Source organism: Oncorhynchus tshawytscha, linkage group LG05 (genome assembly GCF_018296145.1).
Source record: "Oncorhynchus tshawytscha isolate Ot180627B linkage group LG05, Otsh_v2.0, whole genome shotgun sequence".
Taxonomy (NCBI): Eukaryota; Metazoa; Chordata; class Actinopteri; order Salmoniformes; family Salmonidae; genus Oncorhynchus; species Oncorhynchus tshawytscha.
The window spans coordinates 40437192-40509280 of NC_056433.1; the positions used below are offsets into that span (position 1 = coordinate 40437192).

Here is a 72089-nt window from a genome sequence, read left to right on the forward strand (position 1 = left end):
AAATTGCAGAATTCTGCAAAAGCATCCTCTGTGTACAACGTAAAACCCCAAACAATGCATGCAGAGCAGAATTAGGACGATTCCCACTAATTATCAAAATTCAGAAAAGGGCCTACAGCAATAAAAAAAGATTCAGAAAAGAGCAATTAAATTCTACAACTACATAAAAACAAGTGATTATCAAGCCTTCCACAACAAAGCCCTCGCCTAAAGAGAGATGAACCTGGAGAAGAGTCCCCTCTACCAGCTGGTTCATAAACACAAACAGGCCCCACAGAGCCCCAAGACAGCAACACAATTAGACCCAAATCAAATGATGAGAAAACAAAAAGACAATTACTTGACCTATTGGAAAGTATGTACAAAAAACGGAGCAAACTGGAAAGCTATTTGGCCCTAAATAGAGAGTAAACAGTAGCAGAATGCCTGACCACTGTGACTGACCCAAAATTAAGGAAAGCTTTGACTATGTATAGACTCAGTGAAAGGCCAGCGTAGGCATACCTGGCTCTCATGATAAGACAGGCCATGTGCACACTGCCCACAAAATGAGGTGGAAACTGAGCTGTACTTCCTAACCTCCTGCCAAATGTATGACCATATTTGGGACACATATTTCCCTCAGATTACACAGAGCTACAAAGAATTTGAAAATATATCCAAATTTAATAAACTCCCATATCTTCTGGGTGAAATACCACTGCACCATCACAGAAGCAAGAATTATGACCGTTTGCCACAAGAAAAGAACAAACAACGTGGTAAATACAACCCATATTTATGTTTATTTATTTCCCCTTTATACTGTAACTATTTGCACATCTTTATAACACTGTACATAGACATAATGACATTTGAAATGTCTCTATTCCTTAGAAAATGTTGTGAGTAATGTTTACTTTTCATTTTGTATTATTACTCTATTTCATTTTCTTTGGCAATGTAAACATACAGTATGTTTCCCACGGAAATAAAGCCCTTTGATTTGAATGAGAGAGAGAGAGAGAGAGTGAGAGTCAATGGTAGGCTTCAAGGGGACACCTATGGTAGGTACACCTATAGCTCATCTCTTGGCAGTAGTACTGTAGACTACTTTATCACTGACCTCAACCCAGAGTCTCTCAGAGCGTTCACAGTCAGCCCACTGACACCCCTATCAGACCACAGCAAAATCACAGTCTACTTGAACAGAGCAATACTCAATCATGAGGCATCAAAGCCAAAGAAACTGAGTAACATTAAGGAATGCTATAGATGGAAGGAATGCAGTTTGGAAACCAACCAAAAAACAATTAGGCAACAACAAATTAAATCCCTTTTAGACAATTTCCTGGGTAAAACGTTCCACTGTAATAGCGAAGGTATAAACTTGGCAGTAGAACATCTTAACAGTATATTCGACCTCTCAGCTTCCCTATCAAATCTAAAAATCTCAAATAGAAAACCGAAGAAAATTAACAACAATGACAAATGGTTTGATGAAGAATGCAAAAATCGAAGAAAGAAATTGAGAAACCTGTCCAACAAAAAACATAGAGACCCGGAAAACCTGAGTCTGCACCTTCACGATGGTGAATCACTAAAACAATACAGAAATACACTACGGAAAAAGGAACAGCACGACAGAAAACAGCTCAATGTAATTGAAGAATCAATAGACTAACCACTTCTGGGAAAATTGGAAAACACTAAACAACACGAAGAATTATCTATCCAAAATGGAGACGTATGGGTAAACCACTTCTCCAATCTTTTTGGCTCTATAACAAAGGATAAAGAGCAAAAAACATATACAGAATAAAATACAAATCTTAGAATTAACTATTAAAGACTACCAGAACCCACTGGATTCTCCAATTACCTTGAATGAGCTACAGGACAAAATAAAAACCCTCCAACCCAAAAAGGCATGTGGTGTTGATGGTATCTTTAATGAAATGATAAAATATACAGACAACAAATTCCAATTGGCTATACTAAAACTCTTTAACATCGTCCTTAGCTCTGGAATCTTCCCCAATATTTTGAAAGAAGGACAGATCACCCCAATCCACAAAAGTGGAGACAAATTTGACCCCAATAAAACTACCGTTGGATATGCGTCAACAGCAACCTTGGGAAAATCCTCTGTATTATCAATAACAGCAGACGCATACATTTCCTCAATGAAAACAATGTACCGAGCAAATGTCAAATTGGCTTTTTACCAAATTACCGTATAACAGACAATGTATTCACCCTGCACACCCTAATTGACAACCAAACAAATCAAAACAAAGACAAAGTCTTCTCATGCTTTGTTGATTTCAAAAAAGCCTTCGACTCAATCTGGCCTGAGGTTCTGCTATACAAATTGATGGAAAGTGGTGTAAAACATACGACATCATAAAATCCATGTACACAAACAAGTGTGCGGTTATAATTGGCAAAAAACAAACACTTTTCTTCCCACAGGGCCGTGGGGTTAGACAGGGATGCAGCTTAAGCCCCACCCTCTTCAACATATACAGTGGGGAGAACAAGTATTTGATACACTGACGATTTGGCAGGTTTTCCTACTTACAAAGCATGTAGAAGTCTGTAATTTTTATCATAGGTGCACTTCAACTGTGAGAGACGGAATCTAAAACAAAAATCCAAAAAATCACATTGTATGATTTTTAAGTAATTAATTTGCATTTTATTGCATGACATAAGTATTTGATACATCAGAAAAGCATAACTTAATATTTGGTACAGAAACCTTTGTTTGCTGTAGTTCTTGACCAGGTTTGCACACACTGCAGCAGGGATGATAAAAATCACAGACCTCTACATGCTTTGTAAGTAGGAACACCTGCAAAATCAGCAGTGTATCAAATACTTGTTCTCCCCACTGTATATCAACGAATTGGTGCGGGCACTAGAAAAGTCTGCAGCCCCCGGCCTCACCCTACTTGAATCTGATGTCAAATGTCTACTGTTTGCTGATGATCTGGTGCTTCTGTCACCAACCAAGGAGGGCCTACAGCAGCATCTAGATATTCTGCACAGATTCTGCCAGACTTGGGCCCTGACAGTAAATCTCAGTAAGACCAAAATAATGGTGTTCCAATAAAGGTCCAGTCGCCAGGACCACAAATACAGATTCCATCTAGACACCATTGCCCTAGAGCACACAAAAAACTATACATACCTTGGCCTAAACATCAGCACCACAGGTAACTTCCACAAGGCTGTGAACGATCTGAGAGACAAGGCAAGAAGGGCATTCTATTCCATCAAAATGAACATAAAATTCAACATACCAATTAGGATCTGGCTAAAATTACTTGAATCAGTCATAGAGCCCATTGCCCTTTATGGTTGTGAGGTCTGGGGTCCGCTCACCAACCAAGATTTCACAAAATGGGACAAACACCAAATTGAGACTCTGCATGCAGAATTCTGCAAAAATATCTTCAGTGTACAACGTAGAACACCAAATAATGCATGCAGAGCAGAATTAGGCCGATACCCACTAATTATCCAAATCCAGAAAAGAGCCGTTAAATTCTACAACCACCTAAAAGGAAGTGATTCCCAAACCTTCCTTAACAAAGCCATCACCTACAGAGAGATGAACCTGGAGAAGTGTCCCCTAAGCAAGCTGGTCCTGGGGCTCTGTTCACAAACACACCCCATAGAGCCCCAGGACAGCAGCACAATTAGAGCCAACCAAATCCTGAGAAAACAAAAAGATAATTACTTGACACATTGGAAAGAATTAACAAAAAAACAGAGCAAACTAGAATGCTATTTGGCCCTAAACAGAGAGTACACAGTGGCAGAATACCTGACCACTGTGAGTGACCCAAACTTAAGGAAAGTTTTGACTATGTACAGACTCAGTGAGCGTAGCCTTGCTATTGAGAAAGGCCGCCGTAGGCAGACATGGCTCTCAAGAGAAAACAGGCTATGTTCACACTGCCCACAAAATGAGGTGGAAACTGAGTAGCACTTCCTAACCTCCTGCCCAATGTATGACCATATTAGAGACACATATTTCCCTCAGATTACACAGATCCACAAAGAAATCGAAAAGAAAGAATTCGATCCACAAACCCAATTTTGATAAACTCCCATATCTACTGGGTGAAATTCCACAGTGTGCCATCACAGCACCAAGGTTTGTGACCTGCTGCCACAAGAAGGGCAACCAGTGAAGAACAAACACCATTGTAAATGCAGCCCATATTTATGCTTATTTATTTCCCTTGTGTACTTTAACCATTTGTACATTGTTACAACACTGTATATATACATAATATGACATTGTCTTTATTGTTTTGAAACTTCTGTATGTGTAATGTTTACTGTTCATTTTGATTGTTTATTTCACTTTTGTATATTTACCTACCTCACTTGCTTTGGCAATGTTAACACGTTTCCCATGCCAATAAAGCCCATTTAATTTTTTGAGAGAGAGAGATGTTAAATGTTAAAATATTGTTTTGATCGGTTGACAAGATTAAGTCTGCTCCTTGGTCAACAATGCGCGGTGGCCACTCAAGACTAGTTTCATATTTTGTCGCCTCAAGTGCCAATCCATTGGCGCCACTCACGGGAGTGAGTACCTCGAACCGTGTCCCTTGCAAAACTGCTTGCTCTTTGCTGCACACTGCTCTCCTCCCATTGGTCCGTCTGTAAACTCCTAAAAGTGTCCCTTTGTCTGCTCAGAAACAAACAAAAGCTCACAAACAGTGGTGGTGTGACAGCTTTCTACACAGAGGTAGACATGCACTTACGTGCGCATGTGTGCTCTCAGACAAGCACACGTTCACACACACACACACGTTCACACACACACACACACACACACACACACACACACACACACACACACACACACACACTGCTGTGCTGCAGGAAAGTCCTTATAAGTCTCTGGTGTAAAAGCTGTTACAGAAACGCAGGTGCTGCTGGTAATCTTGTCTGAGTGATCTCCCACCAGGCCAGTAGAAAGAAACACACAGGAAGAAAAAAACATTCTAAGTGTGTGCCGCCGTGCCTCCGTGTGTGTGCGCGCATCTACCGTATTGTGTGTGTGTACTCAAATGTCATACCTGAGTAAAAGTAAAGATACCTTAAAAGAAAACTACTATTCGCTTTTTTAAATTGCTCACAAGCATCGTCAATACTGAAGCCACTTTTTCAAAACTCTTCTCACAGTCTGCATTACCAACATGCATCTTGGCCAAACAGTTAATCTCACCTCCAAAACTCATTCAATCCACCAAAACTCTTCATACATGTCTCAAAATAAGCTTGTTCGACCATAACACAGGTAACACCATTCTTACTCAGAAAGCATATATTGTCACTCATAACACACTGACCTAAAAAAAACACTAACAGGGAGCACTACATAAATGATTCACTTTTCTCTTTGAAGTTTGAATGATTTTTCACATAAATCAGTATTTAATTTTAGAATAAGAATAACACCGTTTCACTTTATTGACTGTACTTAAGTATATGTCACAAGAATTAATCATAAATGCAGATATTTGCTTCAATAGCCTTTAGTTTTTTCTCCTTTATAATTTACTTGTGAAAAATATAAAGTTTAAACAAAAAAACGAATCCTAAATTCTAGGGCTACAGTAATAATTACAAGAAAAACATCAACACGTATAGTATAATCACTCATACTGTACAGTACTGTGAGGGTTCTAGTTCTCCCTCTCTCCTGCATTTGGCCAGAAGTTCTCATCAACATTACATCTTATGTCGTCTCTGGTGATGCATCTTGGAAAGTATCTTCTGGAATGTCTAATCCAACCGTCAGGAGAAGTGTCCCCACACCCCGCATTCATGGCATCCAGTAAGGACATCTGGCCATGTGGATGGCGGTCATAAAACTTCCAGGAAGGGGAGTATGGAGGCAGGAACAGTACTGACATCCTGGGATGTGTAGTAAACCAGTCTGTGACTGCAGCAGAGTAGTGGAATGTCACATTATCCCACACAACAACCAAGGTAGGGGAGTTTCTTGCCCCTCTCTCCTCCGCTGGCACAAGTCGATTATGCAGATTATGTGTGATCCTCTCCACAGCCAGGTAAGTTCAGTTCCAACGTGTTTGATATGGATGGGTCAACTATAGTTTGCGCTCATTCTCTACAACTTCAGCAGCTAAGGTTGACCGTCCCGTTTTATTCAACATGGCTTGGTATTTGACAAAAGACCACCTGGACAACATTTTGTAGCCATCACTATTTGTTTCTGCCAACGCAGAATCTGTTGTTGCAATGAGGTTCAGCAGGTGACATGCACACCGTTGATAATGAGGGAGTTGATGTTCTAGGCCACTGTCATTTTCCAGGATGGAAGAGGTGTCTTGGTATTCAACCTGCTCTACTGGCTCTTCAGCATCTGTGTCTCGGTCTGCTGACTCGACTGCATGGCTCTGCTCACCAAACGTGATCGCGAGGGCGCCTTTCTTGTTTCTCCTTTTCCATTGACGAAGCTTTTGTCCGGTTGAAATAAGATTGATTATTTATGACAAAAACAACCTGAGGATTGATTTTAAACATTGTTTGACATGTTTCTAATCACTTTTATTGTACTGTTTTGACTTTTCGTCTTGATGTTGAGAGCGCAAATTGTGCCTTTGGATTTCTGAACTAAACGCACCAACAAAGCGGAGGTTTTTGGACATAAAGAGGGACATTATCGAACAAAACAAACATTTATTGTCTAACATGGAGACCTGGGAGTGCCACCAGATGAAGATCATCAAAGGTAAGTGATTCATTTTAATGCTATTTCTGACTTTTGTGAGCCCTCTCCTTGGCTGGAAAATGGCTGTATGGTTTTCTGTGACTAGGCGCTGACCTAACATAATCGCATGGTGTGCTTTCTCCGTAAAGCCTTTTTGAAATCGGACACTGTGGTTGGATTTACAAGAAGTTTATCTTTGAAATGGTGTATAATACTTGTATGTTTGAGGGATTTTAATAATGGGATTTCTGTTGTTTGAATTTGGCGCCCTGCAATTTCACTGGCTGTTGTTGAGGTGGGACGCTAGCATGCTTGCAAGTTGAAGAGGTGTTTGATAGTTCCTTGGTTCGTTTGTTTGTGGTTGCAGAGGTAAGCATATTGTAGTTTGTCATCTTTAATGGATGTTTCCTCTGTGGATAAAATTATTGCATCAATCTGGGCAAAATGTATATAGCCTGACCAGTTTGGTTTTATACAAATTAACTTAAACCAGCAAAAAAGTGCAATCTGTAAGTGTTTGGGCAATGACAAAAAATGGTTTTGGCTCTGTAGTCCAGCACATTGGATTTTAAAAGATATAATGACAATGTGGTTAAAGTGCAGACTGTCAGCTGTAAGAATGTGTTTTTATTCATATCAAATGAAACATTTAGAAATTACAGCATGTTTTGAATAATGTCACTGTCCAAGTACATACGAATGTTGGGGAATATTGTTCTTTCTTTTCCGCAGTTACAAGAACTATAGTTTTAGCAAACATGATTTTTGGCTATTATTCGAAATTCAGTGATCCAACCATCCAACCAGCTAACGTAAACTCACCCCATTCCGTACAAATGTGCGCAACCGCGACATTCAAACGAGGCTGCAAAGAAAACTAATGGGACTGTAGCGACTGTGTTGACTTGAAAATCTGAGGTGTGAACTACGTTTCTATTCAAGCGTTGATCGACATGGTAATTGTTCTATAGTATTGGAGAAAAGTTGAAAAAAACTGACCCTCCATTACATCGTGACGTGTCATGCCGTAACGTACAGCACGCATAAGGCAACTATTTATGTCTTACAATCTCTCTCCACCAGGTGTAGCACTTCTCTCATAATTTAAAAACAAGAAATGGACAGTGACGGGGGTAAGGGTGGATACCTAGTAATTTTTTGTGTCATCACTGCAAGCGATCATGATTCTCAATCAGCCCTAAAAACCCGATTCATATTCGACACAAACCTTCAAATAGGTATGTAATGACACATTATATAAACTCTTTATAGTGTTTTATTTACATTTTAGAGGCGATAAGGTGATAAGTTGGACAGATCGAGTGAAAAAAAGCCCACATGACATCTCTCCTTCTCACTATAACGCATTAGTTTCGCTTCCCCACCCGCCATTTTTTAAAAGACCCGACGGAGCTCATTGCCTTCTTGAATCATGCAGAGATGGGCATCATGAAGATCTCGGCATGAATTCTGTTGGAAAGGGGAGAAATTGTGCTTTACATTGGTATTGACATTACAGTTGATCTGGAAGTATTACGTTTTTTGGGCGCTAAAATAAGGTCAATTGTACGGACCAAGGCAATGTACAAAAGTGAGTGAGTTTACGTTAGGTAATAAGCACGCAAAAAAAGATAATGAACATACCTAAAAATCCCAGGTCTCAAAATTAGTTATTTATTTTATCTTCACAAGATCCTTAATTGAACTTTTAGCTATTCCCAACAACTTACCTTATGGGGAGGGCTAGCTACTAGTCACCATAATGTAATTGCGGTAGTAGCCCGCACTACAGCTTATAGTTCCTTCAGCTGTGTAAAAGACTTTGGTCAGGGTTAGCTTCTATCTAGCTAGCAACAGTATGAGCTAGCTAAAGTTAGCATTTGTCACGCCTTGGTCATAGTATTTTGTGTTTTCGTTATATATTTGGTCAGGCCAGGGTGTGACATAGGTTTATTTTGTTGTGTTTCGTATTGGGGTTTTGTAGGCATTGGGATTGCGGCTGAGTAGGGGTGTAGCATAGGTTTGGCTGCCTGAGGCGGTTCTCAATCAGAGTCAGGTGATTCTCGTTGTCTCTGATTGGGAACCATATTTAGGTAGCCGGGGTTTCACTGTGTATTTTGTGGGTGATTGTTCCTGTCTTTGTGTTTGCACCAGATAGAGCTGTTTCGGTTTTCACATTACGTTTATTGTTTTTTTTTGTAAGTTCGTGTTTTTTTATTATTTTAATAAACATGGATTGCAATAGCCACGCTGCATTTTGGTCCGATCCTTGCTACACCTCTTCGTCAGAGGAGGAGATAGAAGAAAGCCGTTACAGGATTATGCTACAGATTGAATGCAACTGGCTAGTAGCAACACTTTGTTAGCTATATTACATAACCTACAGAACAAAATAACATATATTTAAAACGTACTTTTCGTACCATTACATGCTTCCTCAAGTTTGACGCAGAGTTATTGTAGGCAGCCACCTCCACCCTCTTTGGTAAGCAGAGCTTACATTCCATAATTACACTGTCTCCTCTTCTCTGCTTGAAGCTGAAGTGTTCTTTGAGATGCGGCCAGGGATTTCCTTTGTCGTGGTCTTCAGAAGACCCGGCCACTCGCTCTCTCTCTGTGTGTCTGTATTGTCTGTATTGTCTCCTGAACCTGCTCAACCTCGTTAGGCTCCATTTATTTTCAAGTTGATTAGGAAACCTTTTTTGTCATGGCATGTAGCTACCTTTTTTTTACTGTTAGAAAATCCTGCTACGATGTGATTGGCCGTTTTGGCGCGATATGTGAAATTGAATTGTATTGGTCCATCTGGTCATGTTACTTGTCACTGACAAACAAGTGATCAGTTCTAGCTGCTACAAAAGGCTAACTTTATGTGCTTGCCATGATGATGCGTATCCGTTATGGTAAGGGGTTAGGGAAAATCGGATTTTGAATGGGACTGAATTCTGTGTTGCCACAAGGTTAGCTGTACAAAACTGTGTGTGTGTGTGCATGTGTACTGTATGCGTGCGTGCGTGTACCTGCGCCTGTCATGGGTGTTTCCCAAACCTGGTCCTCGAGTACCCCCAACAGTACACATTTTTTTGTATCCCTGGACAAGCACACCTGATTCAATTGTCAGCTAATCATCAAGCCCTCAATGAATTGAATGATGTGTGTTTGTCAAGGATTAGTTTTCCAACTAAACTGTGTCCTGTTGGGGGTACTCGAGGATCAGGGTTGGGAAACAATGCCATAGAGTTCCTCTGGTGCAGGTAGAAGTCAGTGGGCAGCTCTCAGAGGTGAGGCTTAGACTCTAATGGTTGGTACACCTGCAAAAACAGGTTGATGGCATACTGCCGGTCTGAAACTGAAGGGGGGGGGTAGAGGGAGAGAGACAGAGGGAGAGAAAGAAAAGACAGAAGAGAAAGGAGACAATATGCACGGGACTGAGGTGTAACAGGGAGTCAAATTGGTCTATAGTGTTGGTCAGTTGAGCCTCTGCTGTGGTCAGTCATCTGAATGTCGATCTTATATCAGACCTTGGTCTGAGGTGCCAATGGAAGATGGGAAATGGAAGATGAGGATAGAGAGAGAGACAAGGAAGATGTATAATCTAATCAAACTATATCTACATGAAAAGCTCCAGGGGCTCCTGAGATGAAAGCATCACTGAAAGGAAAACACAATTAAAACCAGACTACATCATGATGATGACTACACAGTTTGGGCGTGTGGCAGGTGGGTGCTGTAGAGATAATAGTTTGGTTGGTGCAGGTGCGCATGTGTGTGTGCATTTAGCGTCTATGTGCCACATGTTGTATCATGTTGCGGTGGGGCGAGGTGTGATTGGTAAGATACACCTCCCTCTCTGCCCCGTAGCCATGTGGTAATGTACTAATGGCCATGGCTGGTAATTAGCCACTAAGCGAGGGTGTTTGGCTGCAATTACAAGCTCTCACTCTCTCTCCCTGGTAATTTCTACAGGCAATTTTCAGCTGAAGATTTGTTCAATAAATCAGGGGATAGGAATTAATGTCAAACAATAGAAGTACACACGCAGGCACACGAGTCCACATACGTCAATGAGAAGAAAATAAACATGTTTTTGTCATATTATTAGGGTGTGTCATCGATGTTTGTTAATTGTACATGGGAGACAGGTGAGGGAACTGTGTGTGTGTGTGTGTGTGTGTGTGTGACAGCTTGTGTTCTTTTAATTAAACAATGCAGTTTCTCTGTTCTGTACATCCTCCACAGCACCCAATGTAATTGATTACATGTGTACAGTACAATGTGATGTCAAGGCAATTTCTGTCCTTCTCCAAATAACATTTATTTAGGGTATAAAACTGAGAAATGGAGTGAAAGCTTAAAAGTTAGAAAACAGTTGCGGAGCTGGTGTGTGTGTGCGCGTACAGTCTCTATCACAGTCTCTAGACAGTTGCATTCATATTACGTTTTTCTGCAAGAATATCATCAAATCTGTATACTGGACTTTGATTTAGCTTTCCAGTATTAGTAGCCATATTATAAGTTCAAGATTTGCAAAACAATCAGTTTTCCTAACTTCATAACTCTGAATATTCTGATAGTTTTTGTGCAAAAGGAAAAGGCATGCTGTCGCAAAAGGTTAGCCCCTTCATTTTGCAACAGATACAGGGTTTCCAGATACTCCCATAAAGCCCAGCTCATTGGCTATCTAGCTAGCTTTGTTTGACACTGATTGGTGCTTATTTGATAAAGATACAGTCAATCAAATGAAGACCGGCCGCGTCATCGGTGTGCCAAGAAGGCGTCGCTGTCTGACCAAATTTGGTGTCCTATAGGATACACCCCTAATTATATAGTGTAGTCTGGTTATGTTCTAGGATCTCTGAGGAATACATACGAACGTGATTTGACTGGTAGAAACAATGTTTAGGGTTACATTTTCACAGATTCCTTTCTTTGCAAATTGAACGAGTGGAAATACAAAATCGATCGTGCACTCTATTTTTAGGATATGAAAAAGGATTTTATCTAACAAAACAACCCTTCATGTTATCTCTGGGACCCTTTGGAAGATAAATCAGAGCAAGATTTCAGAATGTAAGTACACATTTGAACTTCAGAGGTGAATTTATCAAACCTAATTCTGTGAAAAAAGTATTTTGTTGTTAGGAGCTCTCCTCAAACAATAGCATGGCATTTTCTCCGCAGTAATAGCTACTGTAAATTGGACAGTGCAGTTATATTAACAAGAGTTTAAGCTTTCAGCCGATAGAAGACACTTATATGTACCGACATTTGTTGTTTCTCAAAAATCTGCAATCGTGACACAAAGCGCTGCATGTCCCATTGACGTGACACCAATCCTACTTTTTTGTCACTCTAAATTGAAAGAACTCAAGGAACATCATTCTTTTCTGTGAAATAATCACTCTTGTCTTATATTTGAATCAAACCCAAATGTTTGTGCTCAATGACTAGCGGTATAGTGGGTTTCTCTCTCCAGGGGACAGTGTGAGGTGTGGAACGTGCCAACACACACATAAAGACACACACACATGCAATGCACTAAGCTCACTAATGAAGACCTGGCCACCACACTGGGACATTGACCTGATTCCCACTCTCACTCAGCAGACAGTGAAGCTACAACATAGTGAGAATGCACTTACTGAACTCAAGTGCATCACACTCTCAGGCCCCTGATCCCCTCTTTTCTCTCACTCACTTCTCAAGCCCTATTTTTTTCTCCCACTCACTCCATACCAGCCAGGCCCCAGCAGAGCTCTTTGTGGATATCTCATATAACCCCTGGGGATCTCGTGCACGTCATTTCACTGAACCAAAGTTGTATTACCAACACAATCAGATAACTCGCCTCCAAAGCCCTGTGTGTGTGTGTGTGTGTGTGTGTACAGGGGCAGAGGGAGCAGATAGTGATGCGAAGACACAGCCAGACACTCAAACACACACAGACACACACTGTGTGTATGTAGTCAACACACAAGGTCAATTACATCAACCTAGGGAGCCTCAAACGTTTTAATATGAAAAGATCATGATGCAATATCAACGATAATAATCTCATCTAAATAAACAATTCCCCCTATAATCCAATATTACCATCCCTCCCATCAGGCCTCTCTGTTGAGTGGATCAATACCATTACTCACTAGGATTGAGGTAAATCGATCAAGGCCCCCAGTAAAAAACTTCAGAGTCGCATTCCTCACTAAAGTCCTGAGTAGGAAATAATGTGTTGGTTAACGAGCTGAGAAGCCATTTTGTCCTCTGTAAGATGGCAGTGTGACTGAAGGGAGATATGGGTTCTGTGGTGATGATAGAATGGGGAGGTGGGGGAGGTGGGTGGGTGTACGCGTGTGTGTGAGAGTGTGAGAGTGTGTGTGTGTCCGCGCACATGTGCATGCGTGTGTGAATAAGTATTTTCATGTGGGAGTGTGTGAGGGTGATTCAGAAGAAAATTCTCTGGGAGACCCGGGGAATTTCTACAGCTCTATTAAATCCTCCACTAAACAGGAGAGATATGAAACAGAGACAAGGGGAAGCTTTTCTAATAAACTCTGTGTCTACAGTGTTCTACAATACCAGAGGTCTGTGAAGTAAGAAATAGAGCCATTGTGATTTGAAGGGATAAAGCCAGGAACAAAACACTTAGTGCTCTGTATTGAAGATTTCCCCTGTGTTCTATATTGACTGTTCTAAGGTACTCCAAGGCAACAACAATGGAGAGTTCTACCCCTCTGCTCTCTACTTTAACTCTTCCCTAGAATGTTGTTGGAAATGAGAATATGTCCTCAAACAACGGTGCCAGTAAATGCAATCAATAAATAAATGGACACGTTTACAATGCATTGGAAAGTATTCAGACCCCTTGACTTTATCCACATTTTGTTACATTACAGCCTTATTCTAAAACTGATTAAATAAATAAACTTCTTACATTTAAGAATGATGTAGGCCACTGTATTGTTAGGGAGCTTCAATTATGCATAAATTGTTGGTACCATTCCCCAGATCTGTGCCTTGACATAATCCTGTCTCGGAGCTTCCTTCGACCCCATAGCTTGGTTTTCGCTCTGACATGCACTGTCAACTGTGGGACCTTATATAGACAGGTGTGTGCCTATCCAAATTATGTCCAATCAATTGGATTTACCACAGGTGGACTCCAATAAAGTTGTAGAAACATCTCGAGGATGATCAATGGAAACATGGAAAAATGTTACATGTTGGAAAGATTTTACATTTCGAGTGTCATAGCAAAGGGTCTGAATACTTATGTAAATAAGGTATTTCTGTGTTCTTATTTTAATAAATTTGCAACAATAAAAAAAACCTGTATTATGGGATATTGTGTGTAGATTGATGAGGGAAAAATGTATTTAATCCATTTTAGAATAAGGCTGTAACATAACAAAATGTGGAAAAAGTCAAGGGATCTGAATACTTTCTGAATGCACTGTACATTTAGGGTTGATTTATGAGGATAATGTCCAGCTCTCTACAAAGTGTTTGTCTACCAGAATACTCTACAGCCATAGTATCCACTGTAATGCTAACAATGTGCCTTCACAGTGTGTGTGTATGTGCATGCGTGTGTGTGTGCAAGGTCGTGGGAGAGAGTATGTACAATTCACTTGATGTATGATATTATTAAGAGGTCGCCGCTCACCGTACACTGGGTCTACAAGCTCATCATTGATTTTCTTTGAAATGTAAAGCTTTGGGGAAATGAAAGATGTTGGGAAAGGGAGGAGGGGGAGAGCTGGATCTTGTTATGTAACAAGAGTTCAGGTCTGGATGACGAATCAGTGTTTCCATGGTAACGGGGAGAGGCAGGGGTGGTAGGTTCATGGGGGGCAGGTGTGGGTGGAAGGACAGACAGATTAATTGGCAGGGCTCCCATTATCTGACAGAGAGAGCATGGAGGTAGTGGGAGCACTGGTTCAACAGTAGTGGGAGAAGGGGAGGGGAGTGAGGGGATGAGGATGGGGTGAAAGGAATTCAGTTAAGCAGTGAGTTAAGTTAAACGTCAGTTAAACGTTAAGTTAAGCAGTGGTCTCATAATTACAGGGCAGGGGTGTGGTGTGTGGGCAGGGGTGTGAGTGTGTGGTGTCTACCTGAGAAAGCATTGCTGTCGTAGCAGGACAGGGTCTGCATGATGTCTTTCGAGTGCTGTGTCCAGGGGGTTATCTTGCGGTAGGTCTTGACCCTGTGGCCCAGCTGGGAGCCCCTGTACTGCAGAGACAGGGTGGCCCCCATGGTCCTCATACAGCTTCTCAAAAAGCCTACATGGGGGTAAAGGTCACACAGGGGGCACCGCAAGGTTTAGAGGTTAGAGAACTGAAGTCAATGTATATTTGATGTACTGAATGCTTTAAGTTCTTATGTCAGCTTTCAGTAATGTTTAAATGAATCTCTGGCGAGAATAAGGAGTAGGGTAGGGTTTAACCTGACACAGTCCGTGTCAAACTGCAACCTTGGCTTGTCAATCATGCCCAGAGAGTAGAGCTGATAGACAAGAGCACACTTCCCCACTATGAACTGGGCGGAGTTAGTACGGTACAGACAGTCCACACAGTTATTCCTCAACACACCCGTCTGAGGTGAGGAGAGTGAATCTCAACAACAACAAAAAAACATCTCAAAGTAGGTGCTGATAAAAGTTGGGCATCATCTCCATCTTGAGGTTTCAATGTCAACAGCCACCATCGGTTCTGGTGTTCAATACCTTTCTAAAGCCCCTGACCCAGATCCACTGAAGATTCATTGGAAATAAACAAGACAACATACATGACAAGACAACATCTTTAATCCATCATTCCTTATTTATATAAGCTACAAAACAGTTTAGGGGAAAAAACATGGCTGTCATGCTAGGAGCAGCCAAGCCACAGGAAAACAGTAAGTTGATATGTGCCCACTTGAGGTGAGACATCCAGCAAGGTCTCCCCATCCGAGGAGGGTATGTTTAGTATGTTTGTTGAACTTTTATACTCCAATTTTCTAGAGATGGCACAACTCTTAAGTTTCTGAATCTGAACACATTTAGGACAGGTGCATCAAGGAGTAATTATCCAATTCCACAATGGCCTAAAGCACTCTATGATAACAACCAGAGGAACATATGCTATGAGTAGAGCCTCTCTTTCATTACCATCCAGATTAACATCCAATCTTCTCTGCTTATCAATTTAGTCACTCTAGGCTTGCTTCATTGCCAAGTCCAGCCCCATGCTCTTATGCAAAGCATCATACGCTAATGTTTTTTCCATCCATGTCTTGATTTGATGGGGTTGAACTCAAGATGCAATCTAATCAAAGCTAGAGATACAGTATTAAGACCTAGCTGTACTAGCCTGATAACAGATTATATAAGCGGTCATGCTGACATCTCATACAGGAGACAAGGTTACAGGCCAACCAAGGCTGGCTGAGTAACCAGTATTGTCCTGCCTCTTCCCCAGCAGAGCCCAAAATCCTTTTCTTCCATTCTCTTTCCTGCTTTAAAAAAAAATTGTGGTTGTCTTAGAAGGCTGGCCCTCCAGAGAGCAGCATGGTAGCCTCCAAGCGAGAAACCCCAGAGCTACTCAGAACGTCAGATGTCTGAAAGTAAGAAACAAATAGCAAATTAAGAAGTAAACAGAGGTCTCTTCATTTGCGAAGCACGTCCGCTCAGGAACTGAGACTAGAGTGGACTCAACAACCCCGCCGGAGACGAGAGTTTAACGGCTTTGTGTGTGTATGTGTGTGTGTGTGAATGCGTCTGCGTTTCTTAGGAGTGAGAGCTTGCATAAAAGCGAGGGAGTGGGAGGGTGTTTGATAATGTAACATAAGGCTAGTAAATACAGGCAGTAGAAGCATGGCTAGTAGGTTATGTAACCAGATGGAAATGTCAATGCATGTGATTAAGATATGCAGATATTGTGAGCAGAGCACCCCTCCACACCCTGATTCTGCATGAACTGTAATCTACTCAGAAAGTCAGGGAAACCCTGGCCATGAGCAAGACCAACTCCCATCTTACACACCCATCTACTCCCATTACTGAATATAATTCATATTGGAAGGAAAGGTTCTACATTAAATTGCTATTAATGCATGATTGTGAAATATGATTCGCTATCAGATGGAACTTTACCGCAGCCCTCTGAGGAACTGTCTAACCTTAAAGTTCTCTCTTGTTATGTCAGTCAGTGACAGTCACTGAATTAGTCATGTCAGCTAAGACTTTTTAGATTGGTAATTTAGTCTAGCCAGCTATATAAACTGGTAATAATCTTGGCAGAATACCAGCCAGGCACGCAGGGCACGTACCCAGGTGCCCTGATCTCCATGGGACCCCCATTGATTTTGTTAGTCACTCTCACTCAGATATCATATTAACATGGCAGCAACATTTTCTTTACACCCCATGGCAAAATGTGAAGAATTGCTGGAAATTAAATGTAAAACTAAAAATGTTCTCTCCGTCAAGTGCAGAGCAACCCTCACACAACCAAATCTTGCTTAGGGCCCCCAAAGGGGAGCACGTTTTCATGAGCTTGGGTCCCAGGAAACCCTGAATTTCTCATTTGGTTCCCAGGCTGAAATTCTTTAAGAACTCCTGGTCTAACCCTTTAAAACAAACTTAGCAATTATCACAACTGAAACCAATTATGACAATTTAACACCAACCCCGCCAACAAATCTAGAGGGTGGGTGAACATGTGAGTGTTAGGGGTGGTAGACATAGAGGTATAGGTTGTGTTTCCCCCTTAATTGGTTAAGGATAAAACTTGGGGAGGGAAAGCTGATCCAAGATCTGGGTTTCTCCATACCTCTTGCAGTTCCGGGCCATGTCCCAGGCGATGTAGTCAATGTAATGTTCTGGAGAGAGGAACTGGTTGAGGTTGATGACTGCTGGGAAGAGCTCCTCAGGAAGGATCTTATCATGCTTCCTCTTCTCTCGTTTCTACATACAGACACGGAGACAAACACATCGTCAGCGTTACCCATTTAGACTGAAAGAAAAGTCTCTGATTTATCAAAAAAGGCATGAAAGTCTATGGCATGAAGGGATGAAACTGGTTAGGGGCTAGTGGTTATAAGCCGTTTGAAAACCACCTTAAATACACATCAAATAAAATGTTATTTGTCACATGCGCCGAATTCAACAGGTGTAGTAGACCTTACTGTGTAATGCTTACTTACAAGCTAACCAAAAATGAATTTCAAGAAATAGAGTTAAGAAAATATTTACTAAATAGGCTGAACTAATACATTGAATGAAAAGTAACACAATAGCAGAAACATTGTGTACAAACAATGTGAATAAACACACAAAATAGCACAGTTGGTTAGGAGACGTAAAACGGCAGCCATCCCCTCCGGCGCCATTACACTCCATTACACACACACACACACACACACACACACACACACACACACACACACACACACACACACACACACACACACACACGTCTTACTTTTTTCTTTTGGCAAAATTGCTTCTGCTGCAAAACTAGGTTGTTTGAACATTTCGATCCATTAACTACCTAACTAAGATCAGCTGGAGCTACGTTACAGAAGAGAAGAGGAGATGGGAGAAACTGTGAATAAGGGGTGACCACCCTACCCTCCTCCCTCCCTAACACCACTCCTCAGTCAGAGGATGGCCAGAGCTTGTGCAAGCAATGGATGGTTGTGATAGGCTATTTCTGTCCTGCGCAGGACACCTGAGCTCAAGAGCAAGAAGGAGTGTGTGTGTGTGTGTGTGTGTGTGTGTAATGGAGTGTAATGGCGTGTAATGGCGCCGGAGGGGATAGCTGCCGTTTTACGTCTCCTAACCAACTGTGCTATTTTGTGTGTTTATTCACATTGTTTGTACACAATGTTTCTGCTATTGTGTTACTTTTCATTCAATGTCTTAGTTCAGCCTATTTAGTAAATATTTTCTTAACTCTATTTCTTGAAATTCATTTTTGGTTAGCTTGTAAGTAAGCATTACACAGTAAGGTCTACTACACCTGTTGAATTCGGCGCATGTGACAAATAACATTTTATTTGATGTGTATTTAAGGTGGTTTTCAAACGGCTTATAACCACTAGCCCCTAACCAGTTTCATCCCTCTAGGATTCCTCTTTTATACCTCTTTCTGTCAGAGTAAGCACAGCAACTGTTCTTTTCTAATGGATTGACAAAAGGGAATTAGGGCACGTACCCTATACCTTCACTAGCTAATTAATATATTGTCCAATCACACAGAGATGTAATTCCAGGAATCCTGGTTTCTTAGAATAATCCTCAATAAATCCTTAGTCATTTTCTTGAGTCTGTCAACACTTAATGTTCACCATGTTGGAGTTTACATCAGATTTCCCTTGTTTCTTCCTCTCCCTTTGTTTCCTCCTCCACCCACCCACAGTGAAAGAGACATCAGAGACACACACTTGAGAAAGCAGTAATGTCGTAGAAAGCTTGGAAAAGAATACTATAGTTTCCAACACATATTGCAGAACCAAGAACAACAAGAACCAGGAACAATCACTTTCCTTCAAAGAGAGAATAAAACAACATGGCTGATTGAGTCATAGAAGTGCTTTTATAACCACCGTAACCGAGGCCTTTGAGCTTGAAGTCAGAGCAGCAACATATTGGCAACAAAAGTACCGCTTTTCAGGTCCTCTCACTACTGCTGGAGTGGGCTATAAAAGCCAAGGCAGTAGTAGTATCTTTCATTGATTGTGGTGTCTGAAGAGTCATTGTTTCCCCTATACTCATTTTAGCAGTGTCGGGGCGCTGCTCAGGGTTTCCGTCAGGAAATTTTGACGCAGGATATCGTGACCGGCAAGACTTAAAATTTACCTGACATTTGAGAAATTTACCGGACATCCATATGTGTTGGGTGCATAACGCATTAGGTCGTCCACCTAGGGTGCTCAAAAAACGTATTTAAGACATTGCAATATATCTTAACAGAATAGAAGTCAGCCTTTAAAGTTGTACTAAAATAAAGTAGAACAATGTTCTTATACCAACATGACCGGTTTTATTGAAAAGCAAAACATTGCACGTTGCGTCTTCATCTCTGCTATAAATCATAAATATATTTTTTTATATATAAAAAAAACATTTAGCCTAGAAGAACAAGTCGCCTACACAGTAATAAAACAACTTAAAAATATAATATTTGTATAATATAATTTGTGAACGACCTGTCCTATAGGCTATTTGTATGATTTTAAAAAAACTTATAAATAACAAAACACAGCTAATTTCATTTAGCCTATCTCACTCTTTATACAGTTCTACTGGATGATGTTAACGTTTATTGTAATTTGAACTATCGTGGGGTCATGTGTGATATATGTGGCTTGTTGATAACTGTTTCCTACTATAGGCAGCTGGCTGCCTAGTGATTGGATCATTGTTACTCCCCGAAGTGAATAGTGGGCAATGATGTTTCGTTTCCAAGTGCTACTGGAATGCACTAATTGCACATGATACAAAGCATTACTCTACTCTAGTCGATCAATCCTTTCCAAATCTTTATAGCCTACTATACATGACACAGGGGTGGCATATTTTGATCTTATAGGGCAGCAGGCGAGCTGCTAGGACCAGGCCTGTTGAACACAATAATCCTCTATGAGGCTGTGGAGGGATCCACATCGTGGATTTAAAAGAAAACATGAATCATCAGCGTACAATGACACCTTTGTTACAATGAAGCCCTGGATTTCTAAATCCTTGATATTATTGTGGTATCTGATTTTAATAGCTACCATTTTTATGGAAATAATAAATAGGAATGCTGATAGAGGACAACCTTTTGAACTCCCCTTGACAGTTCAAAACCTTCTGAGAAGTAGCCATTACGTACTATTTTACACCTAGGGTTACTATACTTATTCAAAAGCCTTTTCAAAGTCAGCTCTGAATACCAGGCCTGGTTTCCCAGATTTTTCATAGTGTTGTATTGTTTCCAATACTTGTCTTTTAATATCTCCAATGTATCGTCCTTGTAAAAAACCTGACATGATTGTGTCGATGCAATGATCTGGGGAAGGGTACCAAAACATGTCAGCAGCACTGTAGGTCCCGAAGAACACAGTGGCCTCCATCATTCTTAAATGGAAGGGGTTTGGCTCCACCAAGCTCTTCCTAGAGCTGGCCATTCGGCGAAACTGAACTTTCGGGGGAGAAGGGCCTTGGTCAGGGAGGTGACCAAGAACAAAATGGTCACTCTGACAGAGCTCCAGAGTTTCTCTGTGGATATGGGAGACCTTTCCAGAAGGACAATCACCTCTGCAGCACTCCACTATAAACAGGCCTTAATAGTAGAATGGACAGATGGAAGCCAATCCTCAGTAAAAAGACAAGACAGCCCGCTTGGAGTTTGCCAAAAGACACGTAAAGTCTCTCAAACCATGAGAAACAAGATTCTCTGGTCTGATGAAATCAAGATTGAACTCTTTGGCCTGAAGGCCACGCGTCATGTCTGAAGGAAACCTGGCACCATTCCTGAAGCATGATGGTGACGGCATCATGCTGTGGGCATGTTTTTCAGCAGCACTGGGAGACTAGTCAGGATCGAGGAAAAGATTAACAGAGCAAAGTACAGAGAGATCCTTAATAAAAAACCTTCTCCAGAGCGCTCAGGATCTTAGACTGGGGCGAAGGTTCACCTTCCAACAGGACAACCACCTTAAGCACACTGTCTCTGAATCTCCTTGAGTGGCTGGTATTTGGGAAATTTCTCCCATTCTTCTCTACAGATCCTCTCAAACTCTGTCAGGTTGGAAGTGCTCCACAGCTATTTTCAGGTCTCTTCAGAGATATTCAATCGGGATCAAGTCCGGGCTCTGGCTGGGCTAGAGGTTATTTAGAGACTTCTCCCGGAGCCACTCATGAAATTTGATTAACCACTGTCAAGTCCTAGGTGATGGCGATTCGATCAAATGCTTACTTATAAGCCCTTAACCAACAATTTGGTTTTAAGAAGATGGAGTTAAAATAAACTAAATATAAAAAGTAACACAATAAAATAACAATAATGAGGCTATATACAGGGGATAATGGTACCGAGTCAATGTGCAGGGGTACAGGTTAGTCAAGGTAATTTTTACATGTAGGTAGGGGTAACTATGCATAGATGTACATGTAGGTAGGGGTAACTATGCATAGATTAGTAACAGTGAGGGGGGGCAATGCAAATAGTCCAGGTGGCCACTTGATTAATTGTTCAGTAGTCTTATGGCTTGGGGGTAGAAGCTGTTAAGGAGCCTTTTGGACCTAGACATGGCACTCCGGTAATGCTTGCCCTGTGGTAGTAGAGAGAACAGACTTGGGTCTGACTTTTTTTTGGTCCTTCCTCTGACACCGCCTAGTATATAGGTCCTGGATGGCAGGGAGCTTGGCCCCAGTGATGTACAGGGCAGTACGCCCTACCCTCTGTAGCGCCTTGTGGTCGGATGCCGAGCAGTTGCCATACGAGGTGGTGATGTAACCGGTCAGGATGCTCTGGATGGTGCAGCTGTAGAACTTTTTGAGGATGTGGGGACCCATAGCAAATCTTTACATCTCCCGAGGGGGAAAAGGCATTGTCGTGCCCTCTTCACGACTGTCTTTGTGTGTTTGGACCATGATAGTTTTTTGGTGATGTGGACACTAAGGAACTTGAAACTCTCGAACCGGTCCACTACAGCCCTGTTGATGTGAATAGGGGCATGTCCGGTCCTCCTTTTCCTGTAGTCCACGACCATCTCCTTTGTCTTGCTCACATTGATGGACAGGTTGTTGTCCTGGCACCACACTGCCAGGTCTTTGACCTTGTCCCTATAGGCTGTCTTACCATGGTTGGTGATAAGACCTATCCCCGTTTTCATCAGAAAACTTAATGATGGTGTTGGTGAGCCTCCCGACCTGTGGGGCGTTGTCTGGGTTAGGGGAGGATTTGACTGGCACACTCTATCGACTCCTGTGGAGGGCCAAGGACATGCACATTGACACGGTCGTCAGGTGTACGGTGTTTCCTCTGACACATTAGTGTGGCTGGCTTCTGGTTTAAGCGGGCACTGTGTCAGTAGGTACACGTCTCTGTGTGTGGAGTAAAGGTGGTCTAGAGTTTTTTTTCCCTCTGGTTGCATATGTGACATGCTGGTAGAAATGAGGGAAAACGGAATTAAGTTTGCCTACATTAAAGTCCCCGGCCACTAGGAGCACCTCCTCTGGATGAGCATTTTCTTGTTTGCTTATGGCCATATATAGCTCTTTGAGTGCGGTCAAATCAAATCAAATTTTATTTGTCACATACACATGGTTAGCAGATGTTAATGCGAGTGTAGCGAAATGCTTGTGCTTCTAGTTCCGACAATGCAGTAATAACCAACAAGTAATCTAGCTAACAATTCCAAAACTACTACATTATAGACACAAGTGTAAGGGGAAAAAGAATATGTACAGAGAGATATATGAATGAGTGATGGTACAGAGCGGCATAGGCAAGATGCAGTACATGGTATCGAGTACAGTATATACATATGAGATGAGTATGTAAACAAAGTGGCATAGTTAAAGTGGCTAGTGATACATGTATTACATAAAGATGCAGTAGATGATATAGAGTACAGTATATACATATGAGATGAATAATGTAGGGTATGTAAACATTATATTAGGTAGCATTGTTTAAAGTGGCTAGTGATATATTTTACATCATTTCCATCAATTCCCATTATTAAAGTGGCTGGACTTGAGTCAGTGTGTTGGCAGCAGCCACTCAATGTTAGTGGTGGCTGTTTAACAGTCTGATGGCCTTGAGATAGAAGCTGTTTTTCAGTCTCTCGGTCCCAGCTTTGATGCACCTGTACTGACCTCACCTTCTGGATGATAGCGGGGTGAACAGGCAGTGGCTCGGGTGGTTGTTGTCCTTGATGATCTTTATGGCCTTCCTGTGACATCGGGTGGTGTAGGTGTCCTGGAGAGCAGGTAGTTTGCCCCCAGTGATGCGTTGTGCAGACCTCACTACCCTCTGGAGAGCCTTACGGTTGTGGGCGGAGCAGTTGCCGTACCAGGCGGTGATACAGCCCGACAGGATGCTCTCGATTGTGCATCTGTAGAAGTTTGTGAGTGCTTTTGGTGACAAGCCGAATTTCTTCAGCCTCCTGAGGTTGAAGAGGCACCGCTGTGCCTTCTTCACGATGCTGTCTGTGTGGGTGGACCAATTCAGTGTCTGTGATGTGTACGCAGAGGAACTTAAAACTTACTACCCTCTCCACTACTGTTCCATCAATGTGGATAGGGGGGAGTTCCCTCTGCTGTTTCCTGAAGTCCACAATCATCTCCTTAGTTTTGTTGACGTTGAGTGTGAGGTTATTTTCCTGACACCACACTCTGAGGGCCCTCACCTCCTCCCTGTAGGCCGTCTCATCGTTGTTGGTAATCAAGCCTACCACTGTTGTGTCGTCCGCAAACTTGATGATTGAGTTGGAGGCGTGCGTGGCCACGCAGTCGTGGGTGAACATGGAGTACAGGAGAGGGCTCAGAACGCACCCTTGTGGGGCCCCAGTGTTGAGGATCAGCGGGGTGGAAATGTTGTTGCCTACCCTCACCACCTGGGGGCGGCCCGTCAGGAAGTCCAGTACCCAGTTGCACAGGGCGGGGTCGAGACCCAGGGTCTCGAGCTTGATGACGAGCTTGGAGGGCACTTTGGTGTTAAATGCCGAGCTGTAGTCAATGAACAGCATTCTCACATAGGTATTCCTCTTGTCCAGATGGGTTAGGGTAGTGTGGTTGAGATTGCATCGTCTGTGGACCTATTTGGGCAGTAAGCAAATTGGAGTGGGTCTAGGGTGTCAGGTAGGGTGGAGGTGATATGGTCCTTGACTAGTCTCTCAAAGCACTTCATGATGACGGAAGTGAGTGCTATGGGGCTATGGGTTTAGCTCAGTTACCTTAGCTTTCTTGGGAACAGGAACAATGGTGGCCCTCTTGAAGCATGTGGGAACAACAGACTGGGATAGGGATTGATTGAATATGTCCGTAAACACACCAGCCAGCTGGTCTGCGCATGCTCTGAGGGTGCGGCTGGGGATGCCGTCTGGGCCTGCAGCCTTGCGAGGGTTGACACGTTTAAATGTTTTCCTCACGTCGGCTGCAGTGAAGGAGAGTCCGCATGTTTTAGTTGCGGGCCGTGTCAGTGGCACTGTATTGTCCTCAAAGCGGGCAAAAAAGTTATTTAGTCTGCCTGGGAGCAAGACATCCTGGTCCGTGATGGGGCTGGTTTTCTTTTTGTAATCCGTGATTGACTGTAGACCCTGCCACATACCTCTTGTGTCTGAGCCGTTGAATTGAGATTCTACTTTGTCTCTATACTGACGCTTAGCTTGTTTGATTGCCTTGCGGAGGGAATAGTTACACTGTTTGTATTCGGTCATGTTTCCAGTCACCTTGCCCTGATTAAAAGCAGAGGGCTTTCAGTTTCACGCGAATGCTGCCATCAATCCAGCATTGAACAGACCTCAGCGCTGGAGCTTCTTGTTTTAATTTCTGTCTGTAGGCAGGGATCAACAAAATGGAGTCGTGGTCAGCTTTTCCGAAAGGAGGGCGGGGCAGGGCCTTATATGCGTCGCGGAAGTTAAAATAGCAGTGATCCAAGGTTTTTCCAGCCCTGGTTGCGCAATCGATATGCTGATAAAATTTAGGGAGTCTTGTTTTCAGATTAGCCTTGTTAAAATCCCCAGCTACAATGAATGCAGCCTCCGGATAAATGGATTACAGTTTGCAAAGAGTCAAATAAAGTTTGTTTAGAGCCATCGATGTGTCTGCTTGGGGGGGAATATATACGGCTGTGATTATAATCGAAGAGAATTCCCTTGGTAGATAATGCGGTCGACATTTGATTGTGAGGAATTCTAAATCAGGTGAACAGAAGGACTTGAGTACCTGTATGTTGTTATGATCACACCACGTCACGTTAACCATGAAGCATACACCCCCGCCCCTCTTCTTACCAGAAAGATGTTTGTTTCTGTCTGCGTGGAGAAACCAGTTGGCTGCACCGACTCCGATAGCGTCTCTCCAGTGAGCCATGTTTCCGTGAAGCAAAGAACGTTACAGTCTCTGATGTCCCTCTGGAATGCTACCCTTGCTCAGATTTCATCAACCTTGTTGTCAAGAGACTGGACATTGGCGAGAAGAATGCTAGGGAGTGGTGCACGATGTGCCCGTCTCCGGAGTCTGACCAGAAGACCGCTCCGTTTCCCCCTTTTACGAAGTTGTTTTTTTGGGTCGCCGGCTGGGATCCATTCCGATGTCCTGGGTGAAAGGCAGAACACAGGAGTCATCATATTCTTGGTCGTATTGATGGTGAGTTGACGCTGCTCTTATGTTCAGTAGTTCTTCTCGACTGTATGTAATGAAACCTAAGATGACCTGGGGTACCAATGTAAGAAATAACACGTAAAAAACTAAAAACTGCATAGTTTCCTAGGAACGCGAAGCGAGGCGGCCATCTCTGTCGACGCCGGAAGTATCTTAGTGCCAGCATCGGTTTGTGGTGGTAAATAGACGGCCACGAAAAGATAGATGAAAATTCTCTTGGTAGATAGTGTGGTCTACAGCTTGTCATGAGGTACTCTACCTCAGGTGAGCAATCGAGGCTACCTTAATATTATACATTGCATTCCAGCTGTTAATAACAAATAGACAATGCATGGAAAACCCATCCAACTGTAAATGATCCGCGTCATCGTTCAGCCACGATGTTACATTTTTTTTATGTCCCATTGTTAGGATAGTCTCAAACAGCGTTCATCCAGTTTATTCTCCAGTGATTGCACATTAGCCAATAGAATGGATGGTAGGCGGGTTACCCACTCACTGACGAATTCTCACAAGGCACCCTGATCTGCGTTCGACCAACCCTGCCAAGCTAAGCAGGCTCAGAATCTTAAGGGGGCTGTGCTGCTTTAGTCAGTCTCTGACCGCATTCACCTTTCTGATTTGGCTGCATATGGGCTACTTACAGAAGGCCCATAAAACTTCTCCTAAGTGCATGGGTCACTCAGGTGGGTGTCTAGGGTATAGGGTTGGGTTCCATCATGATAGGACAATAAATAAATAAACAATACTTATAATTTATTTTTAAATGTATATCCCATATCTGCACAAAATTGAAAGTTTTCTCTCACAACCCCTGCTCACAAACACACATGGGCTCTGGGATTTGCAACCTTTTTCCTTTTTCACTCACTTAACTCCACACTTTTCCAAACACCAAAAACACACCACACCGTTCCACACACAGTTCCTTATATTTGAAGATCTATTATTTTGCTAGTTTTCCTTTCATCTAATGCTGTCTTATCCATTTATAAAATACCATAAATGGAAAGTTAAATACTACTTATTTTCCAACATTCCCTATCTAGAATGTTATAGTGTAGTTGTAGTTTATTTCTTTGTTGTATTTTATTGCTTTTCTATATATATATTTTTATTACAAACCCTACCATGGCTAGTATTGGGTGTTACATTATTTGACTCCTCTATGGGAACTGTGTAATATTTAAAATAGCCATGGAGTAGTCTTTGTGTCTCGGAACATTTGGTTGTCAATATACAGTTGTAGTCTTTGTGTCTCGGAACATTTGGTTGTCAATATACAGTTGATCAAATATGAGAGCGACACATTTCCCTTTGAATCTATTCTCCTTGAAGATTGGGTACAGAACTTTGCCACGTTCTGCAATTTCCTCCGGGAACTGATCATTCATTCATGCCTATTTTCGTGCCAGCGAGACTTTTATCAAGGCTTTTAACCGTTATTTTATCTTTAAAGAAAGCAAATTTGGCAATGATTGGGCGCTCATATCTCTGTCCTCTCTGTCCGAAATGGTGTACATGTTCGAGTTGGATTTTGTCGACAGCTTCGCGTGGGATCTGAAGCGCTGTAAGAAAGAATTCCTTCATCACACTTTCAGGAACTTCTCCTTATTGTTCTTGGATCCAAATAAGTACCAGTTCATTAACGTCCATTTCAATCTTATTGACTGTCCCTTTTAGCTTGTTCGTTTCTTTCTCCATTGTCGTAGCTTTTTTATCGTCACTCGTCTCGAGGGTCCTTTATATCTTAACTGACTAATTAAAGTATACCCAGTTTGTCATGTATCGATTTTAACAGATCGGTTTCCACCCTTACCATTCCCAGTGGTGTCTGTGTCCGTCGAGGAGTCTTGTTTTCTTTTGGAGATTCATTCTCCATGTTTACTCTCCGTCATGTTTGGGTGTTGCTTGTTTTCATAATATTTGTCAATACATTTTTCTAGCCTTATGATTTGATTCGTGTTGTTATCCAGATTGAAGGTTACTACCCATGAGTATGTAAAGGCTAATATTTAATCTAAGATACAGATATTGAATATTATGTTTTATCTTGAGGCGATCTGCACAACTGTGTTCAGTCCACCATCTTGTTTAGGTCCTGCTATTCTAGGGGTTGGGGAACATCATAATTGGTGATGTTAATTAGACGATGAGAGATACTGGAATCTGGAGCTCACGGAAGAATAAAAGCTGGGCTTAAACTTAGATCATGGAGTCATAGTGGGGAATTTTGTGGGGGAAGAATCATAATTACTTAGGTAACATAGATAATTAAGATTTCTTATCTGCATAATATGCTTATATGATATGCGTGTTATTAGAATGCATCCCTTTGGACTCTGGTGTTGGCAGTTGCACTTCCTCCCTCAGCTGGGTCTCAGTCACCAGGGGCCCAAAGAGGGGAGAAGTCAAGCTTGTCTTTCACATGTCCCTGGAGAATATCAGAAAGAATATCAGAAAGAGAAGAGGACAGGAGGGAACTTGTCTTCACATGTGAATGTGTTGTAGAGGTATTTATTAGAGTGTGGTAAAGAAAGATTTTGTTCGGGCGCCAGGCCGAAAGGAAAAGAGTAGAATAGAGAATAGAGTAGAATAGAGAGAACCACTACCAGACCCACACACATCAGCAGAAGAGACTGCCTAGAGTGTAGCCTGTTTACCAGATAGCCAGTGGAGAGAAAAGAGAATACACACCATATAAAACCCACATCACAGCACAGGGGTAACCCCAACAAGAATACCTCATACAATAATACTAATAATGGCAGAGCAATTTCACAGCAACTTCATACAAGAACGAACCCAGTCATCAACAGAGGATTTGCAATAATCTGTATTATTTTCTAGTGGATGAGTGCAGAGGGTATGAATGTGGGGGGTGTTCAGCGACACAACAAAGGCCTTAAAAATGTCCACAGTCTTCTCGGCCACATGTCATTAGTACACCCCACCTCAATACAGTTCACATAATATACAACTGGCAAGCAACCTCCCTTTCAACTAAAATGTCCATCCAAATACTTCTGGCAGGGCAATAATAGTCCAGCTCTAATGAACTTCAATGGGAAGTGCATTTGAAAAATAGAGAGTCTGTTGCAGGGTAAAGCACTGGAATGAGAGGGAAGAGAACGAGAGAGAGAAAAAGAGAAATCTTAGCTGTTGTCTTCAGGCCTGCTGGTGTCTGACTGACCGATGGTTTGTTGGTTTGTATGTTAAAGATTCGTGGGCAATGTTGCTACTAATCCATGCGATCCATAACGGGCGCGGTCCCAAACAAAAACAACCACGATCTAGAGCGATCACACCGATGATTGAGTTAAATACTTTATAAACTACAAACACTGAAAACAAACAAAACTTCTACAGCACAGCACACACAATCAAACTGTCGCGCCACCCAAGAGCCCCTCCCCCAAAGAGCTGAATGAACTCTTTATTTCCTCCTTCCTTACTGCTCATGCGCTCTTAAAGTGGCAGTGCACGGTGAAGGCTCCATGCAGATTTCGCCACAGTGTCTTTACCTATTTTTAAACCATGTGAAGGAATGGCGTGATTAATGGTGAACCAACTACTTGTCTCCACAATGTCTGTGCGCCATTCACTCTCTCCTTTGGCCTTGAGGGAGATAAGGTCTGAAACAAGATGTGTGGGGTAGTATCTGGAACCATTGTATGTCATCTCTGATGTTGCACCTATCCTGGGATAGTGTATGACCTAGAGGCTCACTCCCCTCAGTGAGCTTGTCCAGGCGTGTGGTCAAGAAGGGGTTTTAATTGAGATGTGAGTATCTGGAGTTGACAATTGAGATGAGATTGGACCCTTGTCTTAGGGGCAAGACTCTGAACAATAAGAACAGTCTTCGTAGAAAATGATATCTGGCTGTGGGATATTTCTTTCTCATATATCAAGTTTCACCCTGTGACCCATTCCAATTTCAACATGCTTATAGGAAAGGACACTCAAAAAGCAAAGCACTTATACAAATGACTGATGATTGACTGAGAGAAATTGATGATAAAATGATTGGGGGGGCTGTCTTGTTAGTAGTAGTCTGCTGCTGGAAATTGTATGTGTTATGGCTTTACAACCCCTGCTATAATGTGGATGGAGTTAATTGTCTAACAAAACACAAGAGGGCCTTCTTTAATGGAAGCCTTTCAAATATAATCCAGTTAGAATCAGGAATTCCCCAGGGTAGCCCTTTAGGCCCATTGCTTTTTTCAATGTTTACTAACGACATGCCACTGACTTTGAGTAAAGCCAGAGTGTCTATGTATGCAGATGACTCAACACTATACATGTCAGCTACTACAGTGACTGAAATGACTGCAACACTCAACAAAGAGCTGCAGTTAGTTTCAGAGTGGATGGCAAGATCTAAGTTAGCCCTAAATATTTCTAAAACTAAAAGTGTTGTATTTGGAACATAACACTTACTAAACCCTAAACGTCAACTAAATTTTGTAATAAATCGTGTGGAAATTGAGCAAGTTGAGATGACTAAACTGCTTGGAGTAACCCTAGATGGTGAACTTTCATGGTCAAAACACATTGATGCAGTAGTAGCTAAGATGGGGAGAAGTCTGTCTATAATAAAGCGATTCTCTGCCTTCTTAACAACACTATCAACAAGTTTTGTCGCACCTTGACTACTTTTCAGTCGTGTGGTCAGGTCCCACAAAAAAGGACTTAGAAAAATTGCAATTGGCTCAGAACAGGGCAGCACGGCTGGCCCTTGGATGTACACAGAGATCTAATATTAATAATATGCATGTCAATCTCTCCTGGCTGAAAGTGGAGGAGAGATTGACTTCACTACTTTTATTTATGAGAGGTATTGACATGTTGAATGCACCGAGCTGTCTGTCTAAACTACTGGCACACAGCTCAGACACCCATGCATACCCCACAAGACATGTCACAAGAGGTCTCTTCACAGTCCCCAAGTCCAGTACAGACTATGGGAGGCACACAGTACTACATAGAGCCATGACTACGTGGAACTCTATTCCAAATCAAGTAACTGACACAAGCAGTAAAATTTGATTTAAAAACAGATTAAAAAAACACCTTATGGAACAGCAGAGACTGTGAAGCAACACAAACATTGGCAAAGACGCATGCATACACACACACACGATAACATAAGCACTATACATACACATGGATTTAGTACTGTAGATATGTGGTAGTGGTGGAGTAGGGATCTGAGGGCACACAGTGTGTTGTGAAATCTGTGAATGTATTGTAATGTTTTTAAAATTGTATAAACTGCCTTAATTTTGCTGGACCCCAGGAAGAATAATGTGAATCCATAATAAATGCAAATACAATGCATCTGTTTGTCATGTAGACTGAAAGGGAGTATCTTTGCTATAAAAGATATTTGTATTCTCCGTATGTCAGTGCTACTCGCCACAACACTTGGTAGTGTTGAGCCACCAGCCTCATCATTATAGAAGCAATTACTCTACGCTTTCCTTATTAATACGTTTTGAATAAAGTAATATCCTGATTGGTGATTGACCTTGCTCTCTCATTATTATTGATTACAATTTCCATGACTTTTTTCTATTCTGTTAAGACTTCGAACATCTTGTATTATTTTTATCTTGTTAATTATATTCTTATTCCGTAACTGTAACAAATCAGATTATTTTTCGAATGGATACGAACCGAAGTCCTCATATTTCCAAGTAATATTCCTTGAAGTATTATTTTGGTAAAATGTCTAATGGTAAATGTTACTCACAATACACATAGCATATATGCTGTGTCTCTAACTCTGCATCTCTGAGCTAAGCTTAACTCAATCATTTAACCCTTGTTTGGGTCTTTGGGACCCATTTTCAATGTTAACAATGAACTATTTTTTCAACCTGAGACTCATTGGCCTTTGCCCATTTTCTGTGAAGAACATGTAAAATAACACATTTTCATTGAGTGCACAATGTGCACCCCCCTACACGTTTATATTACATACAGTGCCTTGCGAAAGTATTCGGCCCCCTTGGACTTTGCGACCTTTTGCCACATTTCAGGCTTCAAACATAAAGATAGAAAACTGTATTTTTTTGTGAAGAATCAACAACAAGTGGGACACAATCATGAAGTGGAACGACATTTATTGGATATTTCAAACTTTTTTAACAAATCAAAAACTGAAAAATTCGGCGTGCAAAATTACTCAGCCCCTTTACTTTCAGTGCAGCAAACTCTCTCCAGAAGTTCAGTGAGGATCTCTGAATGATCCAATGTTGACCTAAATGACTAATGATGATAAATACAATCCACCTGTGTGTAATCAAGTCTCCGTATAAATGCACCTGCACTGTGATAGTCTCAGAGGTCCGTTAAAAGCGCAGAGAGCATCATGAAGAACAAGGAACACGGGGTCGACACCAGGCAGGTCCGAGATACTGTTGTGAAGAAGTTTAAAGCCGGATTTGGATACAAAAAGATTTCCCAAGCTTTAAACATCCCAAGGAGCACTGTACAAGCGATAATATTGAAATGGAAGGAGTATCAGACCACTGTAAATCTACCAAGACCTGGCCGTCCCTCTAAACTTTCAGCTCATACAAGGAGAAGACTGATCAGAGATGCAGCCAAGAGGCCCATGATAACTCTGGATGAACTGCAGAGATCTACAGCTGAGGTGGGAGACTCTGTCCATAGGACAACAATCAGTCGTATATTGCACAAATCTGGCCTTTATGGAAGAGTGGCAAGAAGAAAGCCATTTATTAAAGATATCCATAAAAAGTGTTGTTTAAAGTTTGCCACAAGCCACCTGGGAGACACACCAAACATGTGGAAGAAGGTGCTCTGGTCAGATGAAACCAAAATTGAACTTTTTGACAACAATGCAAAACGTTATGTTTGGCGTAAAAGCAACACAGCTCATCACCCTGAACACACCATCCCCACTGTCAAACATGGTGGTGGCAGCATCATGGTTTGGGCCTGCTTTTCTTCAGCAGAGACAGGGAAGATGGTTAAAATTGATGGGAAGATGGGTGGAGCCAAATACAGGACCATTCTGGAAGAAAACCTGATGGAGTCTGCAAAAGACCTGAGACTGGGACAGAGATTTGTCTTCCAACAAGACAATGATCCAAAACATAAAGCAAAATCTACAATGGAATGGTTCAAAAATAAACATATCCAGGTGTTAGAATGGCCAAGTCAAAGTCCAGACCTGAATCCAATCGAGAATCTGTGGAAAGAACTGAAAACTGCTGTTCACAAATGCTCTCCATCCAACCTCACTGAGCTCGAGCTGTTTTGCAAGGAGGAATGGGAAAAAAATTCAGTCTCTCGATGTGCAAAACTGATAGAGACATACCCCAAGCGACTTACAGCTGTAATCGCAGCAAAAGGTGGCGCTACAAAGTATTAACATAAGGGGGCTGAATAATTTTGCACTCCCAATTTTTCAGTTTTTGATTTGTTAAAAAAGTTTGAAATATCCAATAAATGTCGTTCCTCTTCCTGATTGTGTCCCACTTGTTGTTGATTCTTCACAAAAAAATACAGTTTTCTATCTTTATGTTTGAAGCCTGAAATGTGGCAAAAGGTCGCAAAGTTCAAGGGGGCCGAATACTTTCGCAAGGCACTGTATGTGTTGTTCGGGTCCACTTGAGCAGTGTGGAAAAGTGTGTGTAGGTGAAAACAAGTAAAAATGAAACAAAAAGGTTTGCTGGGTGCCTTCACTCTGTCTTCCTCCTCCCTGGGCCTGCTCTTTCAACATAGCACCTAGAACCTGTGTGTCAACTCTACCTGTCTGCCTGACTCCCGCTTTTCTCGCACTCTTTACCCTTTGTAGTGTGTGAAACTACACAATGTCTTGCAGGAACCTGCACAATGTTACATGATACATTATTTTGAAACAGAAGTTTATCATTGTATTTTTCCACATTCTACCACATCCAGGTGCAAATTGGGGGAGGGACACAACAGATAAATAGGTTTGCATGGGTGGCTCCTTACCACAATCAATCAGTATGGCAAAAATCATCTCTGCTCAAAGGGCCTTAGAAATCATTTTTGAAGAAAGAGAAGCTAGTGTGGAAGGAACGTCTTCCACTTTGGAAGATGAAGAATTTTCCGAATATGAGGGTCATGTCTCTGTCAATTCGGAGTCAGATGAAGAGGATGAGATTGACCCCGAGCCAGTCCCAGAACCAGCCCGTCAGCAGCCAGCCCCAGGACCACACCATCATTAACCAGCTCAGCCTGCAGGAGGAAAAATATGGAAGTAAAACAATTGTGAAATTGAATGGTATTCTTGCCCAAGGAATGAGCCACCCTGCATGGCTGCCAATGTGATAGGATAAAACCAGGGCCGACGCAGATGGTGCTTACTCATGTCCATCCCAGACACCATCCCAAAAATCATTCTGGAGTGCACTAATTTGGAAGGAAGGCCTGTTTTTGGAGAGATGGACCCAACTCATTTACATGCATACTTTGGGGTTCTTATCCTTGCTGGTGTTTTCAGATCCGATAGGGAATTCACAGAATCCCTGTGGGATGCAGAAACTGGCAGAGAACTTTTCTGTGCAGCAATGTCTCTGGAAAACTTCCACATTATTTCCAGGATCATCCGCTTTGAAAACTGATACACCAGAGCAGCTCGGCGGCAGAGAGACAAGCTAGCTGCAATCAGGTCAGCGTGGGATAAGTGGGTGGACCGCCTTCCCCTGTTTTACAACCCTGGGCCCAACGTTACTGCTGATGAGCAGCTTATGCCATTTAGAGCCACTCCCCCTTCAGGCACTACATACCGTCAAAACCCGCAAAATATGGAATCTGGGCTGCCTGTGATGCTGCTTCATCATATGCGTGGGACTTGCAAGTGTATACGGGGAAGCCATATGAAGGAGCCCCTGAGAAGAACCAAGGGATGCCGTTGGCCTGGATGTGACACAGGGACTCTGTGGCCACAACATCACATTTTCTACTTCGCACAAGCTGGGACAGGAGCTCCTCAAGAGTAATCTGACAATGGTAGGAACTATACGAAAAAAATAAACCAGAGCTCCCACCTCAGCAGTTGAATACACAGAACGGCCTTATCAATTCCTCTATGTTTGTGTTCACGGCCGACACGTCGCTAGTGCCCTACGTGCCAAAGACAGGCAAAAATGTGGTACTCCTGAGTACGCTGCATAGGGATGGGAGAATCTGTGGCCAGGAACCTAAAAAAACAGAAATCATAATGGATTACAATGCTAAAAAAGGAGGGGTGGATAATTTAGACAAGCTGGTGACTGGCTACAGCTGCAAAAGAAGAACCCTACGCTGGCCACTTGTGATATTCTTCAACATCTTGGACATCTCGTCGTACAACGTGTTTGTCATCTGGATGGCATTGAACCCAGATTGGAACAGAGGGAACTTCCAGAGGAGACAGCTCTTTCTCGAGGAGCTGGACAAGGCATCGGTAAGACCTCAAATCCAGAGGAGGCAACATATCCCAAGGACCGCAGCTTCTGCAGCTATTGTCAGGAGGATTCAGGAGGAGGATGCTGGTGCCCCATCCGCCCGAACCACAGAACCAACAACTCCAATACCGGAAGTAAGTGTGAGTGATGTTGTTGCATGTGTATGTGTGTGACTCTACTACCTTGGCCTGCTGTAACTACAAATGTGAGTGAGTGAGATGTTAGTAAAATTCCCAAACTGAGTGTTTTCATCACTCTAGATTATTGCATCCGGCAGCAACAAGAAGAAGCACTGCGATGTGTGTAGACCGAAGGACAGGAAGACACAGTACATATGCATCAAGTGCTAGAAATAGTACATTTGCAACACACCCACAGTTAAACTCTGTCCTTCATGTGGTGTGTAGACCGGCCTTAACTTGTGTTCAATGGGGCTCATTTATCATTTCCATAAAATACTGTATGTAAAATTTGTCCTTCCAATTTCTTCAGTTCAAAACAATAAGCATCAATAGTAATGAAAACCTTGTTTCATTTAGAATTTGTTCAAGTTAAACATGATTTATTCCACCCGTCTTGATTATAATTGATTTTTGTTTACAAAAGTGTAATTTAATTTAAAAACAAATAGCACTTTTATTTATGAATGTGATCTAGCAGAGGTAAATGGCATATACTAACCATGTATGCTGTCTTTATTGCTTGTAATTGATAGAAGTCAATATCTAAGTATGAAATATTTTACATATTGTTATGGCTGTATTGTTTTAAAAACCCAATAATGCTGTGGGTCCATCAGACCCGCGAACATTGGGTGAATAACAAAAACATGAACACTACACAAGGGTTAATGCTAGGACATCAATTGCAAGATATTAACTCCTAGTCCCTTAGCCTCCTTAGCCTCTTTGCATAATGATTAACCTAAATACGTGCATCTTATAGTATTATGAGCGGTGAGGTTTTCGGTATTGGCAATACCCACTGGGTACGATTATGGGCATATAGCTTTCACATGATAATGGAGTCAGATGGTATATCATAGTAGGGCCATAGACCCCTACACTAATTCTCAGTCATCCTCAGACTAATTTCATTTTCACTTTTTTACACACCCTAGAATTTATTGTATCCTGCTGGAGTTATAACGAAAAGGAAAGATGGATGAAAAGAGGAGTAGATGGGGGGGGGCGCACCCTGGCTTCTCTTCCATCTCATTCACAGTGGTACAGAGAGAAAAGCCCTTCAGGATAACCAGCAGCAGTTTTTTATGCATTTATTCAGCTCTCTTGCTTGGGTCGTTGCATGTCATTCTGCCATGGAAAACATTACCATATCATACTAGCATGGTCTGTTTGGGTAGTGTATAGTTCATTATATTAGCACTACTGTACAACTACTACTGTAAGCACTGCACCTCTGTGAGCGTATCTCACAGTGTATGGATGATGGGGTTAAGTCCAGAGACCAGTAGAATACATGATATTATTGATTCGGTACAGTGTACATGGTAATGATGATAGAATGTTATATCGTATAGGTGGTTTAGGTATCATGATAGAGATAGAATATAGTAAAATAATGATACTGTAGTGTACTACATAGTAAATGTAATAACATTAATACAATAAATATCTTACGTCTTATGGGTGGTTTGCGCATCATGGTGGAGATATACGGGGACCAGTAGAGGGGTACGGAACCCCTGACCTGAACATACGAGGAGTAACTCCCCGCCGTGAATGACATCACCGACGCATCATGGATGATCTGCTCGGTCTCTACCTCATTGGCTACGTTGCCCTCTCCTCTGCATGATGAGCAAACCATCAATGTGACGTAAGATACTTATTGTACCACCTTAACCTCTGTTTGAAGAGCTCCTGATCTACATATGAGGGCAATTTACTTGAGAACTATACTCTTTGATGACCCCACATTGTTTTATTTATTTATTTATTTTAATTTTATAAAATCGTGCAAGTTTGGACCTGTAATTGTTTCATGGTCAGGACCATACAGTATACTGAACGAGAAACTTATCCCCAAATGAAAACACTAAACATGGGCCTAAACTTAGCAGCATGGAGGGAAAAAGGCTTCACCACTGAACCTCAAAAACACAGCACGCTGACTCTGAACCCATTTATCAACCACTCGACACACACACAAAGTGATGCAGACAGAGATGTTATATTAACCTCATGCCCACTACATAACCCACCCAGAGTTTGTCCTGTTATCATGGCAACGGGATGTGGTGGAGGGGTACCTCGCAGTTGGCTCCTCTCTTGAGGAAGCGGGTGCCGGTGAATTTACTGAAGTGCCTGGCGATGAGGGTGACTCGTAAACCGGAGGACCATACTGTAGATCAACAGAGGTTAAGGTGGAACACATAGGCATAAAATAATAATGGTTTCTAATAACAATTTGCAAATTATTGAATTGGAATTTACTTCCTGAATTGTAATGGCATTAACCCCAACCCTGCTAATCATCGTTCCCTTCTCTATACCCTCCATCTCTTTCTTGCTCCCACTTCTTTACCCCTTTGTCACTCTCTTACCTCTCAATTCTCTTCTTTACCTCTCAATACACACACACCGGTCCTATTCAGCAATGTTTGCTATCAACAACAGCATCTATCAATTTCCCCTTTCATCTCTCCCTCATTGGGAGAGCGGGGGGGGGATATAACGGAGGACAGATCCCAGTTCAGTTATTAATGTCATGACTGTGGAGGTGATTGATTAATATATGCATATACAAGGTCAATAACAACTTCAGTCAAGTAGGAAAGTAATTAGCAAGAACCTCTCAATGGTAAATGGTGCAGTGTAGTGGAGGCTCCTGAGTGGGGGAAGGGGAGGACCATCCTCCTCAAGTGAATTTCATGAAAATAAAAATAGTAAAAATGTGAAAAGTTATCATTTTTAGATGAAACTATACTAAATATATCCACATGTCACAAATAATTGATTAAAACGCACTGTTTTGCAATGAAGGTCTACAGTAGTTTCAACAGCACTCTGTAGGTAGCACCATGGCGCATCCGGAGGACAGCTAGCTTCCGTCCTCCTCTGGGTACATTGACTTCAATACAAAACCTAGGAGGCTCCTGGTTCTCACCCCCTTCCATAGACTTACACAGTAATTATGACAACTTCCGGAGGATGTCCTCCAATCTATCAGAGCACTTGCAGCATGAACTGATGTGTTTTCCACCCAATCAAAGGATCTAAGAATGAATCTAGTGCTGAAAGCATAAACTACAGCTAGCTAGCATTGCAGTGCATAAAATGTGGTGAGTAGGGGACAAAGAGAGAGAAAGACAATAGTTGAACAGTTTTGAACAAATACATTTTGTTCAAGCAAGACTAGTACTTTTTTTCACGTTCACTTAGCTAGCAAATGCAGCTAGCGAGTTTAGCCTTCTCAAACAACCTACTCAAACAGAGGGATGCTATGTTAGCTAGCTGGCTATGACTATCCAACACAACACTGTAACTCAAGGTAAGGTAAGGTTTTGGTTTTACTAATTTATTGGCATCGGGGCCAGCCGGTGTAAGTGTTAAACTGCTTACTGACTACATTGTGACATTACTGCAGGATTGTAGTGAGTTTACTAATCTGTTGACTATGACGTTACTTTAGCTAATATAGTGATATAGTGTGTGTAGCAAGTATGATATGGTTTGGCTTGGAAAGGTGTTGTCGCCTGGTCACATACACCTGATGTGTTGTGCATTGAAGTCCACAAGCGAAGGGAAAAGGTGAGGAGGAGAGCGTATAGATGTGAGGAGGAATACAATCTTCAATGGAAGCAAACGGAAAGATAAGGAGATAAACATACCTGAATTTGTCTAATAGAAACTCTCGCTTGCAACTGTTGAACTAATGATTACACCCTAGATCAGCTAGATGCAGGCAAGAGTGTGCAAAGCGGTCTGTCCATGTGTCACTATCTGTCACCTCAAATTTCTCTCGACCTGTGTGCACCTACATTGTAAACTCTAAGTTTTAGCAACCTCATGATGGGTATAGGAAAAATGTGAGTATCATGTAGTAGCCTAAACCTATCGCTGTTACATTGAACTGGGTGAATGGAAAATGAATGGCAGTCATCCAATATGCTGTAATAGAAATAAGGCCATGCTCATGAGAAGAAAAAATGTCCACCCTCATCTTAAACGGCACCAACCGCCACTGGTTCAATGAATAGTTATGATATCTTAATGTCTGCTTATAAGATCGGCACTGACAAATAGATTAACAGGGTTCTTCAAATGAAGGACATACAGTAATTAATCAGATTTAGTTCTTCTCCAGCACTTCTACCCAAGCATCCACACTCAAATATGCATCAATTTAACTAAACCATGCATCAATATTTTTATTTTTATTTTTATTTCACCTTTATTTAACCAGGTAGGCTAGTTGAGAACAAGTTCTCATTTACAACTGCGACCTGGCCAAGATAAAGTATAGCAGTGTGAACAGACAACACAGAGTTACACATGGAGTAAACAATTAACAAGTCAATAACACAGTAGAAAAAAAAGAAATAAAAAGAGAGTCTATATACATTGTGTGCAAAAGGCATGAGGAGGTAGGCGAATAATTACAATTTTGCAGATTAACACTGGTGTGATAAATGATCAGATGGTCATGTACAGGTAGAGATATTGGTGTGCAAAAGAGCAGAAAAGTAAATAAATATAAACAGTATGGGGATGAGGTAGGTAAATTGGGTGGGCTATTTACCGATAGACTATGTACAGCTGCAGCGATCGGTTATTTGCTCAGATAGCAGATGTTTGAAGTTGGTGAGGGAGATAAAAGTCTCCAACTTCAGCGATTTTTGCAATTTGTTCCAGTCACAGGCAGCAGAGAACTGGAACGAAAGGCGGCCAAATGAGGTGTTGGCTTTCAGGGATGATCAGTGAGATACACCTGCTGGAGCGCGTGCTACGGGTGGGTGTTGCCATCGTGACCAGTGAACTGAGATAAGGCGGAGCTTTACCTAGCATGGACTTGTAGATGACCTGGAGCCAGTGGGTCTGGCGACGAATATGTAGCGAGGGCCAGCCGTCTAGAGCATACAGGTCGCAGTGGTGGGTGGTATAAGGTGGTTAAGTAACAAAACGGATGGCACTGTGATAAACTGCATCCAGTTTGCTGAGTAGAGTATTGGAAGCTATTTTGTAGATGACATCGCCGAAGTCGAGGATCGGTAGGATAGTCAGTTTTACTAGGGTAAGTTTATATAACCAATCCAGGCATTCAAGTGTATTTTGTCTTTGGCTTAGTGGAGACATTAGCTGCGTTTCCTCGTCCAAACCGAAGGACAGTCTAGCTAATATGAACAAATATTATGCTAAATATATCTCTCTTTCTCCATCTCTTTTTTTCTCCTCCATCTCCTCTACCAAATGGGCAGATTATGCAAACACTTCATTGTTTGCAGACCTGATAAGCAACCCTTAATTGCCTTAATCTTTATATTTTTTATATAGACCAGAATACAAACACATATTGCTTAATAATTAATCAGAAGGCATGAGGTGCTGTGGTATATGTCCAATATACCACGGCTAAGGGCGGTTCTTATACACGATGCACCAAAGAGTGCATGGATATAGCACTTAGCCGTGGTATATTGGCCATATACCACTAACACCCAAGGTACCTTATTGATATTATAAACTGGTTACAAATGTAATTAGATCAGTAAAAATACATGTTTTGGTCATACATGTGGTATACGGTCTCATATACCACGGTTTTCAGTCTATCAGAATTCAGGGATTGAACCATCAGTTTATGATGCAGCTTAACGCAGTTTTGTGGCTAATTGGGTATTTCACGTGTTGTGGAACAAGGAGGCAGTAGCAGCATGTCAGACACAGACAAGGGGGAGCGGAGGAGTCGAGGCGACGGGAAAGAACACAAGAGGAAAAAAGTTTGGTCTTCTAAAGGCTGCCTGTCAAAGGACAGACAGACCAAGAGACAGACTTGGAGGGAGGTAGAATGAGGTAGGGAAGAAAGGCAAGTATAATTGGGGAGACAGAGTGGATTATATTCCTTTGAGCTGCACATTAAAAGGTGCTTCAGAAACCCAGGGAATGGAAATACAAGTATTGTCAGGTAACTGATGGTCACAATCGGTGGATTCTAAAGCTACTGTATATAACACAACAAGACCCACTAAGTGGATACCAACATCTAGAACATTGCAAATGCACCAAGTACTGACACAAACACATGTGCACATTTGCAACACCTCATGCTGACTACTAAATTAAACAGAGAGGACAAAAAGGATACTAGACTGGCCACAGAAGCCATGGATGATGCACATTAGCCAATCAGGATGCACCATGTCCTTGAGACACTCCAGGAGCTTACCATATCACACGTACTGGCCGTACGGTTCACACTGGAGGCTGTGGAACACTGCAGTGGAACCGTTACAGAGGAACACAAAACACTGCAGATCAGTTTACATGGACAGGATTAGACCATGGGGGTGGTTTATCACAGATACAGTAGATTAGAACATGGAAACTGTATTGAGGAGATGGATCAGCTAAGTAAAGGCTTTGGTTTCTGGGCTAGTAGTGATGTCCTGATCAACTCTGTATTTAGCTGGTGAATGGCTTTATGAGTTGTGAGGATGTTTTTCTTTTTGGTACCACTGATTTAAAGGAAAGATCGTGCATCTCAGAGATATTATTTCGATGTGTAGGCGAGCTATTGCCGTTCAAGCAGACAGAAATTTGGACAGTATGATGTAGCCTTGTGATAAAGTGACTCTGACTACATTGGACATTAATAGGAATATGACTTTTAGATGGTTAAAATGTCTATCATACATGTCAGATTTCAATAATGGCAGATGTTATAACGTGGGAGGTTGTCTTCTCTCGAATGAGCCATTGATCGTATTTTTGCAATATTCTACCTCGAGAAATATATATTTTAACAGACGGTCCATGAATTTTCTACTATTTGTCTGCCTCTTCAGGCCAGGGCAGGAATCAGTTCAGGGTACAGAACTGAAAAAAAGAATGGACTATAATCAGAAACAGGAATGAAAGTGATCTATACGGATCTTTTTGGCCTTCCTGTGACATCGGGTTCTGTAGGTTGTGGAAGGCTTCCCGAAACATTTGATCCAAGTTAAACAATTTAAAGTCAATGCTACTAAATACTAATTTAGTGTATTTAACTCAAATCTGACCGTGACTACATTTTGTTGCTCCCGGCCTATAGACAAACTAAAACAGGAAACGCCCGTGCCCAGTTCAATACAACACTGGTCTGACCAATCGGATTCCACGCTTCAAGATTGCTTCGACCATATGGACTGGGATATGTTCTGGATAACCTCAGATAATAACATTGATGCATACGCTGACTCGGTGAGCGAGTTTATTAGCAAGTGCATAGGAGATGTCGTACCCTCTGTGACCATTAAAACCTTCCCTAACCAGAAACTTTTCATCATTGAAAGGTGACCGGAAACATGACCGAATAAAAACAGTGCAGCTATTCACTCCTCAAGGCAATCAAACAAGCAAGCAAAGCGTCAGTATAGAGAAAAAGTAGTAGTAATTCAACGGCACAATCACGAGAGGTATGTGGCTGGGTCCACAGTCAATCACGGATGACAAAAGGAAAACCAGCCCCGTCGCGGACACCAACGTCTTGCTCCCAGACAAATTAAACAACTTCTTTGCTCGCTTTGAGGACAATACAGTGCCACTGACACGGCCCGCTACCAAAGCCCGTGGGCTCTCCTTCTCCATGGCTAACGTGAGTAAAACCCTCAAAAGGCATCCCTAGCTGCGTCCTCAGAGCATGCGCAGACCAGCTGACTGGTGTGTTTATGGACATATTCAACCAATCCCTATCCCAGTCTGTTGTCCCCACATGCTTCAAGATGGCCACCATTGGTCCTGTTTCCAAAAAAGCTAAGGTAACTGAACTAAATAATCTCCCCATTGCACTCACTTCTGTCATCATGAAGTGCTTTGAGAGATGAGTCAAGGACCACATCTCCACCCTACCTGATACCCTAGACACACTCCAGTTTGTTTACCACCCCAATAGGTCAACTGATGATGCAATCGCCATCACACTGCACACAGCCCTATCCCATCTGGACAAGAGGATTGCCTTTGTAAGAATGCTGATCATTTACAACAGCTCAGCATTTATCATCACAGTACCTTCCAAACTCGTCATTAACCTTGAGACCCGGGCTGCACAGGGCGGGGTCGACAAAACAAAGGAGATGATTGTGGACTTCAGGAAACAGCAGAGGGAGCAGACTACGGTTTGCAATTGCACATGGGGACAAAGATCATACTTTTTGGAGAAATGTCCTATAGTCTGATGAAACAAAAATAGAACTGTTTGGTCATAATGACCATCGTTATGTTTGGAGGACAAATGGGGAGTCTTGCAAGCCGAAGAACACCATCCCAACCGTGAAGCACGGGGGTGGCAGCATCATGTTGTGGAGGTGCTTTGCTGCAGGAGGGACTGGTGCACTTCACAAAATAGATGGCACCATGAAGGAAAATTATGTGGATTTATTGAAGCAACATCTCATGACATCAGTCAGGAAGTTAAAGCTTGGTCACAAATGGGTCTTCAAAATGGACAATGACCCCAAGCATACTTCCAAAGGCTAAATTAAGGTAACAGAGTCAAGGTATTGGAGTGGCCATCACAAAGCCCTGACCTCAATTCTATAGACAATTTGTGGACAGAATTGAAAAAGCTTGAGCGATCAAGGAGGCCTACAAACCTGACTCAGTTACACCAGCTCTGTCAGGAGGAATGGGCCAAAATTCACCCAACTTATTGTGGGAAGCTTGTGGAAGGCTTCCCGGAACATTTGATCCAAGTTAAACAATTTCAAGTTAATGCTGCTAAATACACTGCTCAAAAAAATAAAGGGAATACTTAAACAACACAATGTAACTCCAAGTCAATCACACTTCTGTGAAATCAAACTGTCCACTTAGGAAGCAACACTGATTGACAATAAATTTCACATGCTGTTGTGCAAATGGAATAGACAACAGGTGGAAATTATAGGCAATTAGCAAGACACCCCCAATAAAGGAGTGGTTCTGCAGGTGATAACCACAGACCACTTCAGTTCCTATGCTTCCTGGCTGATGTTTTGGTCACTTTTGAATGCTGGCGGTGCTTTCACTCTAGTGGTAGCATGAGACGGAGTCTACAACCCACACAAGTGGCTCCGGTAGTGCAGCTCATCCAGGATGGCACATCAATGCGAGCTGTGGCAAGAAGGTTTGCTGTGTATGTCAGCGTAGTGTCCAGAGCATGGAGGCGCTACCAGGAGACAGGCCAGTACATCAGGAGACGTGGAGGAGGCCGTAGAAGGGCAACAACCCAGCAGCAGGACCGCTACCTCTGCCTTTGTGCAAGGAGGAGCAGGAGGAGCACTGCCAGAGCCCTGTAAAATGACCCCCAGCAGGCCACAAATGTGCATGTGTCTGCTCAAACAGTCAGAAACAGACTCCATGAGGGTGGTATGAGGGCCCGACGTCCACAGGTGGGGGTTGTGCTTACAGCCCAACACTGTGCAGGACATTTGGCATTTGCCAGAGAACACCAAGATTGTCAAATTTGCCACTGGCGCCCTGTGCTCTTCACAGATGAAAGCAGGTTCACACTGAGCACATGTGACAGACATGACAGAGTCTGGAGATGCCGTGGAGAACGTCCTGCTGCCTGCAACATCCTCCAGCATGACCGGTTTGGCGGTGGGTCAGTCATGGTGTGGGGTGGCATTTCTTTGGGGGGGGGGGTCGCACAGCCCTCCATGTGCTCGCCAGAGGTAGCCTGACTGCCATTAGGTACCTGACACCCTAGACCCACTCCAATTTGCTTACCGCCCAAATAGGTCCACAGACGATGCAATCTCAACCACACTGCACACTGCCCTAACCCATCTGGACAAGAGGAATACCTACGTGAGAATGCTGTTCATCGACTACAGCTCGGCATTCAACACCATAGTACCCTCCAAGCTCGTCATCAAGCTCGAGACCCTGGGTCTCGACCCCGCCCTGTGCAACTGGGTACTGGACTTCCTGACGGGCCGCCCCCAGGTGGTGAGTGTAGGCAACAACATCTCCTCCCCGCTGATCCTCAACACTGGGGCCCCACAAGGGTGCGTTCTGAGCCCTCTCCTGTACTCCCTGTTCACCCACGACTGCGTGGCCACGCACGCCTCCAACTCAATCATCAAGTTTGCGGACGACACAACAGTGGTAGGCTTGATTACCAACAACGACGAGACGGCCTACAGGGAGGAGGTGAGGGCCCTCGGAGTGTGGTGTCAGGAAAATAACCTCACACTCAACGTCAACAAAACTAAGGAGATGATTGTGGACTTCAGGAAACAGCAGAGGGAACACCCCCCCATCCACATCGATGGAACAGTAGTGGAGAGGGTAGCAAGTTTTAAGTTCCTCGGCATACACATCACAGACAAACTGAATTGGTCCACTCACACAGACAGCATCGTGAGGAAGGCGCAGGAGGCTGAAGAAATTCGGCTTGTCACCAAAAGCACTCACAAACTTCTACAGATGCACAATCGAGAGCATCCTGGCGGGCTGTATCACCGCCTGGTATGGCAACTGCACCGCCCTCAACCGTAAGGCTCTCCAGAGGGTAGTGAGGTCTGCACAACGCATCACCGGGGGCAAACTACCTGCCCTCCAGGACACCTACACCACCCGATGCTACAGGAAGGCCATAAAGATCATCAAGGACATCAACCACCCGAGCCACTGCCTGTTCACCCCGCTGTCATCCAGAAGGCGAGGTCAGTACAGGTGCATCAAAGCTGGGACCGAGAGACTGAAAAACAGCTTCTATCCCAAGGCCATCAGACTGTTAAACAGCCACCACTAACATTGAGTGGCTACTGCCAACACACTGTCAATGACACTGACTCTACTCCAGCCACTTTAATAATGGGAATTGATGGGAAATGATGTAAATATATCACTAGCCACTTTAAACAATGCTACCTTATATAATGTTACTTACCCTACATTATTCATCTCATATGCATACGTAGATACTGTACTCTATATCATCGACTGCATCCTTATGTAATACATGTATCACTAGCCACTTTAACTATGCCACTTGGTTTACATACTCATCTCATATGTATATACTGTACTCGATATCATCTACTGTATCTTGCCTATGCTGCTCTGTACCATCACTCATTCATATATCCTTATGTACATATTCTTTATCCCCTTACACTGTGTATAAGACAGTAGTTTTTTTTGGAATTGTTAGTTAGATTACTTGTTCGTTATTACTGCATTGTTGGAACTAGAAGCACAAGCATTTCGCTACACTCGCATTAATATCTGCTAACCATGTGTATGTGACAAATAAAATTTGATTTGATTTGATTTGAGATGAGATGTTCAGACCCCTTGTGAGACCATATGCTGGTGCGGTTCGCCCTGGGTTCCTCCTAATGCAAGACAATGCTAGACCTCATGTGGCTGGAGTGTGTCAGCAGTTCCTGCAAGAGGAAGGCATTGATGCTATAGACTGGCCCGCCCGTTCCCCAGACCTGAATCTAATTGAGCACATCTGGGACATCATGTCTCGCTCCATCCACCAACTCACATTGCACCACAGATTGTCCAGGAGTTGGCGGATGCTTTAGTCCAGGTCTGGGAGGAGATCCCTCAGGAGACCATCCGCCACCTCATCAGGAGCATGCCCAGGCGTTGTAGGGAGGTCATACAGGCACGTGGAGGCCACAAACACTACTGAGCCTAATTTTTACTTGTTTTAAGGACATTACATCAAAGTTGGATCAGCCTGTAGTGTGGTTTTCCACTTTAATTTTGAGTGCGACTCCAAATCCAGACCTCCTTGGGTTGATCAATTTGATTTTCATTGATAATTTGTGTGATTTTGTTGTCAGCACATTCAACTATGTAAAGAAAAGAGTATTTAATAAGAATATTTCATTCATTCAGATCTAGGATGTGTTATTTTAGTGTTCCCTTTATTTTTTGAGCAGTGTACTAATTTAGTGTATTTAAACTTCTGACCCACTGGGAATGTGATGAAAGAAATAAAAGCTGAAATAAATCATTTTCTCTACTATTATTCTGACATTTCACATTCTTAAAATAGTGGTGATCCTAACTGATCCTTCCTGACCTATGTCAGGAATTGTGAAAAATTTAGTTTAAATGTATTTGGCTAAGGTATATGTAAACTCCCGACTTCAACTGTACCTGCTGGAGCGCGTACTACGTGTGGGTGTTGTTATGGTGACCAGTGAGCTGAGATAAGTCAGAGTTTTACCTAGCAAAGACTTGTAGATGACCTGGAGCCAGTTGGTCTGGCGACGAATATGCGGCGAGGGCCAGCCGACAAGAACATACAGGTCGCAGTCGTGGGTTTGGTGACAAAACAGGTGGCACTGTGATAGATTGCATCCAGTTTGCTGAGTAGAGTGTTGGAGGTTATTTTGTAAATGACATCGCCAAAGTCGAGTATTGGTAGGATAGTCCGTTTTAAGAGGGTATGTTTGGCAGCGTGAGTGAAGGAGACTTTGTTGCGAAATAGGAAGCCAATTCCAGATTTAATTTTGGATTGGAAATGCTTAATATGAGTCTGGAAGGAGAGTTTACAGTCTAGCCAGACACCTAGGTATTTGTAGTTGACCACATATTCTAAGACAGAACTGTCCAGAATTGTGATGCTAGTCGGGCGGGCAGGTGCGGGCAGTGATCGGTTGAGCATGCATTTAGTTTTACTAGCATTTAAGAGCAGTTGGAGGCCACAGAAGAAGTTTTGTATGGCATTGAAGCTCGTTTGGAGGTTTGTTAAACACTGTCCAAAAAGTGCCAGATGTCTACAGAATGGTGTCGTCTACGTAGATGTGGATCAAGGAATCACCCGCAGCAAGTTCAACATCATTGATATATTACAGAGAAAAGGGTCTGCCTGAGAATTTAACCCTGTGGTACCCTTAGAGACTGACAGACTGCCTGGTCCGGACAACAGGCCCTCCGATTTGACACACTAAACTTTATCTGAGAAGAAGTTGGTGAACCAGGCGAGGCAGTCATTTGAGATACCAACGCTAGCACAGTGCTATCTAGCACAATGTTAGCTGAGCACAGTGCTAGCTGAAGAGAAGGCTTGAGAGCCTCTTTTGACCATACTACCGTGCGGTGTAACTGGTCAGTTAATCCTTAGCTAGTAATTTCACATATTCGAGTGCCTGGCTTAGTTCGCCCAGTACGGGGAAGCAGTAGCTGTAACTCCGGGTGAAAAGGTTCTATCAACCGGGTTATACATGTCCTACTCAAAGCCTGACCGTAAGGTCTGTACAGCTTAGCTAGCTAGCAGTAGCCTAGTGGGCTAAAGCCTGTAGTTAACACTTCGTTAGATGGAGAACAGCACACATTGTGCTACAGGCTGAAAATCTCCCATGACTGCAGTAACGAGAGGCAAAACCAGTCAGCTTAGGCAGCGAGGGCTCTGGTAAGCTAAATGAGGGGAAAAGTAATGCTACCAAGTGTAGGTAGAAAGAACTAGCAGAATGAGCTCTAAGCGTTTTCCGGCCTACGGTAGCTAAAAAGCTATTACTGGCGTTAACTAGTTAGTGTTCAACTCATGGGCTAATAGCCTAGCTATTGCTAGCACAACGCTATCTGAAGAAAAAGCATGTGGCATAAGTCTTCAGTGAGCTAGCTAACCACATCTCCAGAGGCTCTTTTCTCTCTTCCAGCATGGTCGGAAATAGCAGCACTAAGTTGGTAGCTAAGTGGGCTAGTAGGGCGAAGGATAGCCGTGTGGTGCTAGCTTCAACTGGAGACTGAGAAGAAGCAAACTTTTCCTTTCGGCAAAAGTACTCAATCCTCTAATCGAAAAGCTGTAATCCTTAACTGGGTGGCAAATTCTAGTGGATCACCTGTGAACAGTTAAGCAGGACAACAGTAATTCAAGTTGTGCTGAGAAGAGCTAGAGACAGCTTGTGATCTCCGTAATAAAGAAACGATAATGAGTTAGAGGGCAGGAGCGTGACACCTTATAAGGAGTGGGGTTCCCCACTATTCACCAGGCTTCCTGTCTAGGAAAGACGTTGTGTGATTGGAGCTTTCTGGTGATAACGCCTCGAAGGGCGTGTCCCCATAGTGAGATACCGAAATTAGTATTTGAAAGAGAACCAAATGTAACATACAACAAATGTTTTTACTGATAAGAAATGGAAACAAACATATTCATTCCGTCTATTCACATGTTTTGAAATTGTAAAAGCAGCTGTTTTGAAACTGTTAAAACTGGGAAAATAAATGAGGTTTAGTGTGAGAGGGCGGGTGCCATCTGACCTTGTGTGGGCAGGCCCTTGTCCTCAAAGATGTTGAAGCTGTCCTGCCTGCTGCTCTGTATGTGCACCTCCACCATGGTGCCCGGGTCACATGGGCTATGCAGCAGGGTCAGGTTGTACTGCAGAAATGGCTCGGGTCAGAGCTGTAGCTGGGGGTCAAAGATCATAGGTGAAAAGGCCAATGGGGATGGCGAGAAGAACAACAGTTGTTAATCAGAGAGTAAATCGATGAGATGGATGAATGGAGTGATGGGTAGAAAGAATAATATATAGAGGAATGACTGAAGAACTGATTAAATTAATAATATTAAGCAAACAGACAAACTGACTGACAGACAGACAGACACTTTTGAAAGGAGTCCAACTGTACTTTGATGTTACATAACTATTTTTTCCCTCAAGCATAGATGGCAGTGATGTCATTGTGTTTTTTTCCACTTAACAAGAAGTGGTTAGTACTACTTTTCAATGAAAGAAAATACATACAATTCAATGGATGGATGGAAATACAAGATAACCTTTTGTTTTAATGAAATTTGCATTTGTGTATACATTTGATGAGGAGGATAGTACTACATACACAATTCCACGGCAATGAAAGATTCAGTCTTGAAAGTGTGTGTGTGTCGGTATGTGAGAGAGATATGACCTCTGTTATATATATATATCTCTGTGACGTTTGTTACAACAAACCAAGAGGCATATTGTATCACGTAATAAACATTCAGGGAAAGGACATAAAGTCAGGCATACTCCATGCGAATATACACCCACACATTGCAGCCATGCCAATGCCCCAGTGGTGACATTGGGCAACTGGATAGACTGTGCTTGAGGTGACACATACTGCCACCAAGATCCTTACCTCATGTGACACATCACAACACACCATTGGGAGACGCATTACTACGGAGACCCTGGAGACTGCAAGGCAGGCTTACCTAAAGTAGAAGTTACTGGACAGGTCCATGTTCTGAAAGATCCTCACGTATCTACAAGGGGGAAAATAAACAGTCACAACCTTATAGCTATGGCCAAGACCTAATAGTAGTGTCAGGATTTTTCCTGTCTCATCACCAGTCCCTGGTCAGGTCACATAGGAAAAAGTCCTGGAGATATAACATTATACAGTAAGAGCATGTTACCTTATGTCATCACAATTAAAAGGTGAGAGTAGACAAGGCAATATTAATTTCCTGTGCACTGCATATATAGACCCATGTACTGAGTGACCCTTATCCCTTTGCTGGCCACACTTGGTTAATGGGTCGGTGAAGCCGTCACACCGCATAGCCATGTGTGAAACGTTGATTACCTAATGATCTCATTGGATGCTTGGTGTGTGTGTGTGTGTGTGTGTTTGTGTGTGTGTGTGTGTGTGTGTAGTGCGTGCGTAAATTGAGTGAGAGAAAACATTTAGGGAAAGAGGAAAGTGGAAGGAAAGGAGAAAGTCTCCAGTGAAGTATAGGGTATTTAACTGTCTGTTGTACCTGGCCTCATCAGGATGCATCACCCTCACTGAGTCATTGGGGATATAGATCACGTTGGTATTGTCGATCTCTGTATCGGGGTGTCAAATTCATTCCACGGAGTGCCGAGTATCTGCAGGTTTTTGCTTTTTCTTTTCAATTAAGACCTAGACAACCAGGTGAAGAGAGTTCCTTACTAATTAGTGACCTTAATTCACCAATCAAGTACAAGATTGGAGCGATAAACCCTCATACACTTGGCCCACCGTAGAATGAGTTAACACATGTTGTGTATGGATTGACCACCAATGTCTGCCATCTTCCTTCGCTTGGTGATCAAGACGATGTAATACCCCTCTAGGAAACAGATAAAACCTGCAAGACCAGGATAATAAATACACATAAATAGCACAAATAAGCCTATTATTACTGTAGCTTACAAGGATACCCCAAAGCACCCAGATAACTTATACAACTCATATGCAACTTTTACCATGAATTTCTCATCCACAATGCTTTTTTCAGGCCACCTTTTTATATACAGTATCTATTCTCATCTCAACAAGCAAATGAGTGCCCATCTGTGTGCGTGTGTCTTTATGATACATGAGACCACTTGTTTTTCATGCTGCATGATCACGACACACTCACAGCCTTTTCATCGTTCTTACATAATTCATTATAACCTTCAAAAGCTTTTTGTGAAATCATATTTTTGGTTCCAAAATATGGTTTCAGTCCTCGAATGTGTATTCACTATTGTAGTACACTTTATTTACTCACAGAGAAGCAGAATATATGTTCTCTGAGAGCTCATTATTGTTTCTCAAAAATATTAGTCAGGCTCTTTCACTTTTATCTCCTATTTTATCTCCTCTTAGAAGTCATTGACAACAGCTAGAAACAAAAACTACTACCGCTGTTTCGCTTAGATTAAAGCTGTGTATAAATGGGGTGGTTGAGACCAACAAGTAGTGATGGGAGGGGTGTAACGGTTTTCCTCCTCTTCTGAGAAGGAGTAAGAAAGATCGGACCAATGTGCAGCGTGGTTAGTGTCCATATTTTAATGAAAGATAACTGAACACTGAATACAAAAAGAACAAGAGAAATCAATTAAAACCGAAACAGTTCTGTATGGTAAAACACAGAAAACAACTACCCACAAATCATAGTGGGAAAACAGGCTGCCTAAGTATGGTTCTCAATCAGAGACAACGATCGACAGCTGCCTCTGATTGGGAACCATACCAGGCCAAACACAGAAATACATAACCTAGAATACACAACATAGAATGCCCACCCCAACTCACGCCCTGACCAAACTAAAACAGAGACGTAAAAAAGTAACTAAGTCAGGACGGTTACAATCGATACGGTTAGATGTTGGATACGATTTTTGAAGTTATGGTATCGTATTGTTTTAACAATATCACAATATTATTATTGTGCTAGTTGGCTGTACCTGCATCAAAAAAAGTATTTTTCCTCCATAGTTCTCCAATGTCTTTTTATATAGGGAGCCAATTTGTTTTCAGCACTTGTATATCCATTACTGATCAAAACTGTTTTGCTCATGGCTGTCTTGTCCCTCTGCAGAAGACATATTGTGAGCAATATGTTTGGAACATCGAATTGCAATACATATAAAATCGTGAGAATCACAATATGTATCGTATCGTCACCTAAGTATCGTGATAATATCATATCAATTTCCTAGCCCTACCAACAAGTGGGTCACACTTATTATACCCTTTTCACAATACTGAACCGAGCTGAGATGAACCAAGCTATACTTGGGTTTTAGATAAGATGTTATTGTCCTCAAAGGAGGAAATTAATTTCCGCATGCTCGTACATAGACATAGAGTCCGCCAAGAAACCCACACACCCAATCATTACATTTACAATGCCAAACTTCTCTACACCCAGGACAGATAAAACAGACAGAAGACAGACAGCACATAAACAGTGGAATATAGTCCTTTAGCTGTCACGCCTGCCCCCGCTCTACCCCCCTGGCGCTCGAGGGGGCCAGGCTGCCCTGCATTACGCACTCCTGCCACCATCGTTTACGCACATCTGCCTTCCCTTGTCACACGCTTCAGTGATATTGGACTCACTCAATCACCTGTTTTATTACCCCCCCTATATTTGTCAGTTCCCCAGCTCTGTTCCCGCTGCTGCATTGTTTGTCGTCTGTCTTACTGTTTCCCAGTTCTGACGCTGTTCCTGTCCTGTTGCATGTCCGTTCCTAATTAAAATGTCAACTCTCCGTACCGTCATTCCTTACATTAGCTGTTGAGGGTGTTTATGGCTGTGGGGAGGAAGCTCCTGCTGAACCAGTATCTGTGGCTAGAGGGGTTTTTCAAAATAGTGGTAGAGTGAGAGGCTATGGTAGTTTAAACTTGTTGACATCTCCTCTATAGTTGCTGGAACTTATCAAGGAAGGACAATGTGAACACACTGGGCTGGGGACAGAATCATTATTCTTTATGTTGAAAATAATCTGGACAGATACTGATATGCCAGGATTTGTGTGTAGCTAGGACATAAGAGTTGTTTGATGTTGCAATGGATGGGGAGGTGACCATTGACAGCCTGACCCAGTTCTGCTGTGCTTATATGATTTGAATTACGGTAATGACAGGGGATGAGACTATAAAATATTTTACAGGCTACACATGTTCCTGGAGGAAATAGCCTACAGGAGATAAACAAGAGGGAAATAATTTGCAGGAGCAGAACAGCATATGACATAAATGCATATGGATAAATTATATGAAGCATAAATGGTATGAGGAATGGGAGGAGAGAGGGGACATTGTGTACATCACAAAGATACCCTAACTCATTTTCCACCATCACAACCGCTCATTTTCTGTCTGTGACACATTGAAATGTTTCAACGTTTGCTCATGAAATGACGAGCCGTACAATACGTCAAATTTGACCGCTTAGGTATCCGGCGTCAGAATATGGGTCGGTTTCCTAGATCACCATCCAGCTCAATACAGATGACTTCCAAGAAATGTTTATCTGAAGCCCATATCATGCCATGTTACCAATGCAATTGCAGTTGTGATTTCAGCAAAAACAAATCAAATCAAATGCTATTTTCATAACCAACAGGTGTACAGGTGTAACAGTGAAATGCTTACTTATGCATCCTTTTCTAACAATAAAGAGTTAAAAGATAAAATATAAATAAGAAATAATACACAGTGAATAACAAATAACAATAACGAGTAAAAATAACACGGTATATAGGGAGTACCAGTACCGAGTCGATGTGCAAACAAGATTGGGTGTCTGTGCGTGTCCTTGCTGGTGCACATCTTTGTGTTGTCCTCCCCCTTACTGTCTGTAGGTCAGTGCTGATAGGAAGATTAGTGGCATTCAAGCTACTGTCACACCAATTATCTGTTTGTTTAATACCACAAACACACTGGCCTGGATAGGGGAAGAGTGACGCAAAGCACCATGATCAAAGCCTCACAACATTGTCAGGTCAAACTACTGACATCTGACCCTCCAAATAAAAGGATTTGAGTGTGCGGATTTGAGTGTGCGTGAACAAAAATGTGAGAGACAGATCATTAGCAAAATGTGAGAGATGCTCCCCTCTCAGGATACCTTTTTTCCCCTCTCTCCTCCGTTCAGTGTGACCTTGATCTCAAAGCTTGCATTTCTCCTAGCAACATCATCCAAACCCCACAGCAGCAGCCATAATACAGCAGAGAAAATTAGACTCTCTCAACTCTTCACCGTGATATACTTATTCTTCCCAGGGAAAAAGCTGAAAAAAGGTTCAGACACCGAAATGAGCAATTAAGTAACAAAATTGGCTATTCAGAGAAAAAAGGTTGAAAACGGCCTGGCAGGAGGTTCTCCAAATCACTTCAAGTGGGCAACCGAAGGTCTTGAGAGATCAGGTATCGGCGTGTGCTGATGAAAGTAGAAATAGGCATAGAGCGGTGTAAAAGATCCTTCGATTGGAAATCTGTCATTCCTCGTTTAGCCTCTCTTTGCCTCAAAGATTTGATGCTATTCCTAAAAAATAAATACAAATTAAGTATACCAGTCCAGCATCAAAACACATTTTATTCCACCTGGGATCCGATGGTATCCTATTTTGAGCATCTCCAAACACTTCATCCAGGTTAGTCCTATAGACTTCACCCCCACCCCTTCCCTTGAGGTTACTGCTAGGATCACATATCAACTGAAAAAGTTAGGCTGTTGTATGTTTGCTTTAAGTAACATTATGCTGTATACTTAAAAAAATATATATGTAACTCATGTTTGAAAGCATCGGTGGGGGGAGTGAGAACTTCTTGCGACTCTCAAACCCGGATCCGGGAGCATAATCATCGCCTGAAACTAATTAGCATAATGCAGCGGACATAAATATCCCTAGAAAATCTTCCTATTCATGAAAATCACAAATTAAATATATTGAGACACAGTTTAGCCTTTTGTTAATCCCACTGTCATCTCAGATTTTCAAAATATGCTTTACAGCCAACGCTAGACAAGCATTTGTGTAAGTTTATCATAGCCTAGCATGGCATTATGCCCTCCTAGCAGCAGGTAACATTTTCACAAAAAAAATTAAATAATTTACAGTTGAAGAACTTCGGATGTTTTCACTCAGGAGACTCCCAGTTAGATAGCAAATGTTCCTTTTTTCCAAAAGTATTATTTTGTAGGCGAAATAGCTCCGTTTGTTCTTCACGTTTGGCTGAGAAATCGACCGGAAAATGCGGTCACTACAACGCCAAACTTTTTTTCAAAATTAGCTCCATAATATCGACAGAAACAGAGCAAACGTTGTTTAGAATCAATCCTCAGGGTGTTTTTCACATATCTATTCGATAATATATCCACCGGGACAATTGGTTTCTCATTAGAAGCGATTGGAATAATGACTACTTCTGTACTTTACGCAAGATTTTCTGCGGGAGCCATCATGTGACCACTTGCTCAATGTGGTCCCTTACGGCTATTCTTCAACATATATGCGTAAAAAGACATCACAATGCTGTAGACACCTTGGGGAATACGTAGAAAGCGTAAGCTCATTCATAGCCCATTCACAGCCATATAAGGAGTCATTGGCATGCAGCGCTTTTGAAATATGGTTCACTTCCTGATTGGATTTTTATCTGGGTTTCACCTGTAACATCAGTTCTGTTGCACTCACAGACAATATCTTTGCAGTTTTGGAAACGTTAGAGTGTTTTCTATCCAAAGATGTCAATTATATGCATAGTCGAGCATCTTGTTGTGACAAAATATCCTGTTTAAAACAGGAACGTTTTTTATCCAAAAATGAAATACTGCCCCCAGAGTTCCAAGAGGAGGGAGAAAAAGGGGTAAAATGTACAATGCCTTAATGTTTTATGTTACATTTTCTATGAATAAAAATATATAATAAAAATAATAAAAATAGGCAGATACTAACGTGTCTGTCATGTCTATGGCCAGAAATACATTTGAATGGTGGTGGATTACTCAACCGATTAATGGGTCAACTAGGAGAGAGAATAAAGTAGACGGCACGGGTCAAATTCATTGATTTATGACCATGTGTCCATGATGACGTGTACATGTCCAAATATGGGCCTCCGGCCAGGCCATCCTGTTCCTGTGGTCACTTGTTAGAGGGTGTGTTATTTTATATCTATATTGCATCCTTTGAAGTAGTCATGGTGATGGCCTGGTTGAACTGGGGGGGTTGAGTGTTTGAACTTTTGAACGTGTATGTCCCCCACCCCCAGTTTTATTGCCCTTATGGTTGTTATCTGATGAAGCAGGAATGTCCTGGGGTATTGGCTGTGGCATACGCATTATAAATGTCCAGAACAAGGCCTGCGATTTTTTAAATAAAGGCCCGAATATTAAACATAAAAAATATGTCTCCTAGGCCAATTCTCGGGGTGCTCTGCAGCTCATGTCATGAACCCAATGACAAAAGCCTGGAGGATGTTTTGCGTGAGGCTCCAGAATGTTTTAAAGGATTGTTGGGTACGAGTGAGGGACACATTCTTACATATTCCAACCTGAGGAATCTACAGTTAAGATATTCACAGACAGCGGCCCCAAACCCCTTTATCGGGCAGAACCCGAGAGTTTTTCTCCAGTGCTAAGGATGAGAGAATGGCTTAAAATAAGACTCACGCTGTGTTAAATTGAACAGGCCCTGAGTGCTTCAAGTCTACCCGGATATGCGTTGGAAGAGCTGGTCTGCGGACGAAATGATCTGATGGCCCTAAGAGACGCTTCAATGGCGTATACCCCGGACTCCAGAGTGACAATTTTAGCATGTGAACAATTTGATAGTGCAAATGCGACGAAAACTGTCAGTTCATATGTATTTTCCAAAGCATGCAAGGATGTACATTTTTTTCAAATAATGTTCCGTTTTAAATGGCGCGATTACCATATTTTCCGAACACTGATGAATAAGCTGGACAGTCTTCAAAAATCGTGAACAATTACGGTGATGGCCGAGGTTATCGTTGAGACATACCCAGGACCCACAAGGCTGAAGGAGGATCTTTCCCTGGAGTGAAAACATCCGGAGCTTCGATGGGCAAGCGACTTTGCGATGGTGAATTGGAAACGGATAATGGTCAGGGCTAACCGGACCCTTTATCTGTAAGAAATAGTTTTAAAAATGTTGAATTATAACGTGTGTTAAAATGTATGTACTAAATATTCTGAATTAAATCATTGGTTTAGAAAATGTATCTAACCATTTAACGAAAGGGGAAGCGGTCTTTTCTCTCACGCCAGGGTCTGTCGCAGAGAAATGTAATGTCTGAAAAAAACATGTATTATTTTGTAGTCTTTCCTACAATGGTATGTTATAAACATTACTGGTTATTAAAGTTTGTAATAATGTACAACTGCAGGCCTCCAAGGTTTTTTACATAAAACACTCATGATGCATGTTTAAATATTATTCAAATTTGTTAATTAATTCTAACATGTCTTAAAGGTTGTACGAAATATTTTGGAATTCAATAAAATGAATTTAAAAACTGTATCTCACCCCTTAACTATGGGAAAATGTATTTCACATCATCACCCAGCTCTGTCGCGAAGGAAAAAGACACGGGAAATCAGGGGGCGTGCGTGAGTGTGCGTGTGACGGAGCAGCAGGAGTGTGTGTGCGTTTCAGAAACAAAAGGGTGTGTGTGTTCAACAGGGGGACCCAAGCATTCTATCTGTAGAGAATCGTTTGAAACCAAGGTTTGCACTATCATGCATATGGCATGTCCAGATATCTGCCGACCGCCCGGGGTTAAACATTGATATCTAATCAGCGCCCGGTGCCCCCCACCCCGGTTGTAGACAGAATGTCTCTTTGAATTCACCGCCTTTGTTCTCTAAACCAAATATACAGGGGGGTTGCATACAGGATATCTCCCTTTAAACTCTTTCCGTACTTTCGCAAGTTAGGGACAGAACGTGGAGCATATATTTTAACACTGTTAGCACAGCTTTAGCGCAAACCCACAGGCCCGAATATTTAGCTGCATTTAGCATCTCTCCTAATGGATATTTCTGGAGGTGAGTAAGTGAAATAAATACGTTTTTTTGTGAAGATTATCGGGATATTATTGTAATATTAAACCCAAGTTATTTGTGTATTTCAGGCCAAATGCCAATATAAGTTAAAAGTGTATATATAGCGTATAACTGGTAATATTATCTAACGTTTGTTAGGATCCCAAACATTTACGCAGCTTTTACGAGGTTTAACGGATCTGGAACAACATGAGGGGATTCTCAGTCTCAAAACCCCGGCAGTCAATCGCCATCATCATTTTTTCGCGGTAAGTCCTTATAATTAATCACATACCCAAGAATATTTATATGTAAAAAATAAAACAAAAATAGTGTGTACTATTTTAAAAGCTATTTTTTGTATTTACAGCAGACATAGAGCCAAGAATGATAAAGGATTCGTTATGGACAACTGACACATCGGGTGACTTGGATGCAATTCTCCCGTTCTGTACGAATGTTTTTTCAAACACACCGCGAATCCCGGGAACCTCTACCCCCTCACAACATATTCCAGACCCCAACAAGCAACGCACAACACGGGCTCTAGTACATTGCTCAGAATCCACCCCTCCAGAAAAGTACTACTGGGCTTGGGAACTTGCGGCTTCACGAGCCGGCGCTCCATGGATGAGACCATTATACATATTGTTATTAGTTATACGTCTTTTTATTAGTTATACCTCTTTTGATAGAATATGTTAAAACAAGGACAAATAATGTTTTTTCAGACTGCCAGGAGATAGGCCCTGCAGAATCGGGAACACTAGATGAAAAAAGTCACACACCCCCGGTTTCTGCGATTCGTCAGAACAGCCAGCGCCAAAAAAGCTGAGGTATTTTAACTATGTATTGTTAATATATAGTATTATACCTGAAATGTATTTGACATTTTATATATCTAACATATTTTTAGATTTAATAACCTATTTTGTATGTATTATTTTCTTTCAGACTCCTCCCTAGCGAAAAACAGCACAGAAGGACACATACATCTAGAGCTGGGGGATTCCGGCGCACCGAACATTCCCGATGAAACAACCAAAGCGGAGGATAGACCTGTTTTTAATGACATTTCAGATGTTGACGATCAGTTATTCTGTGATGCGGCCAACCTTCTTGACCCCGTCAATTCTATGGCATCAGGATTTGCAATAGAACAAGCAAGGTTTTTCACATTATTTTCCAGGGCTTTGAAATCGAGGAACGTTTTGCTATACAAACGACTGGGGGTTTTAATTGAGAGACAGTACCGAGACGATATGTTATTCTGGCATAGAACAATTCCACGCATGTTAAACAGCAAACTGATTAAAAACCGCAAATACAGGCGCTAAAATCATATATGTAATACGTATCATTCCAGAAATACCCCAAAACGCACATCCTTAATTATCCAAATGGCAGAACCACAGGAACAAGGTGAGACAGTTGAAAGCCTCTTAGCACAGATACCGCCAGAACTCCTAGAAGTTATTAAATGTATGAACGAGTCAGGGACGCCCGATGAAAGCATATTGTCCCAGATTCCCGAAGCCCTCATAACCTTAATTAATCGGATGAACGAGAGTCAGACATTTTCGGCCCCCGCCACCCCAACAGTGATAGACCAACCATTAACGCCCATGTCCATAGAGTCTGAAACGCCACATGATGTTTTTGGGGAATTGGAAAATTGTCTAATAAATCTGGAGGGAGATGGTATTGATAGACGTGTCCGGGTTGTGTACCGGAATAAATTCAACAATACAGAGATTCGACAGTTTTTCAATTTCCTATGGGCGAGGCAGAATCTTGACTATGCTGTGTTTTACGTAATGATAATTGACACTCTGAACGATCTGTTAGAGACGGCAAGAGATTATGGCGAAACACGTGATATCTTACAATTGGAGATTTGTGGAGATAGCCTGCATAATACAGTATCTCTTATTTTACCCAATGGCGAAGCAGATCTTGAACAATTTATCGCGCTGCTAGAACGCCTTGTTCAGTCAAATTTAGCCGTCATAGCAGATCGGACCCTGTAGCTTGTAGTTCAAATAATACGTCAACCCCAGGGTGGTGGTGGGCAGAGAAGGAAGCTTGATAGCCTAATGCAGTCAGAAATCATAAGCAATAAAAGGGCCTACCTCATAAACGTTCACAATCCCGATAATAAACTATGTTTTGCAATAGGCCTAGCGCATTTACTTAACCCAGGATGTACTGATCTGACGGCAATGCAGAAGGCTAGAGAGCTCCAAACGGCCGTGGGTCTCGGTATACAGGATGCTGCCATACCAGCTACACCCGAAAGGGGTGGCACTCGTGCCGTTATAACTGTTCAGTATGTCAGGATGCAGATTGCCCAATGCAACCCATAAATTTGACACCCTGTGAGGATTGTCACCGCACATGTCGTTCGACCTACTGTTACGAAAAACACAAAATTAAAACATGGCACCCCAAGGCATGTAAATCTGTAAGCATTTGTGACATTAACAAGAAATGCCCAAAATGTCATTGCAATTACAACCTTAAAATAGATAGCCCTAAACCGCATATGTGTGTGGAATCATACATTGTCCTATCTGTAAAGGGCCTTTGAAAAGCAGAGACGCTGAAGTGGTTCAAGAAGTGCCACACGAGTGTTATCTTCAACCCTTGGCTGAAGATGAACATTCAGAGAAATATGTGTTCTATGATTTTGAGACAAATCAGCAATCGGGGGATCATTTGCCTATTTTTGAATCTACCACGACTTTCAAGGGGGAAAAGTGGTCTGCAGAAGGATCCAATTGTGCATTACTCTTTCTAAAACATTTTAGAAAGCCACTGGTTTTTTTTTTATTTCACCTTTATTTAACCAGGTAGGCTAGTTGAGAACAAGTTCTCATTTGCAACTGCGACCTGGCCAAGATAAAGCATAGCAGTGTGAGCAGACAACACAGAGTTACACATGGAATAAACAATTAACAAGTCAATAACACAGTAGAAAACAAAGGGGGGAGTCTATATACAATGTGTGCAAAAGGCATGAGGAGGTAGGCGAATAATTACAATTTTGCAGATTAACACTGGAGTGATAAATGATCAGATGGTCATGTACAGGTAGAGATATTGGTGTGCAAAAGAGCAGAAAAGTAAATAAATAAAAACAGTATGGGGATGAGGTAGGTGAAAATGGGTGGGCTATTTACCAATAGACTATGTACAGCTGCAGTGATCGGTTAGCTGCTCAGATAGCTGATGTTTGAAGTTGGTGAGGGAGATAAAAGTCTCCAACTTCAGCGATTTTTGCAATTCGTTCCAGTCACAGGCAGCAGAGTACTGGAACGAAAGGCGGCCAAATGAGGTGTTGGCTTTAGGGATGATCAGTGAGATACACGTGCTGGAGCGTGTGCTACGGATGGGTGTTGCCATCGTGACCAGTGAACTGAGATAAGGCGGAGCTTTACCTAGCATGGACTTGTAGATGACCTGGAGCCAGTGGGTCTGGCGACGAATATGTAACGAGGGCCAGCCGACTAGAGCATACAAGTCGCAGTGGTGGGTGGTATAAGGTGCTTTAGTGACAAAACGGATGGCACTGTGATAGACTGCATCCAGTTTGCTGAGTAGAGTGTTGGAAGCCATTTTGTAGATGACATCGCCGAAGTCGAGGATCGGTAGGATAGTCAGTTTTACTAGGGTAAGCTTGGCGGCGTGAGTGAAGGAGGCTTTGTTGCGGAATAGAAAGCCAACTCTTGATTTGATTTTCGATTGGAGATGTTTGATATGAGTCTGGAAGGAGAGTTTGCAGTCTAGCCAGACACCTAGGTACTTATAGATGTCCACATATTCAAGGTCGGAACCATCCAGGGTGGTGATGCTAGTCGGGCATGCGGGTGCAGGAAGCGATCGGTTGAAAAGCATGCATTTGGTTTTACTAGCGTTTAAGAGCAGTTGGAGGCCACGGAAGGAGTGTTGTATGGCATTGAAGCTTGTTTGGAGGTTAGATAGCACAGTGTCCAATGACGGGCCGAAAGTATATAGAATGGTGTCGTCTGCGTAGAGGTGGATCAGGGAATCGCCCGCAGCAAGAGCAACATCATTGATATATACAGAGAAAAGAGTCGGCCCGAGAATTGAACCCTGTGGCACCCCCATAGAGACTGCCAGAGGACCGGACAGCATGCCCTCCGATTTGACACACTGAACTCTGTCTGCAAAGTAATTGGTGAACCAGGCCACAGTACAGAAACTTCACATTTATAGCCCACAATGCTAGAGCCTACGACTCTTACCTTCTTCTGAACCCATTGATACAGCAAGGCGTGGCACCCAGTGTCATAGCTCAAGGTAGTAAAATCTTGTGTTTTGTAGACCCAGCCTTCAACCAGAGATACATTGACAGTTTAAGCTTCTTACCCATGCGATTGGCTCAAATGCCAGAGGCCTTGGGTTTTGAAAACTCTGTGAAAGGCTGGTTCCCCCACTTCTTCACATCTGAGGAGAATCTACATTATGTCGGATCATATCCCAGCCCAGAAATGTACGGGTGCGATCAAATGTCGCCCAAAGAGCGTGAGAGATTCATGACGTGGTACGAGACATGTAGACATGGCACCTTTGATTTCCATAAAGAGATGGAATCACACTGTGACTATACTATATATGTGGTTATACTTCGTGAAGGATGCCTCAGATTCAGAGAAGAGGTCATCAAAGATGCAGGCATTGACCCCTGGAGTTGTACAACTATTGCATCGGCATAAATGAAAACCTATCGTACACACTATCTGCCTACATCCTCTATAGCTATCCCCTCGCCTGACAACTACTGACGCCAATTCAAGTCATACTCTAGTGGGTCCATTCAATGGTTGGAGTATTTGGCCCAGGATAAAGACATTTTTATTCAACATGCTTTGAATCGGGGGGAGAAGGCATTTGGCTCTTACCATGTAGATGGCTACACCCAGATTGACGGGGTTGAGACCGTGTATGAGTACAACGGTTGTTTCTTCCATGGTTGTAAATCTTGCTTTGGGCCCCAGACCATGTGTGTCCTAACCCAAAAGACTTTGGGGAAATGTACCAAGAGTTTCAAGACAAATTGGATTCTTTACAGGCTACTTACGGCCTAAAAGTGGGAGCACGAATGGACCGCCCTCAAAAAGTCTGATCCTCATGTTCAAGCCTTCCTTTCCAGCTATGACACCCCAGAACCCCTGGAACCCCGACAGGCCTTGCATGGCGGCCGTACCAATGCTTTGACATTGCGGTATGTAGCGCAACCCGACGAGACAATAGGATATGTAGATTTTACATCCCTTTATCCTCATGTAATGAGTTCCTCATGCTATCCTATGGGGCATCCGGAAATTATTCATCGTGATTTTGACTTACCTCAAAACTATTTTGGTCTGATCAAAGCAACTGTCTACCCTCCTAGGGGTTTGTTTATACCAGTGTTGCCTTACAGGGGCCTTCAAGGAAAACTTTTCTTTCCCCTTTGTCGCACCTGCAGTGAAAACAAACAACAAACCCCATGTGATCACTCAGATCAAGAAAGAGCCCTAACAGAGGTGTGGGTCACAGTTGAATTCTCTAAGGCTTTAGAGATGGGGTATCGGGTGGCCAAAATCTTTGAAGTGTGGAACTTTTCCAAGGAATCAGACACTCTTTTTAAAGAGTACATCAAGACCTTCTTGAGATGCAAGCAAATGGCTTCAGGCTATCCTGCATCGGTCACAGATCAAGAGAGCAAAGACAGGTACATTCAAGACTATCACGACAGAGAAGGCATACTTCTTGACCCTGACAGAATAGAGGTCAACAAAACCAAACGAAATGTGTCGAAATTGTACTTAAATTCGCTTTGGGGCAAATTATCGCAGAGATGTAATATGCTAACAACGTGGATTATTAAAGACCCCAAAGAATTTTGGGAATTTGTTTTTTCGGACCAATACGAAATATCACATTTTTCATTCTTGAGTCAAGACATTGCCATGGTGCAATGGCAACGTAACAAGAAGTGGGTTCTACCCCCGGGTAATGTAAATGTGTTTCTTGCAGCATTTACCACAGCCTATGGCCGACTTGAACTGTACAAGCTCATGGAGCAGCTTCAGAGGCGGGTTCTTTACCACGACACAGACTCTGTGGTCTATGTAAGCAAACAGGGATTGGAGACCCCCAATCAATCACACGCTTGGTCGAGGGGTTCCTAAATGACAGGAATATTGACTTGGAGATTTTGAGCTCCTACAAAAAGACTGTTAGGGATAAAAAGGGCTTCCATCTGAGGAATGCCACACTCACTAAAAGATTCAGGGTAGTCTATGACAAGAGAGTGCTTTTGCCTGACGGGACCACATTGTCCCTTTGGCTACTGACTTATGCTACAAGCCGCAGTGTGTCATTAAAGCTTAAGATATAATGACTGCTGTAGAAGGTTTTGACCCCCGGTTGCAACTACCATTTTCAGCCTTAATTGCAGGGCCGTCTAATAGTGGTAAAACTTGTTTTGTAAAAAGTATTGTACTGAACATGTGTTATCTCAAATGCCTGATAATGTTGTGTGGTGTATGATCATCAACCTCTGTATGATGAATTGTTGAAGACAATAAAAATCAAGTTTGTTGAAGGAATACCTGAATCCCTGTCTGATGATGAACTTTTACCTCCTCATAAAAACAATCTGCTGGTTTTGGACGATATGCTATTTGCAGGTAGCGAACAAATTGCCCGAGCGTTTACCCAATATACTCATCATAGAAACCTGGCCGTGCTTTACTTGGTGCAGAATGTGTTTCACCAAGGTAAAAATAGCCGCACCATCAGTTTGATCAGTTTGAACGCCAATTACATGGTTTTGTTCAAAAATCCTAGAGACAAACTACAAATTAACACTCTAGCTCAGCAGATGTACCCGGGAAGGAAATCCTACTTCATGGAAAGCTACGAGGACGCTACCAAAGCGCCATTTTCTTATTTAATCGTGGATTTAAAAGCAAATACTCCAGAACACCTGAGGCTACGAACAGGTCTGTTCCCGTGGGAGTGGCCGGCTGCGTACATTCCTAAAAAGTAACCGCTATGTCTCTGCGTTTAAAAAGAAACCTGCCCCTCTTGAGAAGCCTAGTTGGGGCTACATCTAATGAACAGAAGGCCATCTTGGGTCACTGTTCTTCAGATCTCATATTATCCCTATGTGAGATTGCTTTGAATCTTCTCAAAGGACGCATTCAATTCACACCCTGACACAATTGAAAAAATTAAAGAGACAAAAGACAGCGATCAAACTCTTTGCCAATAAAAGGGTCAGTCTTCAAAAGAAACGACATAGCATACAACAGTCTGGCGGTTTTATTCTACCTGTACTAAGTATAGCCGTGCCCTTCATCACCAGCCTTATTGCAGCCAGACGTGGGGGTTGAACACAGAGGGTGATGGCCAATTAAATGTATCTGGTGCCACAACAAGAGTTGGATAGACTTAAAAAACAAGTGCAGGGTCCTGAAAATATCAGACAAACAGCAGAAAATGATTTGGATACGGCCATGAAGGATATTTTGAATCAAAAAGGATTGAACCCCTATGATAAGGTCCAAAAATACACAAACCTCTTGCAAAGGTATTTGTCCTTGGTGAAACAAGGGGAGAGAGAGACAGGCCATTTAACTATTTCCCTACAGGACCCTTTAAAAGATGACGAGCCTAGCGAGAGCCAAGCCCCTGTAATGCCTGTACCTGTGAGATTACCGTCTGAAGATCAAATGCCTGTTGAAGATAAAGTTATGCATGACTTGTTAACCCATGTTACGGCACGTAACAGGAAAAATGTTAGGTACATTATGAACAAGATAAAAGACTCAAATGGGGCAGCTACTTGGAACGACAAAGGAGAGTTTATCCTTCAGGGTTCTGTTGTCAAGGGTTCACATATGCTTGCCTTGCTTAAAAGTACCACATCGGCCCACAAGGTTGCTGACGACAGAAGACCTCCAGGGTGGCTTCAGTTTCTTAAGGCCCTGGCCATCCTCAACATTCCCCTCTCGGGTGTACCCAACTATAAGCTTCGTCAACAGATTCACTCTTTAAAACACAAACCTTCAACGAGATACAGCACCCCTAAAGATGCCCCAACAGCCCCGCATCCATATGAAATGAATGATGATAACCCATTTACTCCCCTGAACGCCTCCGGACCTTTCCCTAATCCCAATCTCTCTGGGTGGTTAGACTTTTGAATGACTTTTGAATGACTATGATTAAATTCAATACATTTTATTTGAAAAAATAAGCAAGTTAACATTTGTGGCATTCTTGAAACATTTGACGTGAGCATACGCCTTGATTACACGGTCTTAAAGGATACACATTTGAACACTTTTGATATTTTCTAACAAAACAAGCTACAACGTTATCATTACTTCTTAAATCATCCTTATATAAAGAGACATAACATCTTCAAAAGAAACTCCCCGGGCTCTTTGGCATAGGTAGAATACACAGTGTTGACCGCATGTAGTGGAAAGGTTATCTTGCACTTGTTTGATGTTGTAGTATATCTTTGAGCAGTTTTGGTCAAAAAATCTTTAATAGATTTGGTGAAATGTGAAAAACCGGGAGGAAAGCCGTAGGAATCATAAAAAGTTGAGATTTTTCTTCCTCCTTCCTCTTCTAATGTCACAGCTAGCCAATGTTCACCCGGCATGTGTTTAGGATGGGTATTGACAATAAACATGGCAGGCCGCTCCGTCCATTTCTCCATAGGTAATTCATCACAAGCCAACACTCCACAAAATTGTTTTCCAATCAGTCGGCTCATGAGCCCTTCCAACTCTTGGGTATTCATGTCTTTGCTCAACAATCCTTAATAATAATCTACTAAAACCTGTCTTCGGCTATTCACCTCCAAGATTGAATCAGAGCATGCATAAACAATCATGCAAACGGTACAGGCTAAAGATGTACGGAAATGCATTTCCAGCCTGAGGTTACCTTGGGACACCACCGAAAGATTTCCTGAGGTGTCATCATCAGGGGATAAATTGAAAGCATACATTGTGTAACCCTCTGCAAAATCATTTCTGTCAATAGGTAAAGAGAGATCTTTTAGATGCCTCCTGGTAGCCAGGAATAGATTGTAAAATTCTCGCACAGATATGTTGTTATTAAATTGCGGTTGAAAAGCCTTAGCAGGGACCTGACGTCCGTCCTGACACAGAGCATTGAAGTGTTGAAAATTAAATGTTTTTTTATTTAAGCTGCCCGTATTGGAGGCGTGATCAACCAAACCAAACGTGTCGCGGTAAAGGGCCTAGAAATAGGTTTTCTTGACTGCAGATTCTGCTGCCCGCAGGTATGCTAAAGGTTTTCATGGTAATTCTTTGGAGAGGGTAAAGGGCTTTTCCTTTCATCAAAGCCTGTGAGTGACCCAGACGAACTGCCGGAGATACAGACACTTTTTTAATAAAAAGCGTGGCCCCCAACACTTTTAAACTAAAGTCCCTGTCCTGTGCAGACATTAGGCAAAACTCATCCTTGGCCCTGGTTAATTTTAGTCTTAAATCAACCCCATTTAAGAGTTAATGTTCTTGAAAGAAAATGTCAGAGTGTATAGGGCCTAGCAGATGAAACTCTCGAGATTCTGCACAGTAGCAAGCGCGTGCCTCCAGTCCTTTGTTTGCACCGGTGGATGGGTCTGTCGATTCCATAGAGCCTCCTGCAGTATCCTTGCTAAACAGCCCTGCGCTGAATTGGGTCTTGAGAGTGTCTTCAGAATAGTTGAGTAAACACTCCATGATGGCCCGGTATGGGTATGTGGCACTGCTTTGACTGATTAGACGTTCCCCCAAAGTCACATCCACTTGGGAGAAGATGGTGGCCACTGGGTAATTAATGAGACTCACTTTGGCATCGTTTGCAATGTTAGTACCATCTCTTTTGGTCACTTTTAGACGCAAATGCACCAAGGTGTTGTTGAGGTCCAGATAGTTGTCACCGTGGCCTGGTATGAAAAACTCTATGGGACTGTTGTCTGTAATGGCAGAGAGTGGGGCTATCTCCACATACCTGGACCTCTCTACTGAATGTTTGGGTTAAGGGGGCCGTGAAAAGATCGAGCTCTGTCTTTATAGCTTCAGAGGACATGCGGTGTAAATGAGCCATGGTGCTTGTTCTTTTAGAAAATACTTCTGTGTATTCTTTTTACCGTTTTTGGTCCAGACCTCCTCACTTTACCCCGTCTTTGACTAACTGAGTTTCTTTTAACCGTTAACATCCGTTTTTTAGGCGCAAGCCTGCGCCTTATACCCAGAGGTCTCTTTTTTGGTCTTCGAGACAACATCATCAGCCCCGCGCCTTCTTGACGCTCGACATCTGGTGACGCCCTTCTGGTCATAGCATTGGCTACAACCTCACTTACTATATTTTTTGCTGCTGATTTTAAATGCGGTTTGGCTATGCTGAGGCTTCTCTTCATAAACGGTAAAACCATCCTAAAGAGGTTACGAAATATACCACCTATCCCCGAACCATACATGGTGGGGGAACCATATTAGCCATAACCATACTCCTTTTATTGTTGAACCAGCCCTCGGGGTATCTGGGCGTGGTTAACGCAGCCACATACTTAGTTTTCTTTGTGGGGTAACCCTTCTGACGATGTACCTTCGGGGCTCCTTTGAATGATAATCCTCAGGATTCGTATATATTATGCACTTCTTTAGCCGAACAATGCTCTGGCGCTGTTGGCACTGTACAAACAGAGCGTCCAACAACTCCAACATTTTCAATTCCATTAAATCCCAACTTTTAAAAGGAATAAGCATGCGCAACCTAAAATCACCGACCAAGCCTCCATCCCGGATGCTTTGGTTGCGGATTTCCTCGGTGCTGATATAGAACTCCACGCAGCCACAGGGAAGTCCATTCTTTCTCTGTATTTTCACCCTGTGAAATACTCTTCCTGAGGAGTCAGGGGTACCTTCCCAATGGGTCTCGTAGCCTGTGAACAAGCTGTACCCCTTGGTGATATGTCTCAGTTCGGGACACAAAACCTGGCGAAAAACCGTCCAGTCTTCAACCCCATAGTCCACTCCTAATGCCTGGTCGGTATATTCTTCTCCTTCGGCTATCGTATAGAGTTTCACTCTACAGGCCAAGTAATCAAACAGATACCCCCATTGCTGTCCATTACACATCAGCACTTCATCTTTCAACGCAGTTGCGGGCGGTATCTGGGTTCTATACACACTTAGAAACCGCTTTTTTGGAGCATCGTATATTGCGGCAGTATACTTTGCCCTTTCTCTATGTTTCAGCCGCGGTCCTGCTTCCGTTGTTACAATCATCACAGCTTTGCCACTGATCGCAAAATCCATGTTTAAAAATCGTGTTTACTGTTCTGGGTTCACACGCCTTGTTCTGGACATTTATAATGTGTATGCCACAGCCAATACCCCAGGACATTCCTGCTTCATCAGATAACAACCATAAGGGCAATAAAACTGGGGGTGGGGGACATACACGTTCAAAAGTTCAAACACTCAACCCCCCCAGTTCAACCAGGCCCCTAGACATCAATCACCATGACTACTTCAAAGGATGCAATATAGATATAAAATAACACACACCCTCTAACACGTGACCACAGGAACAGGATGGCCTGGCCGGAGGCCCATATTTGGACATGTACACGTCATCATGACACAGGGTCATAAATCAATTACTTTGACCCGTGCCGTCTACTTTATTCTCTCTACTAGGTAACCCAAAACTTCAGTGACAGCATTGATTAGCCTCTTATAAAATAGAGCCTGCTAGGAGCCCTAACTGTGTGTCATCTCAGAACCCTCCAAAAGCTGGTTCCCACAGCAACACAAGTACACAAAATACACATTTTGTCCCTAACAACTGATTCAGAATAGGCTCTCCTTGCTTCAGTCTTAGTAGCCTTCACATCTCAGCCAAAACCCTTATGTACAGTACTCACTAGACAAGACATAGCCTGACAGGCTCATGGCCATTCTTACGGCAACTGGTAGAGGAGAGGAGTGCCGTTTTGTCTGGACTAGCATTTAGATTTCAGAACACAGAACATGGATAATGGCCATACATTTTAAAATAGATGGACTGTAAAGTCTCTGCTTGTTTGCATCACAAACAGTAAATAAATTCCCTCTGCAGAGAACAGAACAGTACATACTGTATCATGTGTATTATGAACAGTAGCCTACAGACGAGACATAATGGATGCTAAATCAATCAACTCCAGAACTGCATCACGTTCCCATAGCAGCCAGCTACCGTGTACCACATGCATTGGCCATTTAGCAGTGCACCAACACAAACCAATCAAATGTAAATACGATGCACATTCCCCACTCTAGGCTTTAGTATTTACAGGAATGGATGGGAGCATTGGGAGGATGATGATGGATGCAAAGGGAGCTCTCCAGTTGCCACTCTGTACTGTAATAACAAATTCATCGGAATTCTAATCATTTGATAACAAATAAATCTCCTCCACTCTCATACACTGTGGAAATGCTGACTGCAAGGGAGGCATGTTGATGTACAGTACAGGCTCTCAGCCCTCAAAAGCATGGCTGTCCCCCGTGCACACCTGGGCAGATGACAGATTGTAAATTTTCCCTGAGGTTTGCTGTGAAACATAAGGGCCGTGGTCGATGCTACTGTAAAGCAGTTGCGTGGCGTGCAGCAACTCAATCATCAATAATTGCCAGGTCGTTTGGCTCAGTGTGGTTGATTTTCAGAACACGGTTTTTGGTTTGGGTATGATTGCTCCCCACAAGAAAATATCTCTGGAATCAAATAACACATTGAAGTGTGTGAAAAATGAGAAATCGATAGATACAGTAACATTATGAGCCTCACTCAACAGCGGGATAAAAGCAGTGCTTCGGTCGATGAACGAAGTCAGACGAAAGAAGTACAATTTTTATTTTTTTATACAGACCATGCTTTTCTCCTGAACACAATTAAGATGAAAGTTAGGAGTATCTTTATGTGTTTCTGTATTGGTGTGAGATTTGGTGCGGGGACATCCAGTATG

General features: G+C 42.4%; 1 long non-coding RNA gene and 1 pseudogene across 1 annotated transcript; both read right to left on the reverse strand.

The window, feature by feature from the left end:
- Window positions 1-9870: 9870 nt before the first annotated feature.
- LOC112232954 lies at window positions 9871-51863 on the reverse strand (annotated as a pseudogene).
- Window positions 15534-18352, reverse strand: LOC112251738. Its single transcript, XR_002953703.1, has 3 exons — window positions 18205-18352; window positions 17554-17687; window positions 15534-16339 (listed from the first exon to the last, which is right to left on the reverse strand). It is a non-coding gene; the product is annotated as an uncharacterized LOC112251738 (long non-coding RNA).
- Window positions 51864-72089: the final 20226 nt, after the last annotated feature.